The sequence below is a fragment of the Channa argus genome, chromosome 3, assembly GCF_033026475.1.
Source record: "Channa argus isolate prfri chromosome 3, Channa argus male v1.0, whole genome shotgun sequence".
Classification (NCBI taxonomy): Eukaryota; Metazoa; Chordata; class Actinopteri; order Anabantiformes; family Channidae; genus Channa; species Channa argus.
The window spans coordinates 5,577,501-5,629,779 of NC_090199.1; the positions used below are offsets into that span (position 1 = coordinate 5,577,501).

Genomic DNA, 52,279 nt, shown 5'->3' on the forward strand with positions numbered 1-52,279 from the left:
TCCACCATCTTGAGCTGCAGCATCCCTTCATTTCAATCGCTCTAGTCGCTCAGAAACGCCAGCGGTCGACCATCCCTCAGTTTAACATAAAAACCTGTTCATTTGTTAAACGATTGCAGAAAAAGTGGGGGAAAAAAAACCCATTATCAATCACTAGGTCAATCCTGGACAAAAGACACATTATTATTATATTTTTTTTCTATCCATGTAACTTTTTTTTTCTCTTGGCCTCATATTTACCTATAATGTGTTTTATTCTCTCCTTCTCCCTTTTACTTTATATCTTATTATAGACAGTGTTCAATACGCCTACACAATACAAACACACACACGCTGGCTTTGTATGTGTTACTTTGTCTCCCATGTCTTGTGTTTTGCATTTACATAAAAGTAAAAAACAAAAAAAAACAGAAAAACACCATATACTTCAATGAAACTGCATTTCTGCCCACACACGTCCACAAACCTGCACCTGTAATGAGGTTTCTTCTGACAGTACGCAGGTCTGACCTTCCGTCCTGTTTTTGGACTGGAATGACATTTACCTTAAACGCAGATTTAAAAAAAGCAAAAAACAAAAACCAATCTATAGCTTTGACCAACTAAGGGAGTCAGAAGACTTCTCTCTCTAAAATCCCAATTTCAAGTTCTTTGTAAATTCCATTTAAGCATGGTTTTATTTTATTGTTATAAAAGTAGCTTAGAATTGCAGTTAGCAAAGAAATAATTATATATGAAGAAGATCCAGGGACACATTAGTGCACATCTGTAAAGGCACCATGCACACATCTGCAGCTTTATTCGGTGCAACTGTTCAACTGCTCCTCAATGCAAATATCTAATCAGTCAATCACATGGCAGGGTTAAGGCAATCTGCTGAAGTTCAAGCCGAGCATAACTGGGAAGGAAAGGTGATTTCAGTGACTTTAAAAGTGGCGTGGTTGATGGTGTCGGGCGAGCTGATCTGAATATTTCAGAAATTGCTGATTTACTGGGATTTTCATGCTCGACCATCTCAAGGGTTTAAAGAGACTGGAAGGAAAAACAGAAAATATTCAGTGAGCAGCAGTTCTCTGGGCCCAAAATGCCCAGTTAATGCCAGAGGTCAGAGGAGATTGGCCATGAATGTGAAGAGCTAAATTAGATCCTTAAATCGTGATTTTCGACTTAGAACACTTTAACTTAATACAGCGAAAATCAAATCTGAATTAATGAAATGTTGTAATTTTTTCTTTTTTTTTCAGAGGTGTCGCTGCGCAGAGGTGAGAGCATTGTGACAAAGCCTCACCGAGAGATTGCTGCTCACCTCCTATGAGCTCAGTGTGTGTGCAGGGGACACACAGCAGGAGCTCCATATGGCAGCCCACTGCTTCTCCACCCACATTTTCATCTAGGAGAAAGCAACTGAATTATTGACCGTGCCGCCGTAGACTACTTTAAAATATCTGCATGGGCTAATTTGCATTTATAATGATGTAAAATATTGTGAACTGTTTCCGAAACAGCCAAATGACAGAGAGCTATGGAAGGAAATGGGAAACGTCGAAATTAATTAAAAGTTAGCCAAATTTAAATGGTAAATGTTGGGTTTTTTTTAGGTTCACAGCTTTGCTTTCAAACAGTACCATTGGGAAGAAAATAAGAAGCAAAACAGCCGTGTGAGAAGCAGACTTGTGTGTTCTGACAGTCATCGATCGATGCCAGCATCGCATTTTCCTCATGCTGACCCCTGTACCGCACTTTAACACAACACCGCATGATGTTAATGTTGTAGCTGATTAGTGTAGAGTATATAAAATGAAGAACTCCTAAATCTGCCTGTTTTTTTAGAAAACCCCATCTGTTGATATCAAAGCAGTATCAGGCCAAATAAAGAGAATTTCAGGTCAGTAGAGGTCAGTTACCTTATACACCTGATTTGCTTTCCACCGTAGGAAAACTGGAAATCTGCAACAAATTCATATACTAACTTCCAGACTAGTTAGTTCTTAACTTTGCCAAATTTAGTTGCATTCCATTTAAGCATTTTTACTTACTTTTACTTTTTAACCCTTTAACTTGTTGTAACCGTGTGGTTGACTTTGACTCTGAAAACCGGTCTCTGGCTGTTTATCCTCATTCACCCCACTGCGTGACACTGCTGTACAGAAAAATGATTGTCTGAAAGCAGTTGAAAAAACCAGAAGTGACTCTGGGCTCCACAAAAACGACAAGGATGCCCCAGTAACTCCCTAAAGAGCCTGCAATTAATCCAAAATGCTGCAGCAAGAGTGCTGACTGGAACTAGCAAGAGAGATCATATCTCACCTTCACCAGCTTCTCTCCATTGGCTTCCCATTAAATTTAGAATAGAATTTAAAACCCTGCTTCTTACATATAAAGCTCTGAATGGTCAGGCTCCATCATATATAGAAGACCTCATAGCACCATATCATCCCAGTAGACCACTTCGCTCTCAGAATGCAGGCCTACTTGTGGTTCCCAGAATTTCCATAAGTAGAATGGGAGGTAGAGCCTTTAGCTATCAAGCTCCTCTCTTGTGGAACCAGCTCCCAGTTCAGATTCGGGAAGCAGACACCCTCTCTACTTTTAAGTCTAAGCTTAAAACCTTCCTCTTTAATAAAGCATATAGTTAGTTATAGTTATGCTGCCATAGGCTTAGACTGCTGGGGGACCCACCCCCCAATGCACTGAGCTCCTTTCCTCCTCTTGACCATCTCTCCTCTCCTCTCACCCCGCAATTCTCACCACTGTATGTCATTAACTCTGTGTGTTCTCTCCCGTAGTTGTCTTTGTCCTCCTCTGTCCCCCTCTCTCTGTCCCTTTCTGCAGGTGTCCCCCGGCTTTGAAGCTGTGTGTCTTCCAGCGTGCAGCTACTGGTCCTACCAATCTGCCCGATGTTTTGTTATAGCTTTTTGTTGCTCTGTTCTTTTCTCTCTCCCCTTTCCACTCACCCCAACCGGTCGAGGCAGATGGCCGTCCACCCTGAGCCTGGTTCTGCTGGAGGTTTCTTCCGTTAAAGGGAGTTTTTCCTCTCCACTGTTGCCTATGGCTTGCTCCAGGGGGAATTGTTGGGTTCTCTTTATATATCTTTATAATCTTGACTTTATTCTGTAAAGTGCCCTGAGATGACTTTGTTGTGAATTGGCGCTATATAAATAAAGTTGAATTGAATTGAATTGAGTACGCATGAAAGTTCAGATTTTAAAAAAACAAAACATAAAAAAAAACAACTTTTCAGATATAATTTCTAAAAACACTAACAATCGGACTTTAAAATATATATCTGAGATTCATCAGAAAACAGGGTTGAGTTGTTAGTTTAGGCAGTCGGTGTAAACAGCCTAGCTCAAGGTTAATTTCACATTTTGTTCCCATCCAATTGGAACATTTTAATAATAATTAAAATGACACATTATTAATTAACAATGTGTCAAAATACTCAGCTTGACTCTCACACACACATCTACTCAAAGCGAGCTAGATAGTTAAATTTAAGTAACTCATATGAGGCTCCGTAAAGACATCAATTATTGTTGTATTTGCTGCGGTGGTGTAATAGTAACCGGCTGGTTGACTTGCTTATCTGCTTCCTCGTTGGGTAATCTGACAAAGAAAACCTGAAATGTTGCTGAATGAAAAGGCGGCAACACAATTTTCCTACTAAATTTTTTATTTTTTTTTTTGCAAATGTATTTCTTCGAGTGGAAGTCAAAGGGTTGAAGCTGGAAATAAGGTCAATGAAAGCCCAACTTGTAGTCAGCAGAATAAAAACAATGAGCCAAAAGAGGCTCAAAAGACAAAAACATACAAAGCTTAAATGAATTGCAGAGTCTGCAATATGCACACGACATCTCACCTACTGATCTGAGTCAAAAGCTTGTGGTCTGAAATTAGTTGCTCGAACTGAGTAAAAGACATGAGGATTTAGCAAATTCTGAATGGAATAATATGTCTGAAAACACATCAATAATCTTAATTGAAGTTTAATAGAAATACTAACAGCTGCCACCACAAACACACAATGTTCTTCTCTACAAGTCATTTAGTCTCTGACTTCATTATTTTTACTTGGGAGAAGTTGACTGTCATGCCAAGGAAATGATTCCATATGTTTTTATGCAGACATTTGTCTTGTGCCAACATTTTAGTGGGTAAAACAAATGTGATTTATGAAGCAAATTACAGATACATTTAAGCACCAAAGACTGCAGCCACGCTAGCAGCTCAGTGGTGCTTTGGACTAATGGTTAATGTCAGCATCTTAACGTGCATAATAGAAATGGGAGCATGGATGTTGCGCAGGTCTGTTCTTTACCATTTCACCCAGAGGGACAGAGAGTTCCAACATGAGCAGATGTAAAGACCAAATCTCGCCTAAGTGCCATCAATGCAATGTGTTCTGAAGGTCCCCCCAGCTACATCATGAATATCAAATGTATGATGGTGCTAGAAAAAGAAGTGAGGTGGTTCGTAATTAGAATTCATTCTCTGGGCACCAAGAATTTGTAAAATGTTGGGCCAGTCCATCTTACAGGCGTTGAGATTTGGCACTGAGGAAACCTGACACTGAGGAAACCAAATGTGTCAAGATGAGTCGAGCTTTTCTTGACACATTTGGTCAGTTGTCCATGAAGACGGCAACAGATGAAATCCTGAAGTAAGTTGACGTGTTGGAGAAAGAAGAAACCAACCATTTGACATATGACTGAACACAAGAGATGGAGAGAAACAGTTCAGGTTTCGGTTTGAGTCCGACGCAGAGTCACAATTTAGCTGGTGTGTTTAGTTTCTCTTGGCCCTCTCTGTCTGGATGAGAGGAGGCAGATCACAGACTCTGTGTGTGAGTGTGTGTGTGATAAATTCAAAGAGAGCAGTCGGAAGCTGAATCAGGGAGAAATGGGGCCAAAAGTGGGAGCAGCCCTCACCTAATGAAGCACCATTAACAGAACAGACAACTTCCTTTTCTCTTGTTCTTTTCCCCTTTATCTGTGACTGTCTCTCTATTAGTCTGCCAACTGCCAAGGCCAAAGCACTCATGCATACATGGGGACACACATGCACACACTGCAAATTTCAATATCCAGTAGGTGCCTTTACAGTATCAGCTTTGCTGGGGATAATCCTATTCCATGGAAACAGACCAAACTGCTGCCTGCACACCCACAAACACTGATGCCCTGTGACTGGCTGCATTCTGACGCAGCTGCATTTGAATAAATCCTTACACAACAGTGACACCTGCTGGAAAACCAAGAACTGATTGACCAAAAAAATAAAATAAAATCAATGGGGCTGTGTGTGTAAAGTCCAGGGCAGTGCAGACAGGTTAGTTTTACACAGCCAGACTTCAGATTCTGAGCCTAAACTGAGCTTATTTCTGACTAAACACATCTAAAAAAAAAAAAACATCTGCATTTTTTTAACAGGGTTATTTAAAGTTCAACCGTTTGTTAGTGATGCAGGTTCTGACTAATAAACCATGAATCATGTCGTTTAATTCGAAACGTCTGAGCCTTATTTGAATAAAATGCAAATGAATTGTGTCGCCCCGATGAAATAGCATTTGATGTATTGGAGATTTAGCCAGACAATAAATAATCCGTTTAAGGCATCAGTAACAACACTGGTGCTTTGGAATTCTTGCTCCCGGCCAGTTAAGTGGCTTTATGCCCTGCTCAGGTGCATGTCTGTTGGATGTCATCTAGTCGAGCCAAGTCTGACATGCTATGTCTTTTAGGCTTATAAAGTATAAATAGTCGAAGGAAATAACGTGCTGTACCTTGAGGTATAAACTCATTTCAGCAGCAGAGACCGGTCCAAAAACAAATGAGGAGAGTTATTAGTTTCATTTCAACTTTCACTAAGCTCTGTATCTTTGCTTTGGATTGCTGTGGTTTTGGAGGTCTTGGTTAATTTGAAAGCTCGTGGGACTTTGTGCCAAAACGTGAATTGTTCTATCGAAATTAAGTTCGTCGTCGAGTGGAAAAGCTGCTGAAGCGGGATTTCGACCATAATGGGACACTAAGCAAAACCCAACCTGATGAAAATTCAGCTCGGGTTAGCAGCTGGGTGACTCGATTTCACAGTAAATCTGCTTAAAGTGTTGAGAGCTTAGGAGAATAAATGACTGTGAAACCCTTCTCTGTTAAAGAACCAAATCTGTCCTTGACTGTGTGAATGTGACTCCAACTGGCTTTGGTGCTGTGCGTCTCATTTCACCAGCTTTTATCCCTTTTTTATATCGGCCCGTCCTCCCACATCAGCAAAATTAGCTTCATTGTCTGATTGAAAATTATTATGGCCAGTCTGTGCATGTGATCAGGGGGGTTTCTGGAAAAATGTGATCAGATTTAAAGATGCAAAATGCCACGTTTGGTAATCAAGCATGAGGTTTAAAAATCAATCTACACACTGTATGAAATTCTGACAGATTCAGCGCTGTCTCATACACGCATCCGGTGGCGCATGGCGTTTGGACTTCTCTGATTGGTTAGAAGGGCGAGCCTTGCTTGAAAACCTCTAGAGTAGCTCCACGTTATTGCTCGTTGTTTTTTTTTTAATTTTTTTTTTTAATTACATACATACAAATATTACAGGAGAAAATACACACCTGATTCTTAAAATGCACCCTTTGATATGTTCTGTACACAATGTATTTCTGTCCGGCCCGTTCTCAGTGCTGAAGCTGCAGAAGTGAAGTGTAAAAAGTCTCACAGGGAGGTGGACAGGGTAGTGGATAATATAACCAGGCCCAGGACTTTTCCACAGGGGACTGGGGTTCCACTGTTGTGCGAGATGTTGGGTGCTTTAATGATGATCGTAACACAAGCTGGGGCCAGTGGTTACTATACTAATAAAGTACGCGTGCCGTGATGTCCTTTACCAAAAAGCTCTACCTTTGTCTCATCTGTCCAAGGGACATTCTCCCAGAAGCATCGTGCTTTTGTCACATAAGTTTTTGATGCCTTTGTGTCAGCAGTGGTGTCCTCCGAGGGGTCTCCTACCATAGTGTCCCTTTTCATGCAGACTGATGTTGCGAGCTGACACTGTTGGACACTGTGTCTGCACATCCGCTTGAATTTGTTTGGAAGTTAATGGGGTTGTTGATCCACCATTCGAACAATCCTTCGTTGTGTAATTTTTTCACACAACACAAAGGTGGAGTCAACAAAAAAAACAACAACATTGGGCAGGTTGGTAGGACCAGTAGCTGCACACTGGAAAACACTTAAAGTAAAAGAAATATACTACGTCTCCTCCTCTTTTCTAACAGAACAGTTCAGCGACCAGGAAAGCTGCAGCTTCCATTGTAACGAATCCAGCATGATTCTTTTAAAGTTTGTTCTTATATTTTTAGCCATTTCTCATTTGAACTCATATCTGGAATCATATTGTCCAATACAGCTTTTCTTCTTTTCACTAACATTTTCATTCTCCATCTCATTGTCTCTCTCTCTTCGCCCACCCGTGCTTTGAATCAATACAAAATTCCTTCAGCCCGTTTTGTCGCCAGCCTCCTTTTTTCTCCATCTGTCTAACAGCCTGTTTGTTCTTCCTCTCTGTACAGTATATACCAGTTGGCTTGTGTCCTTTTCATTCCTGTTGCTCTTAAATGGCAGATTGTTGTTTGTCATACAGACAGTTATTGTCTTGGGCTCCAAATGTGAGCATAGTGGATGAAATACACCTCAATGGACAGAATCAAGTGACTGTAAGTGGTTATTCCCAGAGTTGTAGTTGGCGATGAACCCATGCTGTATCGTGATCCACGAATCACATTGTCATTTTTGCAGTTAGTCACCTTGTTCGAAACATTAAACAGCTCCACCTGTGCATTCCAACGTTTGGAGAAGGTCAAATTCCTGTAAAGGTCATTGTGCATTATAGATGCCTTCTGAATAGCCCGAACTGTTTGTGAGTTGTGCATAGCACCTACCAATGTTACCTGCATGTTTACGTTGTTTTCCAAAGTTCAAATAAGAGACATTGCAACTGTCAGAAACTTGGATATATTGTGTTGTAACTACAACTAGGGATGTCCCCATACTGAGTACAAGTACTTACATTTGAGTACTTGCCAATACCTAAACTGTTTTGCATGACAGTAAAAAAAAAAACAACAAAAAAAAATTCATCGATCCATTGCAGTTGGGCGAGGAATGGAAATTCTAGCACGTTCCTCCACCAAAAAAGGCAAGAGCAGAGATTTACGGTGAGATCCTGGATGGGGAAGTGTGGATAACGTGGTCTGTAGAGTCTACACAGGTGTGACTACAAGACAAGCAGCAAATTACTTTATACGGTGGCTTATAAAACATTCCTCTACTTGTTGCTTTAATTTGTGATTTACTTTTAATTTACAGGAAAGTAATTGTGTTGAACATACAACTCCGACCTAATTACACCAAGTGACAAGCAACCACCCAGGTCATATTTAAAGGTGTTTAAATTTAGCAAAGCACTGGACAAAAGAGGAACATAAGGCATCAGGCTGTAGGAGATTTGGGGACTGACTTTTTATTATATGTACATTTTCAACAACAACAAGAAAACTAATCTAGGGATAATTTGAAGTTTGGTTTGGGATGAACACTCACTGTTCGCTCAGCCAGAGAATACAGAATACAAATCTGAGGGTGAATCTACAAGGCACTAGACCCACTGCTAAATCTGATTTGTGTAACCACCTCACATCAATTATCAACGTTAATTCTATTTAAGACTTGATGCTCACCTATTAGAGGAAATTGAAGCACACACTAGAGAGATAATCAGCTAAGAAGAGACTAATATAAAACCATTTGTGCTTACAGAGGATTTGGGGATTTGACCGTGTTAAGACAAAGTTCCTTTTTATTAGGACGCAATTTAATTGGGTCCATTTTATGTTCTGTAAAACCACTTTCTTGTTCTATTCTGTTCTCAAAAGCGAAGCGATGGGTATTCAGACTGCTGCTGAGTGGTGCCGCTTGGTTTACAACTGACTGGATTCCTTCCTGTAGAAAAAGCCACCGGCTGAGAACAAGTGCAGGGGGCCTATTCTAATTAAATGACGCCTTCGCTGATATCGAACTTACTTTTTCGGATGGAGTTTGAGTAGTACATGTAAATCAATGCAATTAAACTTCCCTCTGACTTCCCTATATTAAAATTTCTCTCTTTTTCTAGCTAAAAAAAAAAAAACAGCTCCAGATGACATCACTTGGAGGAACCTTCGGTTCACATTAAGTCATCTTGTTGCACACACTATGAATTTTGTCTTTATGGTCAATCTGCTTTTCCAGAGCTCCTCCATATGACATAATCTGAGAAACTCCTCCGCGTGATGTCATCGGGAGCAGTTTTTTTTAGCTCAAAGTAGATCAATATTTTAATATAGAAAAGTCAGAGGGAAGTCTGAAAACATTAAGGCACATTTACACCCTAAAGTTAAGCCATAGAGAGCAAGACAAAAATTAGTGAAGTTGCCCTTTAAAGCAGATGGATAAATTATTTGAATCATGCACTAAGAGCAATGTAATGGGTTTTTAATTGCCATAAAACCGACACAATTACTGACAGTGTGTAAATTAAACTCAAAAGGGTAATTTCTGCTTTCTGTCCCTATTCATTCACATGCTATGATCAAGTCCTTGGCGGCCGAGTGGATCGACGGGTGTGTGTGACATCCCGCTCTCATGCAGAAGTTTTCCGCTTCAAATCTCAGCCCACGCTCCAGGTGTGTCCCCTAATTGATGCAGAGGACAAATTTCAGTGTTTCATGCATCAGTAAATGTGTATGTACTCGATGACGATCCATAAAACCTGCTGTTTTATATCCGTAAAAATCTTCTTTCTAATTGTAAACCGTCATGTGTAGAGTTGTAACTATATAAATTGCTTTAAATGGTCATTATATAGGACTGGATGAGACATTCACGCGACACATGACATTGCACACTAGCTAGTGAATGACGTGATGACATCTAAAGTATTTGCTAAAGCCATTTCACTGGCTTCACGTCATTTCAGAAGAGCTCTTATCTCAGTGTTATCGCAATTAACCATGAACAGAGATCAAATGAGCAGCTCTCGCCTTTTTGCATACAAAACCAAAGACGTCTCGGGCTCAAACACCATTTCCAGCAAACCAGAGTGTGTCTGTAATCATACGCCGTTAAAGTCCAAAAACAAAAAAATGATGAAAAACTATTTGCTCCAGTGGTTGTTGGCATAGTTTTACGTTTTTGAATGAAAACAATACAACGTGGAAATACTGCAACCTATAACCAGTTCAGCAGGGGGGGGAAAAAAGCAGTTGATTTTACTTCAAATAAGTGATCACAATCAACACACACAGATGGTATTTCTTTGATGGATGGCCTCACTAGACAGAGGCAGTATCAGCAGCCGTGGAAGTTTTATAAGCTAAATCTTATTTATGTTGCCAACTGCTGGTTCATATGATAATTGCATATTGTACTGTTCCAAAATGCAATTTGTTGTCACCACAACACAAACACAGTCACCGGGGTTCGAGGGCTGGATCAAGATGCATATTAAAGCTTGGGATGCTAGGTTCTCAAAAGTATGCAGGCCTGCACACGTTGACTGATGCACAGATCAAAGCGGGATCAGCTAAATTATCTTAGACTGAGAGATGGTGTAAAAAACAAGTTTCTGTCAGCTTAAGAGGTGCTTCGTCCCTTTGGGCAAACCGGGCCAAGCTGTGCGGCTTTGCATCCGTTTCAGACAATCGCAAATGATTCAGCATCAAATCCACAAATAAGTCAAATTCAGTAGCTAAATTCAGAGCAGGACATCCACTTAAAACTTTAGGTTACATGTCAGTCACAGCATTTCAAGCTTTTGGTCAGAAAGTGTTTTTTTCATCTTCATTTTATAACTGACTATTTTAAAAATCCTCACTTCTGCTCCCCAAATTAAAATGCTGTACTATTATTAGTGTATTATGACAATATTATCTGAACAAAGCTTTGCCATCGGTTGCTTGTAATGTGTGTTAGAAATATTCCTCAGTTGCACACTGGTGAAATGAAACGTAAAACCATTAGCTAGAACTCTAAACTCTGGAGTCTGAAATATGTGTTTAAGGAGGCTCGATACATTTGTCTCTTTTTAAATCCCCAGTAAAGAAATAATTCCAGTCATTGTGACCTGTGTGACATGACTTTGCACACACTGACTGTGGCCGGGTACATACGCTTTAGACTTCAGTTGTTAAAGACTACATTATTAAAGCTGAGGGTGTTTAAAAGTATTAAGGACTGGAAGGCTGACTTTTTCCTAAAATGAAGGAAACGTGAGGAAATTCTTCAAGTCCTTCCTGACATGCCACACTTAATAAAATGCGCTGGACATGAGGTCAGTGACCTTGAACCGACCATCTTTAAGTCCAAGCAAACCTGGGATATGCTCCAGCCCGAGTGACCCTGAACAGCATAGACGGTCACAGATAATGGATGGATGAGGTTGACAGACAACCCCAGGGCACAATTCCTTTAAATGTGACTGTTGCAAACATAAAAGCTTAACATTTTCAGCCATTAACTTCATTTTCTTTGATTTTACACAATTTCACAAACCTATACGTTGCATTTATCAAGGTCAAATGAAAATAAACAATAATCGTCTGCTTGAATTAAATGGATGACGTATAAAGAGCCCACAGCAATTATGTAATCCAGGAAATTAAGCATCACCATCAACGCCTTAAAGATAAAAACGATTTCCTTCTTTTGTTTTCTTAAACATCTTTATTTAAAAGGATTTACAACACAAACTGGCACCACTTAATTTAAATGGCACTTAATTTTAAACTGAGGTTCTCCTGCACACTTTGCATTTCTGTACATACACACAAACAAAATGTGCCCATTCAAAGTAAATAAAATAATAATATTTCCATGCACTATTTCAAAGTCAGAAAGGGGAAACACAATTCTGGGAGTTCAGTCTGTTGGTAGGCAGCATAAAGTGGGCAATTTAAGAGCCTGAAACAAAACTGACCAGTAGGAAATTATAGCAGGAGATTAAGGGTTTTATCTTCAGGGGTCCCAAACTGTGTAAACCAATAACCGTATAAACTAATCTTTAACACTCTAAGATGAGCAGAGGCCAATTTAGCAACTTGTTTTTTTTTCTGGTTACTGAGTAATAAAGACTCAAAACGGAATAATAAGGAAATTAATGAAATAGAAGTACACGTAGCAAAAAAGGACTTAACGTATTTAAAAATGACAACTTTGACTCCTTATGTCTGACACATTGGTATTTGACTGCTGGCATCTTTGAAAGTTCTGTTGTAAAGTAACTTGTTCAATTCAGATAGAAAAGACACAGAAGTAGAATCATTTTAAGTAATTCATATAGGTTCTTCCTTGGCTTTTGACATTTAAGGAGTGAAACACCTGTAGGATTTTTTTTTTTTTTAAATTAAATGTGGTAAAAACACCAGATTAATTGTTTTTATGCAAAACCTGTTCTTTAAATTTTTGGTGCTAGGCCGAATAAAAATGGAAAAAAAAAAAAAAAAATGCTGCGCTTGTGCCTGATTGAAAGCTAACTTTATACAAGTGGCTCGAACCGACGCTACAAGTCTCACGTAGGTACTGATAACCGCGAAACCCATGTAGAACCCTGCGTCATAACGTGACATTCACCTCCCCAGAAATGTCACGTGACATGTGAGCCCATGGCACAGACTGTAGATTCAACGCTTGACCATTAAAAAAAAACCCAAAATCAAAACAAGTAGCCGACTTCAATTAACTGACTCGTACCATGTTAACACATCACTCATGTGATAGACTAAAGATCATTAATCTTACTCTTGGCTGCATGAACTGTTTTTCCAGTTTTTCCACTTCAACATAGGCTCTTAGAAAATTTCCAGTAAAAATGTTTAAATTATTTTTCTGTGGCAGGATTAAACTAGGGCCTGAAGAACTCAAGTGGATGAGAGACTATTTTGCTCTTCATCCGAGTAAAGTGCAAGGCTAAACTAATACACGGATTGCAGCTGATCCATCATTTAGCTGATGAGAGATACCTGTGCTCATTAGGTTTGGCATAAATTTGGCAAGAGATTGACCTTTTAATGGCAAGGTTCTTTTAAAAAGATGTTCTAACTCTAACCTTGGTGCCCTGCAAAACGGTCTATCAATGAAAGGCAAACTGAGATGAACACGAGGATGAAAGACGACCGAAAACAAACAAACAAAAAAAAAAAAAGTACGAGCAATAAAATGAGTTTGAAGAGTGGAAATTCTAAGGCTGGGAAATTGATGGCTAGCAAAATCTGTTAATGCTATAAAGGAAATTCTGATGAACTACAAACGAGATGAACTTTTGTATTAAGAACAAATATTATGCATTTTAAACTACAAATTGAAGTAAACTGCAACCAAACCCAATATCGAATCACCTTCAGCAGCCTGAAGTAAATACAGCAGTTAATCTTTAAATTGACTAGGTTTGAAAAAATACTTCACTCCGGTGTTTCAATACTGCTGAATAACCATTTTATATTATAAACAAATGTGCGGTAAGTTTGTACACAGCTGCCAGACGGTCACGCAGTCGCTTTTCCTCCCTGTAGTTGACACGGTCGTGTTCTTAGCCTGAGCCCGCTGCTCCTGCCGGCATCGCCGTAGAGAGTGTTGAGGGGCTCAAACCTTTCCCTCGATGTCTCTGACCACCTCTCCTGCGTCCTCCACCTCCTGATTTGAGCTGCAGACAGACAGAACACCACAGTCAAACCAGAAATACAGACACTGAGGACAGAGAACGAAGGCTTGGTTCCTAATCATCTAATTGCATTTCTCGGTTTGGCCATTCAACTAAAGAGTCAAAAGGATAATGTGTAAAAAATTAAGTTTATCTGACAAAAACTATTCAATGCAAAAACACAAGTCACAGGTGTTCAGTGTTTTTTTTCCCTGGACAATTTTACAGAAGGAGGAAAGTCCCAGTTGTTTTCCACCAAAGAGGATTAGGGTCACTACAAAGTTGTTGTTGCTGTGTTGACTGTTACCACGAGACACGAGACATTTTAGGATATTTTTCCTGCCTTTCTGTTGGTCAGTCAGAGGCTACGTTTTGACTTTTTTTGATAATTCTGCACTAGGTCAGCATCGTTGGCAGATCAGCAGAGGATGCTGCCTTAACTTTGCAAGTACAGCTGTACCCAAATTAACGGATGCTGCATCAGAAAATTCAGACTTAATTCTAACTTTTTTTCTTCTTTACGTAAATAATAAAAAGAAGTCATAGCTCATTGCAGTACTTTATTTAAAATGTCATACTTTCAAATGGACATGTTAGAGCTTTTAGTATTTAAAACCTTTAACTGTAAGAGAGATAAATAATTCCTCTTTTAAAAAAGTTTTATCCATCACTGTTTTGAAATTAAACAAATCCCTTAGTAAGCACTTCAGCAATCAAGCACTGCTAACTGCTATATTGTGAAGCTGTTCAGTGGCTAGTGATTAAAAAACTGTTTTTTACCGAGCAACTCTTAGATGTAAATGTCAGACCAATGGAAAGGAGTATGCATGCTCAGAACACACTGGTTTGAAAAGTTTAGAAGGTGGAGAAAACAAACGAATCATCATCCAAGCTTAGGGGCGTCATTATTACTCCCAGAGTCTGTAGAAACTTCTTTACCTTGTTTTCTTTGTTGACATCGTTACAAAGAGCCTCCTCATCTGGCACTGTCTAATGCAGCATGCCGAGACAGGGCGGAGCAGAGAGGAGCAAGAGCGATGGCGGCACAGGAGTAAAATGAAGTAAAAAAAAAAACAAAAGCATGAAGGGCAGAACAAGCAGAGAGTAAGGATCAGATGGCAAATGAGGGGGTTAGTGAATGAAAAGGAATGAGGAGGGGGAGACAGGTGTGACCGTGCCGGGAGATAAAAGCAGGATATCGTGTGCACGATAAAACGACAAATGAAAGATTTGGGATTTAAAATATATATATGTGAAGAAAAAAAATAATCACGGGAGAAGGAAAATGTACATAATTGAGAGATGAGGTGGAACAGGTAAGAGAGAGAACGGTGAAAGAGATTAACGAGCAAATTTAAACAGTTCATGTACGAAGAAAAAGACAAAAGATGTTAAACAGGTGTGTTGAACCGTTACAGCTATTGTAAAGAAAACACCCTTCAGTTTGAAAGAACTTACTAAATACATACATATTGTTAATACATCTTTTGCAGGGCCACTAAGAGCAACTCAACTCTAAATCTCTATTAGGAATAAATCACACTATCCAGAAGGTTAAGGTCAAAGGTTATTTCCAGCAATCTAGGATTTGTCTGAAGGCTGACTTTATTTGGCTAGTTGCAGTCAGTTTGTCCTATATTGAGAACAAATTCGTGTTAGTGCAATGATCAATAAAAACAATAGTGGCGAGATCAACTCGGCCCACGAATTTAGCTCCCCACTTTTTTGTAAAATCGATCCCCTCAATTATCTTTACACGAAAGGTCAAAACTCCAGCAACAGTCGCAGTATAAAGAACCAGTTTCTTGCTAGACTAACACGGTTCAACACAGTAACTCTGCCTCTTTATGTTTGGATGGAGTTGTTGTTTGTGCACTGCTTTGAATTACTACGTTCTAGCCAGGAAAAATTCAAGTCTCACTAGTTTTCCTTTAAAATCTGCAATATTTTTTTTTTAAGATAAAGATTCAAAGCTTGCATTAACTCACTGGTAGCTGTGCTGTGTTAGGACTAGGCGGTTGTGCTGTTGATCCGGCCTCCTCGCTGGCTGCTGCCCCCTCTTTCGAGGTCTTCTTATTAGCTTGTGTCTTGGACTGCTGGGCCTTGGCTGCTTGGGTGTTAACTGACTGAAGAAGCTGGAGTCACAAACACAGGCAGCACTAGTTAAATCGAGATTATTTCTTTCTGTTTAGATGTATTTAATTCTTCTGTATCATACAGTGCCAACATACTGTAACAAGTTCCCAAGTATTTAGCTCTGCAGAGGCTTTTAGCCTCTTTAGCTCATGTTTGGTTTGAAGTGTATACTCTGTATATATACTCTGTGTACTGTATACTCCAGAACACGTTACTGATGCAAAGGACCATCTTTTTGTCTGCCTACTACTGAAAAATACTCTTAGGTTTTAGCTCCACCTTAGTGATAGTGCCCACAGCTTTGGTGCGTCCTTCCCTAAACACCAGTTTCTGGTCACAGTGCAGGTACTCAGGGGTCTTGATGAAGCGGAAGTGGACTGTGGCCTTGTCCCCTGTCCTCAGGCAGTCTTTGTTCATTGTCAGGATGGTGGCTGTCTGCCTAATGCTGCCACAGTGGACTGGTGTGAGAGACAGAGTCATTTACTCTTAGTAGACATGTTTCTGGTTGACCAAGCATTGTTTGGCTAAAGTGCATCTAAGCCCTAATATAGTGAAGATAAACTCAGACATACAGCACATTTCACTGTGTTGTCACTAACCCATGGCCTGGTATCTTGGGGATATCGTGGTCGGGTGGTGTAACACCAAAATCTCTGCTTCAAACTCCCAGGTGGCCTGTGGCATCAGCTTCGGAGAAACCATCACCATTCCTTTCCGTATAGAGGAACGTTTTATCTGAAAAAATGGGGAGGATGCACAAAAAATAAAAAAAATTAAAAAAGCAGCAGAGACAAAACAGAAAAATTAAGTAGTGGGAGTGGTGGAGCAAAAATGTAAAGAAGGAACACTAGCGCTTCCCACATGTTGGGATTTGCATGCATTAAAAAACTGATTTATACAGTTTAGAAACTAATTCATATGCATATACATCCTAGTTTCAGAATAATTCCCCCTTCCAGAAGATTTTAACACTTTACTTTGTTTCAGGAAGAATGAGGGTCTACCGCTCTTATGAGTTGCCATTTAGAGCTGCCATCATATTTGAAATAACCAACGTACACAGCCACATTGTAACAACCTGGGGGTGTTAATATAAAATTACGGTTTCATAACAAAAATATGAAAAAAAGAGAACTAATAAATGTATCATTACAGGTTAACTACCTTTACCAACAGTGATCTTTGATCCTTATTTTTTTTTTTCTATGAATACACATGTACCAATAATTACCATATTTTTATTGTTTTAAAATACCATGTTATCTTAGTGGAGTACTTTTACTTAAGTAAAAAAAATCTGAAGATCTTTCAACCATGAATTTGATGATTTATGCATTCTTCTCATTATAGACTTGATATCTAGGTCAAAGAGTCAAAGAGATTGGTTGAATTAATCGTTGCAATCTCAACATCATGGATTCCTGGAGATACATATATTTTATTAGAAACTGTTCCTTGACTGAAGATCAGCACCACACCACCCCTCACCCAAACACAAATAATGTGGATTTATGTTTCGATTAAAAACAAGAGAAAGATCAACAATCTTTCCACGTACTCCTCTCAGCAACTGTACAAGTGCACCAGTTTCTTTATTTGAATCCAGTCACACACACACACACACACACACACACTCCCACAATACTGCAGTATTTCTTACAAACCTTTTTGAGGGCAAAAGATGCCGTCTGTCCACCGCGAACTTCTCTGACAGGCATCCGTTTTCGATGGATGGATTTAACAGCGATGGGGATGAAGGTCCCGAGTGGGTCTGGGCCCAAGAGCAACACGTCATTGAGCCGAATAACTCCACGTAACGTTGTCCCTGAAACTACAGTGCCCACACCCTGCCAAAAGAACATCAACACAACGATATGTTATATTATATCTATGTTCTGATATATAGCATTTCTAAAATAATACCTTCTGTTAGAAGCGGTGACAGCCTGGCTGTGCACAAAAATATGGTCAGTGTTAAAGTCAAGTCGACATTTTTTGCCATTTACACCTGACACATTGGCCTCTGCAGTGGCAGCGGCTGTCAGACCAGCTGCAGCAGAAAATCTATCAGTTTATTGCCGACTGTGTGTTTTATTACATACGGGTACAGAATACGTGTCGTCTATCTGGAACTCTGCAGGCTCGTCGTTGCTAAAGGTTGTCCTGGAGGAAAGAAGGTTAAGGAACATCTTTAACAGGTCGATGTTCTCCCCGCTCACATTAGAGATCTGGAAAATCGGACACATCCTGAAGAGAAAGAGAGGATGTCAACAGAGGGCGGATCAAAGAACTTAAGTGCTTGGCATGACTGTCAAACCAGCACATAAATGTATGATTCAAGATTAGAATAGGTGTTACAGATTGTCTTGTGTTACAATAGTCTGCACATTGACACTATCAAGTATTTTCTAATCGGATACTTCAGAACACTTTACATCAAAAAACTATTAGTGCAGATTTGTTTTTGTTTTTTTAAACTGCACACACTGTATCATGTGTCTATATATTTTCTGTTGCTTTCACATGAATTTCCTCCTTTTCTGTTTGTCAGTCTAATTACTTTCCTCTACATATTTGGACTCTTCACTTCTGTGCTCACATCCCTCTATTCTACGCTGCCTTGCTCTTACCTCTCAGAGCAGAAGTTGGACGCCGTGACAATAACGTCGTCCTTGTTCTGGACCAAAACTGGGATTTTCCTGCAACCTGGTGACTTCAATAACCTCTGTAATAATTTTAATGTCTCTGCAGATGAAGACAACAAAAATACAGTGTACAGGTCATTTTCAAAACAAACAACATCAGCTAGCACAATTTCTGGGAACACACCACACAACTTGTCTTCTTCACATAAACAATGTTAGAAACAAGCTAAAAAAAAAAGAAGCGGGTCACTACACAGATTAATTCCTTAATTTAAAAGCATAATAAATCATCTTTTATTAAGGAGACTCACTACACTGCTCCCACTTGTGTCATTACCTTGCTTTTGCAGCAGTTTACCATTTATGCTAACTCAACACATTAAAGCTCTCCAGTACTTTAGCGGATACAATTCTTTTCTTTCCCAGAGATGATATTATAATAACTGTTTGATATACAGCACCTTACAATTATTGAAACTAATCTAACTAGTATATAGGAGGCTATAGTCTCTATAAACAATATTTAACAGGATACTATAATGTGCTAATAAATGACAACTTCTTGTTTCACTCTACTAAATGTTACTAAAGACCTACAGCTTTTACACTAATACGTGTGGAAGTTAAAGAGCCATCACAGTGTCTTTTCTTCTTACCTTGCAGGATATTGGCTGGACACATGTCTATCTTTGTAACCACTACAAAAACGGGCACATTTAGGGCCAGTGCCAGACCCAGATGCTCTTTGGTCATGCCAACAATGCCAGCGTTGCTGCCAACCTGAGAAGAGAACGAGGAAAAAGAGAGACAGCAGAGGGTGGTCTTTAGTAACCACCTAAGCAACAACGAAATACGGGCAAATACGTATTCCTTTACTGCACCATTAGCATGCAGAAGTCAGGAAGGTGCCCCGTCATGCCAAAAACTGTGGTCTTGAGGTACTTCTCGTGGCCCGCCAGGTCAATAAAGGTGATGACCTTTGAGGATTTCTCACAGATCTTGGTCCAGTCTAGGCTGCCACCATGGCTGTCTGGCTTGTTCACCACCTACAGGCACAAAAGTAGACAAAAAAATGGTATATGACCATCGGTATGTGTGAAAGAAAAAGACTTATTTACTGCACAGGAAGAGGAATTTTTATCAGCATATTTAGTGGCAGATTTGTATTAAGTGGTTGGGCAACTGTCAGTAAGATGGACTCATTACTGTAGAGAGGTGCTGTGAAAAGTTACATCACGTCTTTGTGGATCTTTAGAATCTCACCTGTCCCTCCTGATCAAAACCCAGGATGTCGTTGCCCACGCTGCTTGTCCTGCCACTCTCCATTTCATGTTTGTGTCTGAAGAGCTTCTGGCGAGCGAATCCTCTGCCATTGTCCAGCTCGCCATGGGTCAAAACCCCGAGAAGGGTGCTCTTCCCAGCATCTACATTCCCCACAACTGCCACTCTGTTTTGGGGAGAGGGAAAGTAAGAAGTTGTGGTGTAACTACAGACAGCTGATCACAGATGTCGGTATGTCAGTATGTGCAGCTTAGGAGACAAGATGCTTGTCTGGCCTATAAGTGGTTTCATTGAGCCTGTATCTTGTCCATGTTACAATAACAAATATAGCAGCGAAACCTTAATCAGTCAAATTCTTATTCTTATTTTATTTCCATCATACATTTTTTTAAACATTAATTTGCCACTAATTCAGAAATGGGTCCTTCCATGAATAAAGAAGAAACTCACAATTTTTCTCGGAAACAACTTATATCTGTCAAATATCTGTCTTTGCTTTTGATTTTTGTTTTAACTCAATGGAATATATTAAATAATACAACATGTGTAAATTATCTGGTTGATGGGCCTTTGTTGGACTAATGTGTTACCTGCATATCTATTGATTTGTTTGGTTAAAGCCTTATTGAAATCATTCAAATTTGAGGGAGAAAAGAAGAAATCATCTTTTGAAATGAGCATGGTGCACGTAAATACAAATTTTACACAGCACGGAATCAACTTCACATTCTCTCTACATACTTACTGTACTGTAAGCTAAAGTACTTTTTCTTTTTTTCACTGAACCTTTTCTCTTGATTTTACCTGACTTCCAGAAAATCCTGCTCACCAACGCGCCGACGGATGAGGTAGTCCCGAATCTTTCCACCCGTGTCTGTCCTCTCTCTCAGCAGGATTAGGTCAGCCTCGATCTGTTCACAAAGCGACCGCACCGTGGCTACCGACGCCTCCATGTCCTTCTCATTCAGACCATAGTCACCTCCATCTACACACAGAGGAGAAAGAGATGGTGGGGGGATAAATGTAGAGCAATGCAAGACAGTTAGTCTCGCAAAAAACAAAACATTCACTATCAAATGTGCTTGATGCACGACTGAGTGAGTATTGTAACGTACATTACTCACTTAGTCGTGCATCAAGCAAAACTATGAACACACTTTTAAAAGCATGTCTGCCAAATGTTAGTTCATTCAAAAACATCGGCTAGGGAATGTTAATAACTTGCTATATAACTGGGTGGGAACCAGAAGAACAAATAACACAGTGAAGGCAGAATTTGCAGAAGTAATTAAGCCTGTGGTTTATGAAGGAAGAGAACTACATACTGCAAAGTGTCACAAAATTAAGAGTTAGATGAAAGGCAGTTACAGTGGCCTTGCAGAATTCTCTCAGAATAAACTGAACAATAAAGCTTGTCATGGCCAAAAATATGGGCACCCAACCAGTCTCTCAGACAATTGTTCCAATTGCAAATGTTTTGGTATCTGTTGGTTGTTGGTAACAACACAAAAAAAAAAAAAAAAAAAACACAGAGAAGAAAAGTCAAACTTGATAAAAATTTACACAGAACTAAAAAAAATGGACTGGACAAAATTATTGGCAACAATTGCTTTTCAAGCATGTGATGCTCCTGTAGATACTTTATTGATACCAAAGGAAATTTAAGGAGCGCTGACACGAATTGCTGGACTAGCGTTAGTCCCTGTGCTGAGTACAGAAGAGTGACAACGTCCCACACTGACCTCCAACAGGCCACGTGACTTACACAAATTGCTGAAACATAAAAGCATAACCGTGGTTGGTCAACAAAAGACCTTATGTTTGTATGCTGAGCAGGTGGTTTGAGAACCTCAATCTAAGTAGCAAATGGGTTGAAGTGTCTGGGAGGACACACTGAGCCACAGATGTGATGTTTACCAACCTCTTGTGACTTGGCTTTTTTCTTGGTGACTATTTTTTCTAACTGCTTATATCGTAATAAACGCATTTATTTAGTTTGCGCTTGTAAATTGACATTCTTTGGGTAGTGAAGCTGATTTCAAATTACATCTTTCAAGTGCAACATGTGATGAATTAGAAAATTAAACACTGACTTTCCACAACATTGTAGCAGAATAATTTGAATTTGTGGTTGTCCCGGGCCACGTACGAGGCGTGTCCCTGAGCAAGACTTTCAGTGCTAGCTCCCCAGCGGCCGCCCACTGTTCCCCCAAGGGGATGGGTTAAATGCCAAGATCAAATTTCATTCTAACATGTAAAATGTGCTCAATGATGACAACAAAGCTTCTTCCAAAAACCAAGGGGTCAGTTAATTGCCTTACAATTACAGAACATAATTTCAATTTCAAACAATCTTCAACTGAACTACCAAGAATCAGCACTGTCACCCGCTGTCTTCAGGATTTGAAATGATTTGAAGGTCCTGTCAAACTAAAAATCCTTCTCGTATGTACAGCAAAAGAACTGTATCCATGGACATGAAAACTGTAAACGAAGCAGCGCTGGCTTACCAAAGAGATCTTATAACGACTTTTATTGAAAGATATGGCCAATGAAAAAATGCTAAAACAGGTTGTACACGTTGTACTGGCATTAGTAATACTGCTTGTCTCTTATTTTGCACTAATGTGCTAAGCACCACAAGTTGTGTTGTCTGCTCGATCAGGTGAGTGCTCAATTGCAGACTTTTTCCTTTATGTTACATTTAACAAAGAAAAACAAAAAAAAACAAATAGTTGTCCTTACCTGACCCCATTCCAACCACATAGATGGTCTCTCCGCAGCCCTCTTCTATTTGCTCCCTCAAATGCCGTAGTAATGAATCATACTGTTCCCCTGTTGGACTCACTAGTACCAGCTGAAAAGTGAGAAAGTAGGAATGAGAAACTGAGAAAGAGTTGTTAGGGTCAAACTTACTCACAAAGTTAAGTTTCCTGAGAGACAAGATCAACCGAAAGCTTTTGTTGTAATGCCATTTTTTCTGCAGCTCAGTTTGTATTTATTATATTAACTCTGACTCCATAGGTTGTATGCAACGCACTGCAACGTTTGCACATACAATAGATACATGCTCTGGTTAGGTAACTTGCCAGCTGGATGCAGTTAAACAGGCAATGCAACATACGTGTCACTTTCTGGTGTGTAGCACAACCAGCAGACAAACACGTTCCTCAATAACTTACAGCGCAGGAGGTTGCTATTGAACATTAGTTTAACCAAAACACAAATCTGCTCGACAGGAACACCTTAATCCTTAACGTTACTGGTTGTTATTTACAGGGAGGCCTACCTTACTGCTTAGATCTAAAAGATCCGCGGAGTCGCCGTTTGCACCATCGCCGTCTTCAAAGCCCTCTTCGCCGGTTGGATCGTCGGGCTGGTCCGGTGCAAACATACAAGCAGGCACTATGGAATCCGCTGCTGGTATTGCACTCGGGCACAACGCCGGTTCTGTCGCCGGTAACGACTCCATTTCTGAGAAATAAATAAATAATAATAATTTATAAAAGAGAGAGAGCGAGAGAGAGAAATAATGCGCTTCTCTCCTTTGCTCGGCTGCACAAGCTACACTTTAGCTACTAGCGACGGCAGAGAGTCAGTCAGGTGGATTGTCAAAGGCAGCTAGCTGAAGCTAATGCTAATCAAACATCGAACTTGCTATAAAAATATTAAACACTAGACTACGGTAATGCTGACAAATATTTTAATCATTTGGATAACAGCATAATATATATACATATATACTACGTTTCCAAACTTCTGGATATGTAAACAAGTAATGACAACCAGGTACGAAATTAAAATCCTTTGAAAATGAGAAATAACATCACCAAAAGTTGACTGCTACTTTGCAATTGTGATTGTTTATTCGACTCGGTTCTTCTTCTTCTTCTTCTTCTTCTTCTTCTTCTTCGGGTTTTACAGGCGGAAGGCGGATCAGCATATAGGTGCATTACCATCTCCTACTGGTCTGGAGTGTTAATCAATCAATCAATTAATAAATAAAATCACCTACTGCCCCACGATTTTCCGGATTATTTATAACTACTTCTCTCTCGGCTGATGCTGCACTTAATTTCTACGCAAACAATTTCGCATAAAGTGTGTAAATATCAAGGAACATGCTTAATAATTGCAATGTTACAATTATTTAAATCCATTTAACAAAACTTTGGCCTGAATATGCAGAACTTTTTTTTTATTTTTTATAGTGCTTCCTCCACATTCTCATATTAACATATTGCATTTGTTATGTGTTATTTTTTTTTTTATCTGCTGTTTATTTTGTTTTGGCTCACAAGCTATCCCATTCCAGTACTGCTTCTATAATCTTTTAGAGATAAAATCTGGAATAATACAGTAGAAAATGAGGCAAACTGTGCAGGAATCGCAGAAAAGCGCATTCTCTCTCTCCGATGAACAGTGATATTTGCACATTGAAAAGTGGACGAGTGAACGATAATTGCAAAGAGTCTCTTCGAAGGACAAAAGTGCATCTCTGACACACGTTTGCAGAAATCAGCATGGCTCTATTTACAGGCAGTGTAAATCTTAGTAAAGCGGATCCCATTAGTTAATGAGTAACTAATTATTGTAGTTTGTTCAGAGGACAGTTTGACTTGCCTTATGAAAGATGGCCACTTTCAAAAAGCAATAAAAGATTAAGAAATTATTTTATTATGTGTAAATAAAAATAAAAGGGCATTCTTTATCTTTTTCAACATAAAATGGTAATTTCCATTTTAAAATATGAATCAGAACAGCGACTTTACTAAAGGGCAAATATTATAATTTATGATCATAGTAAATTTCTTTTTCTTTTTTTTTTCTTTTTTTTTACAACCTGTTCCTGTTGGTTGCACCCTGCCCCCATTGTCATGAGTGTTATATAAGCCACTCACCTGCCTACAGAGCTTTCTCACTCGAGGCACAAAACACTGAAGACAGCCAAGATGGTGAGTGTAGTGACCAGCTCCATGTTACATTTCTTTGTTCTCCACCTATAAAACTGTCTCCATTTATCATCTTGTTATTTCAGTTCTTGTCTTGGTTATGTCATATGCAAAGTTCAGTTTTTTCTAGTTTTGTCTATGTTGAGTTGCATTTAATGATCTTCAACTTCAGTGCTTAGCAAAGTCTATTAAATTTAAAACTCCTGTATAGATCCTGCATATCATGCTGCTGAGAGTTTGACTCTCTGATTGCACTTGAACATCTCACACAATTATTCACACATTTCCCATTTACAGGCTGGATATTATTAAGGTACAAAACGGTATCAACATCGATTCCCCAGATTAATTCACCAGATTCATTAATTCAAATCCACAGTCAGAAAAAAAAATAGGCATGATAATGTGTTAAAACACACACAGTAGTAAATATCCAGCTATATAGAGGAAGTTCATGTGTATGTGTAAATAGTAAATGGCTGAAAACAGAGGACAGAGAATGTGCTCATCACACCTAGAAATTAGTTAACTATGACTTAATAGGTTGTTCCCCATGCAATCAATGCTAAACCAGTGCTGGTGTGAGGTAGGGGAGAGGAGGTGACATTATACTATAATTTGTAGGTAGCATAGGCCTGGCATAGTTATCTGTGGGTGTCGTACAGGTATAAGGGGGAAGAATGCTAAAGTTCATGTGTAACCATCAGGTGATTCCCAGCACAAAGATAGGAAGGACAATAGCGAGTGGGTGATTTATTGCTTCTTTGATTAATTCGATCGCAGGTTCACCGACTTTTAAAGAAAAGTCCAGTTAGCCTGTGACAGGATGAATTTCTGACGTGTAAATATCTGAAATAAATCGTAGGTGTTTTATTAGGTTTGCTCCATTTTTAAAAGCTTAGCATTCCTCTGTAATTGTTATTCACACACACCTGCACCTTGTAGAGAGGTGTGGTGCTGCCTGGTACATATCTGCTGTTTGCAGAACTATCGTGGCAGGTCCCTTTGGGTGGGTGTCTTTTTATGGTTCTATTGTCTCTACCTGATGTCCGCTTGTCAACAGAAAAGCAGTGCCTTCCTGTCTCAGTGCTTTTACAACAGTGGGTACACTTGTTCCACCCTGGTTGATCATCAACAGCAAAGATAAGAAGTCCTACCGACTTCAGATCTCCCATCAGTGTACAATGTTCACGCAATCATTTTTGTTTGCGTATTATATGTCAGTACCTAAATATATTTTCCGGTTGAAACTGTTGTACATCTTTGTGCTACTAATCAAAATGAACAGTTTAATTTTTTTAAAGTGGAACATGAGGAGCAGTGCAGTCAAAAGTTCACATTTGGCCCCAAATCCCTTTCAATTGTACAACAATTAAAAACGAAATCATAGACATAAGGTAGACGGTCTATTTTATTCTGTGTGAAGGTTTCCACCACCATGAATGTATAAGTCTATTTTAGGCTGATCCATCTAAACCAACTCCATATATGTGTGTGTGTGTGTGTGTTCTTTGTGATTACTATATACAGTTGGTCAAGGACATGTCATTCAGGGAGGGGCATGAGTTCAAGATCCGTGTCAAGCCCACAGACTCCTGCAACTCGTAAGTTCCTCTCATGATATATCAACTTGTCATGTGGTGAGGCATGTTTTGAAACTGCTCGACTGCACAACCCTTATCTGGTTGATATAGTGCAGCTTTTACAGCACACGTGGGTTCAACAAAAGGAAGTTGACACTGTGCGGACTGTGAGATAGTCTTTCCTTTTACCTCCACTGCAGCTTTGCCATCAACATCGGTCACGACTCCGAGAACATCGCGCTGCACTTCAACCCCCGTTTTGAGTCCGGCAGCATTGTCTGCAACTCCTTGTCCGGGGGAAGCTGGGGCGACGAGCACTGTGAGGGAATCTTGCCCTTCTCACGGGGCGAGGAATGCAAGGTGTGTGTTGGGAGATTATCTGAGAGTTTGTCAATTGTCTCTTCAAGTTTCTCTCCCCCACCCAGTGACTTATTTTTGCTAAAGTAAAATAATAAAAACTTAAATTGCTTAATATATTGAATCATGAAAGGCTGCATCAGGAAAACCCCTGACAGGGTACATTTATCCCCACATAACTTCATTTTTCAGTTATTGTTGCATTGACACTACGTTGCCTCGTTGTGCAAGCCAACTTGTGTTTCAGCGGCTCCACTTGAGTCTGAATGGGTTTTTTCATACTAGCTTCTTGTTCTGATTCACATCACATTCTGCAAGATTTACAGTGACAAATTTCACATTCCAAAGACAAAGTTGCGCAGCTTAAAGAATGAAGCTAAATTCTTATGGTTTTATCATTGTTTAGACAACAAAGGCACAAGGCTAGTGTGTTATAGTTCACGCACACACATACACACACTGCATTGGAAATACTATTTTTGTAGACCACTGGCAAAGTGTTGTATTCACCGTCGTCTTTTAATCTAAGCCCAAATTTCATAACGAGGTCATAAGTTGTGATATTTGCACTGCGATGATGTTTGATCATGGAGCCATGCAATCACTTAAAGGTTTATAGGCTCATAAAACTTAATTTGCATCAGTCATTTGTTCTAAACACAGGTTATCTTATCTTTTTGTTGCGCAACAGTGTGAAATTAACTAAAACTTGACTGACAGTGACGGATAACTAATATGTTCTCTCCCTCCTTCTCTTTGACGCCACAGTTTTACATCACCTTCAACTCCCAAGATTTTTTCATCAAGCTTCCTGATGGCTTCACGATGAGCTTCCCCAACCGTCTAGGAGATATCAAGTACAAGTTCTTTGACGTGAGCGGTGATGCCAGGATCGTAGGCATCAAGATCAAGTAGAGATCGGTCTCCTCTTAACCCCTGATTCATGACGTGTCATCTTTTTTCCCCGTTTGTTGCAGAAATAGTCTCTTTTACATTAGATAGATTTACATAATAATAACACTATGTAACCCAATCTTAACGGCTCATATTGTAATAAGAAACGAAGCCTAAAGAGGGAGCCACAGCACATCTTATGTGACTGTACATGTTTGAAACTCAACTCAATGGGTTTGCAAATAAATGCAGTGGAAAAGTAAAAAAATCCATCGTCTCAGTCTCCATTTACACAAACAACATAATTTACAATTATCAAAGATAATCTACACATTTTTAAAAAAGTTAAACTATGCAATTAACAGACATAAATTTGAAATGTAAAACTGTATTTAATTTGCTTCTGATTTTGATCACTTACATAATGCTAGAAGACTTTAAGCAGTTGTATAGCAATTCATGATTACATTATTATTTAAAATGTGTTCAAGCCTCATTGGTGCAAGCAGATTATAAAGTCAGGAGCTAATAAGGCTGCATGTTGACCACATGGTGACTTAAAGGGCCCACATTGCATAATTTCTTAGCAAGTAAAATCAGTCCTCCGGGGTCCTAATTAGAAAGCTCCACAAAAATCATACACTAAAGTCTCAAGGCCCAAACATGCTTGCTGTGGAGGAGGAGCTCGTGCAAGCTCCCCTGCGAAGGAGCTAGTTAACATTGCACAACATGCTAAGTCCTACTAGCTTTTATGTTGTTTTTCATCTTTAATAGCACATTGATTTTTTTTTTTAATATATTATTATTGCGCATTGGAAGGAGGTGGAGAAGGAAGTGGTTGAGTCGGGGTTCCCACCAACCAGTAAGCCCAATATCCAAAAGTAGGCCAGGCCTATGCGAGGACCTCAAGCAGCCTAGGATGATGTATTTGAGATGTGTGAGGGGTTTTGAGCATTAATCCAGCATAACCTTGCCTGTGGCAGCCCTCAGCAGAAATAGCAGGTTTGTTGCCTGTGGCTTTAAATGCTAATGAGTCTATGATAATCACACCTTCGCTTCTGCATTTCCTGCTACCATGGTAACTACCGCTGTAACAGCTGAGCGTACAACAGAATAATTCTGAGTGCTTATTGATTATTCATTTCATTTGAATGTAGGCCAAACTGAGAGTTAGGGTCACTGACTGTTAAATGTGATTGTTTTTTCGTTACCACAAATAGTTAAAAGGGACAAACCTTTCTACCCAGGAAGGAAAGGGGAACACATCATGCCCGGCCACAAGCTTAGAGAAGAGCTTAGAGATTTCTAGCAATGTGAATAAGGTCTTACATTGAGTGTGATGAGGGCAAATACTAAAAGACGGGATAAGATAAAAGCAAAACAAGGAGGACGTACAAGAGACGTGAGATGAAGCGCATTCTTACAGAGGCAATTTACAGGAGGACTCAAAAAGTTGTGGCTAGAGGCTGAGGAATGTGTCATGATACAACCACATTCCTAGGAAGCCGATAAAATATCCTCTACATATGTGCCTGTGCGTTCATGGGAGGTAGGAACAAGGAAATAAATGCAGAACTTTCTTCACCATATCATTTCAATATCATTTTATTAAAAAAAAAAACAACCCACAAACATTGTCATCATTAGTGCATTATGCCTCCAACAAGAAGACTTAAGCACTTTTTAGACAATGTGTAACATCACACTACATACGTTTGCAGAATTTAGAACACTTGGAGAGCATGTTATGAAAAGTGTTACAAGTATATATTGCAAGTATATTTTCCAATTTTGTGCAAAAATACTAAATAAAAATGTCCTCAACTCTATTTTTTCCTCGAATGCTTGTTCTAAGTAATCATGTATTCATCATTAAAAGGTCTTGAAGTGGTGTGGCTACAGCTGATCCGAGGTCAGTCCTGCTTGACCCCCCAGACTGACCTTTCTGGGCCAAGTAATCTTTGTAGTTCTTGGTCAAAAGTGTGTAGAAAAATGGATTAATACAGCTGTTTCCATAGGTCAAACATGTTACAAAAAAATTCACATAATTATGAACAGCTGGGGACAAACCTTTGAGGGACTCTGGAGAGAACAGTTTGGCTAGCTGCCAGCCCCAGAAAGGTAAGAAACACACCCAGTAAGCGACCACAATGCTAAAGATCATTGAGACAACTCTTTGTTTGAGTCCTCTCCTCTGGGCAGAGCAACTGCTGCCTCCCAGGTGAGCTTGTGCTGCCCAGTAACGTCTGGCCAAACCAACATACAGCCCAACAATTACCAATCCAGGCACTAAGACACTTGTGAAAAACAGCATGGTTATATAGGCCTTGAAGCCTTCGGGTGTCCAGGTAGGGAAGCAGATGCTTTTAACCAAACTTGCTGCAGTCGGTTTGCGCTCCCTGAGTTGGATCATCACCATCATGGGAAGCGTGAGTACAAAAGCTAAACCCCAGATAATTCCAGCAGCAAGCCTCCCTTTGCGAGAGGAGGATCTGTGGACAGTGAAGGGCCGAGCCACTGCGCGGTAGCGTTCCAGGCTCATGGCGACCAAAATGAAGACGCTGGCATGCATGGTGAGAAGATCGAGACTCAGCAGGATGCGACAGCCCGCTTCGCCAAACAGCCAGTCATGGGCAAAGTAGGTGCAGACCACAAAGGGGATGGTGGAGAGGTAGAGCAGGTCGGCCAGAGCCAAATTAATAATGTAAACGTACATGGACCCGGTCCAACGCAGAGCAGCTGAGCGTGTAATGATCAGTGTGTACGTGTTGCCTGCAATACCAATGGTGCACATAAATATCAATGTGGCACCGAGCAGGGGCATCAACCAGAGGCCTCCACTATCACCACCGCCGCTCTTTTGGGAGCCTCCATCTGTAGCCCGTGGACTCAGGACAAGTCCCAGCTGTGGCGTAATGGTGGTATTAGCAGTGCAGTTCATTGTAGGTGCACGGGTTCAAAGGTCAGAGATTAGCATCAAGAGTTAGTTAACTTGGAAAAGATATTATAAGTATTTCATGCTGTGATCCAAGTTGCGGACAACAACTCCTTATGCAATTTGTTCAAACTTGTACCTAAGAAATATTACTTTTGGGCATTGAGGATCACAACTGTATTAATCCACAGGGTTGTACAGTCAGCAGACTGCCATGACCGGAAGCTTCAGTGTCTGCAGCGCTGCCTCAGGGTCGTAGCGCTTATTGCCAAACGTAAGGTCCCACACACAGCCTTGATGCCACACTTTTCTAAAACCGACACAGCAAAAAAAAGCCTCCAGTCAACATTTAAGCCCTCAGAAAGCCTCAAACACGAGGGAAGTTGCAGAGTACAGGGATTTCTCTCCTGGGATTTGGCCTGAAGTAGATCTGACAAAAGTCATTTGGGAGCAGCGAGGTGGCACATTCCGTCAGTTTCAAACCCTGTTTAAGATCTTCGAAAGCAGACTCCTCCAGAGCAGAGCCGGGCTTGAGAAGCCTTCACTGGCTGACATCTCCAGAGATTCCCACTACAATGTCCATTTCAATGAGACAATGGGGGGAAAAAAAATAAAAAATCATGTTGTCTTGAATAGAAGTCAAATATTTGTGTACCTTGATTGTACACAGTAGGATCAGGAGCTGTAAAGTATCCAGTCAAAATCTTGTGCAGGCACTTAAAAATTCAACAAAGGTCCTTTACTTTATCCACGCAATCAGCATCTTTCCCGCAGGTCTTCTATACCTCTATAGATCCACTTTGATAGCAGACGAATTTTAGCTTCCCAGTCCCAGTTTCGATAAAAGACTTGCGTCTGTGTTCTTTTGGACTATTGCTGGTCACAGTCCTCTCTCCGCCCCTCTCAGTTCTCCTCGTTCCTACCGCTTTCACACAAGGGTGAAAAACTAGCATGGCCCTATAGATATACGAGACCTCAACCTGGTCCCTCTAAGCACCATGGTGTGGATTTAGACACCCAGAAATCCCAACACAAAAACATAGCGCATTATTAATTCCGGTCTATATTAGAAGAATCATTGGTTAAAAATGCTTTTAACAAATCACCTTTAGTTTTGACTTTGCAACAGTTGATAATATAAGCAAGTGATCTTAAAACTATTCAGTAGCAAACATACAAAGAATAAATACCATTCAGAAGAAATATCTTTCTTTTTTTTTTAATTTTTATTAGTGCTTATGTCAAACGTGTTTAAAATAATGGATGGCACAAAAAAATTGGAGCCGAAAACAGAAAAATCTAAAACTATTATTAAAATTAATTGAATGAAACAATGACATAGCTGGAAATATTTTGCATACTGTATGCCACATGAAAGCACGTATATAATGGAATTGTTTGTGATATTTTCAGCTTTTCAACCCCAATGGATTTAAAATTCATTATTATCAGTTAACAGTTGTTCTCACGTGATTCAAAAACTATACATACTGTGTATAAAGATAACATTTGCTAATCAGAGAAGAAAACACAAAATTATAAACGTCATAATGTAAACTCCACTGTAGTGTGTCTGAACATATTAATTTGCTTGGAAGTTTAAAAGAAAGCAGACAATTCGCAATACGACACAATATGCAGCTGTGGCCTATGAAAGATGGTGAAATGCTCTTATTGAATGTACAAGTATGTAACAACAACCAGCAAAACGATCAATGAATAGAACTTATTTTAGTTTAAAACAAATGTGATAGAAAAAAAAAAAACTAACCACGAAAGATACTAATGTTTTTCATCTAATATTCATTGTCTATACCTGTTACTTATTACAAAAGAACCTATGCACTTCTCGTGTCATCTTAATACAATAACTAGTAATGAAATATGATCTGTATAAGTGAAATATGTTAACTTACTCCATAATTGACAAGTGGATTTTTGGAAGTGCAGTGCAAACCCAGTAGTTTGGGGAATGCGTGTGTGTGAATGGTGTAGAAGCTGTCTCTGCCTTTGCAATATTAAAATATGTCTAAATGACAGTTGCCTCCTGATGACAACTTCCAGAGGAGCTTTTTAAGTTCAGATAATGTCATCATGCTGTTTATTCCGCTACTCCAGGACTCCTGCAGATGACATCATCCGAGCTCCTGATAGTGAAAAACATCTCCAAATGGGGGGAGTGGAAAAAGAGAAAATTAAAAGCACAAATATACAAGTACACCGCAAACGAGAACCATAGGAATTGAGTTGTAAAGTTGGTGAAGACGACCTTTAAAGCACTGATTAATTTTTAATTTACCAAAGCATATTGCCGTTGTTTCCATGTTTAAAAATCTTCAAGCAGCAAGCTCCACAACACAACACTAATGATTCCGGGAGCAAACAGCAAAGAGTGCTGCAAAAAGCAGAGCCACAAGACAACAAAAATGGCTGTGGGAGCAACAAAATAATACATTTACAAATCGAAATGTCCGTCACTTTTTAGTGTCCCCTGGAAACATTACTATGACCGTTGTCTACAACAGTAATGGGGGAACCGAAAAAGTGCCAAACATTTAGATTTGTAAATGTATTTTTTGTTGCTCCCGGAGCCATTTTTATTGTCTTGTGGCTCTGCTTTTCGCAGCACTTTTCTCAGTTTGGTTGTGTTTGTTTCTTAATGCTGCACCTGTGTTGCCAAATTGGTGAAGTTGTTTGTGTATATTTGCTTGTGTTTTCTCAAATTGCAGTGCTTTGAGCTTCAGAGGCCTCTGTAGATATTCCTGTATTTCGCCAAAGGCACTGATGGTGTCAGTGGTAGGATCAATGTAGTTTCCGTGTATGGTTGGTGATGGGCTGAAAAGAAAAGTTGATCCAGGTCCAGATCCATCAATGCCTGTGCTTGAACATGGCCTCCACTTGAAAATGCACAGTAAACCCAAAGTTAGAAATAAAGTCTCTTCTACATACAACTGATTGTGTAATTAGTCATTTAAACTTGATTAAGTCAACATTTAAGTTTGATTTAAGACAACATCTCTGCTTCAGCTGTACTTTATGTTCATGGCTAATTTGCAAAGGTTAACATAGTAACATGCAAAATAATAAAGTAAACATTGCCGCTAAGCATCAGTTTGTTAAAGCTACAAGATACAACTTCAGCTAGTCTCAAACTCCTTATACTCCCTTTTCCCCCACCCTTCTGCGACTTTCTGCTATGCACAGCTCATTGGTTAGGCTATCAGTAATCAGGAAATTGCAATAAATGCTATAAAATATTTATATAATAAATAAAAAAAAATATGACTCAAGCAAAAGTGTTGAAATTGTTTGAATGTGTCAGAAAGGTAACAAATATCTCTGCACTACAGACAGTGCAGTTCTTTGAGTCGGTGCCCTGAGATGCATCAAGCACAGTTTTTAAACAAGTGCCAAAAGAATAAAAAATAAAATATTATTTTTATAAATGACACATATTTTATGTCATTGCAAATAAATGTTCTTTACTTGAAGACATTGTGAAGACAAGAATTACATCAATAGGTGTGAGGACTTCAGCTTGCAGAGGCAACTCTGCTGAATGTACACGGAAACTCCAAGTTATTAAAAAAGTGCAACTGTTGCAGAGCTTATTTACTTACTTGATAAGCAAAGTAACCGTGCCTAATTAAATTTCATTTTTTAATTTGAAACTAATTCATTTTTGTGGCCTATTATTTATTCCACAGTTCCCACTGGAGCAGAGAAGCTGCTTGATGTTACGCTTACAAAAACAAAACAAAACAAAGAACAGCCATTAAAAATATGCAGCTTATTAGAGATGTTAATAACTAATAAACCTTTACTTCAAAAAAAAAAAAAAAAAAAAGTTCGGAGTTCTTACTTGTGTACTCCTGAGGGGACATCTCAGCATTCATGACATTGTTGAAGTGTTGCAGCCAATCCTGCTGGTCACTCTCTGTCTCACAAGTAAACAGGAAGGAGCGGTCAGGTGTTTGTATGGCGATGCCGTATTGCCAGGCGCCGTTGCAGTAGGTGCCGGGCGGCAAACCAGGGGTAGCATTGTAGCCGTGGGCTCTGTTCCCCAAGAACACTTCGCCTTTGGCAAAGGCATCCTTCAAAACAGAGGTTTGGCTTTTAAACTGTCTAAACAAGTTGCACTCACATTCATCTAAACAACTAAATACACATTCTATTGATTTTAGGGCCTCACTTTTTGCCACCATAGTGCTAGAGGTTGACATTTTTGGGTTTTAGCTATTTATTAGGAACATTTGGAAAACAGCTGAATAACCATTGAAGGCCTCATAAAACTCTGCGCGAGCCAAATTTTGCATGTGCCATCTTGTTGGTGACTGGCCCGTTGCACAGACGGAGCCCTAATTTAGTCGCTTCCTTCTCTGCCTCCTTTCAACACGCCCTGAAAATACAGTAAGATAATCCCCGTGCAGAACCCTTCTCCGTGGGCCAGTCCTTTTGCAGGAAGCATTTTTTTTTTTTTTGCACATTACTTCAATGTGTTCAAAAATTCGGAGCGCATCAAGCCAAAGTGGTTTACATATTTTTATCTTGAAACAACCTAATTGGGCTTCCAGTGCACCAACCATTTTGTCTCGATGGAATTTCTCCAAATAGATCAGAAGCCAAAAAAGTTTTGAAAACCTGAGCTCGAATGTTTGAGGAAGAAATCAACACGAAAACTTTAATCTTTTATTAGTAACTTTTTTTATTCTGGGGCTCTGTAGAAATTGTTTTGAGCCATTTAGGATTCCAAAACCTTGTTTCTTTCTTTTTCTTTATCTGTGTAAAATGCTTAGTTTCAGCTTCTGTCCTTTAAGTCCACTCTGTTCTTATTGACCAGCTTGCAGCTAGTTATTGAATAATCTAGTAATTATTCAAGTAATCAAATTACAATTGCTTTGAGCTTCTTCCACATTATTCCCAGTCCACAGAAGTACACTTTTCCTTTTCCTTTTATCTACTAGTGTTTCTTCGCTAACACTCTCGGGGAAAAGTTGGACATTTCAGTCACTTAGTACCATAATTATTGCACCTCTCTATTGAACTATTACATCAGCAGCATAGCTGAGCTAATCTGCCTCGACTATCTGATGTGCATTTAGCCAAGACTTGGGAGATCTGAGCTGCTCCCTCTAAAAGCTTCCAGCAAAATAACCACTGCAGTAAAAACTCTAATCTTTCCTCAGAATTTACAAGGCCTAACAATGTCGCTACCTTTCAAACAGGATTATCATACAGATTACGCCAAGGTTTGCGCATATGAGTTGTCTGATAAAGCTCTTTTCACTTTAGCCTCAGTCAGGCTATACTGTGAAGCAATGAGCAATGAAAGCACCTTAAACGTCTGTTCCCTGAGTCCACACGTCATATAATGATCTTAATCTAATTTGCTTAATGAAAACGCCTCCCTAACTCTCTGTGGTGCTCATTTCTGTCCTTTTAGATCACAAGAATACCACCATAAAAGGCACCTCTGTACTCCACAGATGGTAGTTTGTGGTCGCAAAGTGGGAAAGTACACGAAAGCATGTGTGTATATATATAGAGAGATTTCATACCAAGGGATCTTTGTAGTACATGAGTCGCCTGTGGTCCAGAGTAAACCAGCGCTTCTTGAATCCTTCTCTTTGCTGCAAAGACAAAGACGTGGACAGACACAGTCAGACATGACAGGGATACTGTATATAGACACAAAGCTGTATTGTACTTGTAGCACAAGTGGCGTCTGTCTGGTTTTTAAATCAAAAGGCGACCCACTGCTTGTTTGACAGGTTTGTATTGAAACGTCATCCATCAGACCTTCCTGATACTTTATCTAAACCTGTCTAGCACTAAAGTGGAAGCAACTAATTCTTTCGGTTTATAAAAAATTTTAGCAACACAACTCAAGGATTTCTGCTTGGTCCACTGTTCTGCACCCTCCTCACACATGACTGCTTTGCCTCTTTCCCAGCGAATCGCATCGTCAAATATGCCGATGACGCCACAGTGCTGGGGCTCATTAACAACGACAAGGTACGACATCTGGCATCATGGTGTGACAACCACAACTTGTACCTTAACATCGAAAACACCAAGGAAATGATAGTGGATTTCTGCAAAGCTAGGCAATCCAACCACTGACCACTCTTACTTGGTAATGAGGTGGTAGAGAGAGTGACAATCCAAGTTGCTGGGTGTGACTATGACGGAGGACTTGTCCTGGTGCATTAACGCCACCTCAGCAGTAGGAAAGGCCCAACGTCTTTTTTATCTGCGGAAACTGAAGAGTGCCAAAAATCCTCAGCAGCTCATTCTGAGCTTCTATTGTACCATTGGTGGTGTATTGAGTTTATGGTTTTTAGTGTGGTTCTCTACCTGCACTAAGGCTGAACAGCAGGGACACAAGTGGGTGGTGACAACAGCAGGGAAAATAGTCAGGACTAGACATCTGGAGATGGTTTACACCACCGTCTACACCCACTGCTGTCTGTTACGAACGCATAGCATCCTGCGTGACCAGCACCACTCTGCATTAACCCGTTTCATTCGCTGCCCTTAGAAGGTGCAAGTCCATAGTGCCAGAACCACCAGACTGGCTCACAGCCTCTATCCTCAGGTGGTGAGGAATGGACAGTCTCCCCCTACTCTCCCTCCATTCATCATCATACAACACATTCCAACACTGCAATAACTGGACTGAACCTTGCATTGTTGCTACATTACACGATTCTCCACACGTTTGTTTTATGTCCCTTTAATTTTGGTATGCCCCAACAATATCTCTCTGTTACTTATAACCTCTGTTTTCTTACAAAGAATTGTATTTTCCTAGGCAGACGAATAGTGTGAAATCCAAACATACTCCGTTTACAATGATACAAAACAGAGAAGGAGCATCGGTTAACATTTAAAAGCTGGAACCAGCCAGTTCTGCTTTACATATGGCTTAAACGATCATTTAATCTTCAGTTGTTAGTCGAGAGATCGTTTCAGCACCAAAAGTCCAAAGTAAAAAAAAAAAAAGAAAAGACATTTAAGTGTTTTCTTCGTTTTTTGCAAGCTAATATAAGCAGTCTTGTAACAATAAAATCTTATTGGTGAGTCAGTAACTTTCTTTTGGATTTGTATTCTACCTAATCTTAGGCTTAAAAAAAAGTACTCTTCCATGTTAGAGTTGCACTGTATACAAGCAACTGGTTTCCCTCATTGCAGCCTCATCTGAATGTTTACGGCGTCCCTATCATAGAACTGTGATGCTGGATTTAAAAAGCTAACCTTGTCACGGCTTAAGGTTTACATCAGTGCAGCACTTTCAAAAAAAATTTACTGCAGTGTACGAGCAGCTTGAGCCCCTTTTATAGAGTCCTGCTTCAAACAGTGAGGATGCTCAGGTCGCCTGCTGCTTTTCACCTCATCCAACTGTGTCATAGTCTTGTTGTGCCCGAACAACTGACTGTTTCATTCTCAATATGCAAGTGACTCATTCCACAAATGTCTCACATGTGCGTGAAGGAAATTAATTATGACATCCACTTAGCAAATCAGTCCTCCACAGCAAGTTAGTGAGTCCTTTAATCTCTCAACATGACAGACACAGATTAAACTGAGACTGTGTGTGAGAAGGCAGAACCGGTTGTGTCACTGAGTATCAGGTTGCACTGTCTTGTCTGTGTAAGATCTTCGGGTATGAACCATGAATCCACATATGCTAATATAAAAATTGTGATGCGATTGCGCATTGGTACAAATCCACTGTTGGCACATTTTGGGATTTGGACACAGTTGGACCCTTTCACTCTTTTTGTTTGTTTGTGTAGATTTTTGGCAAATGAGATTTACCTTTTTTTTTTTTGTATTATTCAGATCATTTGATATGTAATTTAAACTACACATCTCTGCTTTGTACCGATTATGTACACAGTGTAAAAGAAACAGCAGTAACGCCCCTCTGGCATTAAACTTGAATTGAGATGATTCACCGCGCTGAGAAGCTCTCAATCATAAGAAATGACTATTATTATACAGGGCTGCATGTAACCCTAATGTCTGTTTTGTGAAACACATTTGCGCAGCAGAATGAAGCAAATTACGGCATGGATTTGATACCGTAGCATTAATTTGCCTAACAGCGGTGATTTTTGGCAACACTGAGCTCGAATTGCAATGTGGAAAGTGAGGTGAATTATTCCAAAGAAATCATTTTTGCTCCTAATGCTTCCCGTTGAATTGGTTACTTGTCCAGGCTAAAATTGGCAGCAGGCAGAGTCAAAATCCCAACGTAGCACATGCTCTTTTAAAATATAGTACAACGCCTGCAGCAAAACATGTGCCTGTATTTTATAAATGCATCCTGGCTAAAAATGGCTAAAATGATGTCATCCACAGGTGGATGCTGGACGACATGACATTTCCCCATAAACGTGTACAAATCAAAATTCATTTTAGCGTATGAATGTATGAATGTGTGTGTGTGTGTGGCTTCTTTGCCTTTGGTCCAGTCTTTTCCATGTATCCTTCCTTCAGAAAGTTCCGGGTAAGTTTGGGTACCAGCTAAAGTATCAACAAACAAACAAACAAACAAACAAATCCATAAAAAGGGTTTAGCTGCTTTTCAGAAAAAGTCTTGGTCCAGCATGTACAGGCGGAGCAACTACAGCAGTGGAGTCCTACCCACCTACATGTCTGTAGCTCACTTGCACAAACACACAGGTCATACAAAGATATAATCTCAGCAATAATCAACTGTGTGTGTGTTCACCTCAGCGTCTGTCGCCCCAGGAAAGGCCACCTTCAGATAGTGAAGCTGAACTGCACGAATGGAATTAAACCAGTCTACGATCTCCTAATGAAGACAGACAGAGATAACAGTTAAGAAACGCACAGTGAGGAAAGATGGTTCCGTGGGTTTAAAACAGCTCTGACATAGCAACAAATGAAATCCAATGGTCAACTATACATTTGGTTTTCCTGTTTCTAATTATTCAGAGCAATTTCATGTGTGACTGTCTTTTTCAAGGAGCTTTTTGAGCCTCTGTTTGCGACATTTACAGATCGTTATCAATACCTTTAATGATTAGTCGCTAACAGAAACAGCACCGATCATAAAGCAACATCTGGTTTCTGGTGGGTATTACTACATATGCATGGATGAACTGATGAATGGGCCTACCGGCCAGACTGGTCAGCGCTTCTGAAATATATAGTTCATATTTTTTGTTTGAGAGAGAGAGAGAGAGAGCAGAGTTAAAGAGACAAAAAAAAAAAAAAAAAAGATTCAAAATGACTACAAATAGGCAGGAAATCACCAAAACAGGCACAACATGACCGAAACTAAAAGGATCTATAATCAATAAAACCAAACATCAAATGACCAAATAAACAAAATGCTCAAAAACCAAATGTAAAATTACAGACTAAATACAACTAAACGGAAAGGAAGTGGTGCTCATCCCCAGTCTGAGCCCCTGCACTCATTTTGTCATAATCTCATTTTGCTGTGTGGAGTGTGTGAATGAGTCCCACCACGAGCTGCTGCCATATTTCTACCGAGCGGGGACCTAACCTTTAGCACAGGGGCAGTTCATGCATTTTTGAACCCACCTCTGATGTCGGACCCCCCCCCCGCCCCAAAAGAAATTCCCAGGCTGACAGCAACACTGAATTGTGTGTGTTTGAGGATGACACAGAGTGATGGATTCAGTGCTTGAATGCCACCTGCTAATGGCTTCCACTAGTTGGTACAGTTGGTACAGAGGGGTTTGAAAGTTCTGGAGACTCAAACAAGGTAGTTTCAACATATGCCTGTGCTTCAACCTAACAGATGGCAAATATCCAATGTGAAGGTCAGCTTTTGATGGAGCTTTAATTAGTGCTTTCCTTTTGTCTTTTGCTGGATCACCACACACACACACACACACGGGTGCAGTCATACTGTACCTTGCCGTTATCATGATAGACAAAGATGTTGCGAGTGCTGTAGTCTTTGAGGTAAGTGATCTGCAGGCCATTAGGGTTCCCTATTTTCTCTGGCTGGAAGGTTGCGTTGACGGCGTCCACCTTGATCACTGCTTTGGGCTCTTTAGCCTGAGGGAAAGACGCGTGAAAGATCAGCAATTTCTGTCCGTACTTGTTCCTCCCATCTCAGCCACAGAAACTTCAGCAGTCCCTCACCCACATGTACATTTTTACACATGTGCCGCATGTTTACATTTCTTTATGCTGGGTTAAACTGTGCTCCAAGTGAAATTCCAGGTTCCCCTTATTTTTCTGCTCTTTCCAACCCTTGAAATTATACACAACAACAATTATCGACACATCGGCCTGCATTAGCCATAATCTTTATGTCTCAGGCTGATGCTAATCCAAGTAGACCTGTCCATTAACCTGAATTCAAGTCCCATAGGCATCTGTGGGACTTGCATCTGTGTCTGAGAGGTTTGGGAAAAAGACAAAGACGTACCTTTTCAAGATATCTGAAAAATAACTGGATCTGGCATTTTTCTGTCATTTAGGTGTTGACTTATGAACAGCGTGAGAAAGTGACATAAATTAGCTGAGAAACACATTTTAAACACTTCACAGGCTATAAACACCTGAAGCACCTTGACTAGCACACTGTGACAACAATTTTCATCACCACTGTGACTTTGAGGCTGTTTTTCTTTTATTGTTCACTAAAGCAGAGCCACTAGCAACATATGAAGCGCCTATGAAATGTTTCACAGGAGAAAGAGAAAAGAAAATTTGTATGCAAAGACATACGCTAAAACACAGGAAATTATTCTTTGGAAAAAAAAAAACAAAAAAAAAACGCAGTAGCAAGCTCTTTTTAGTCCTTTAAAATATATCATTCCCACCTCCCCTGAGCTGGTTTACTGTGACAAACAAAGTGCTCCCAGTGCTTGCAGCCCTAATTGGTGTGGGTGGTGTACAGCTTAGTGAATCAGCCACACTGACAGAGAGGACAGACTGCTGGTTAAGCTTGTCTGAGCACGCTCACATGCAGAGGAGGGGGGCAGGTACCGATTCATTTTGTTGTCTTTTGGTAGGTGGCTACGATTATGAAGTTCACTGCGCGTCTGAGAAAAGACTGCAGCATATAACGTGGACTATTTTATGTCTTTAAAGTGCCTCTTAATTAAGGTGTTTGTAATGTGGCTGTGTGTGTGGGTGGTGCACATGTGGGCATGGTTATCTGTGGGGAGTGTTTAGATTAGCGTGTGTTGCTGCATGGGGTCAGTACAAGTCTTGTTATGAGCTGCTGCTTACGTCATATTTGGTGAAATACTTCAGGGTCCCCTCCCTCTCCGAGAGGACGAACCGCCTGCTCAGAAACTGCCCGTTATCTCGACCTCTCTTCATCAGCATGCCGTCTTTAGCTCCTGCAGCAAACCGCCAAAGGTCAATTATTAGCATCGCAGTGCTTTTGTTCATACACACAAACACACACACACACACACACACACACACACACACTCACCTTCCTCATAAGTAAATTCCTTCCTCGGCTCACAGAACTCTTTCCTCTCATACTTTGCCCTTATCCACTGCTCCTTTAACACTCTGAACACAAACATAAGAAATGTCAGAACTTTCTTACAGCACAGTAAAAAGATCTACAATTGTGCGAGGTGGGAGACAGGCAGGAAAGAGCAGCGACTCTTCTACTCAAGCAGATCAGTACATTTTCTAACCATTTTCCTGGCAAATGTACTTATACTAAACATTTTTGGAGAGTATAAAATAAATACTTTGCCAACTACAAATCTTTAAAAGTTCACAATACACTTGTATAAAATAACTTTAGTACGAGTAAGTGTAAAACTGACCCAAAAGCCGCTGGAAATATTCTTACTGTCCAGATGTTTTACTTAAAGGAAATTCACAGTCCTGGTTGTGTGCGGAAAAAAAAGGTCTATCTAAAGCTAAAATCCCTCGAGTGGCCTGAGTTTATGATATCAAATGATGAAAAGTGTTTGTTTTTTTTGTACAGTATTTATTGATTTCTTCCTGTTTGTTTCCTGTTGAGTTGCAGTGGTAGAAGAGTAACAAAAAGAGGGGGCTTAGACTTTGAAACACTGCAAATCTGGAAACAAAATCCACTTAATGTGCCAAATTCAGGATGTTTAACTTTGTTATTGTCTTGAGACAACCATTTTAATATATGTTTGCACAAACGCTAAACTGTGGACTTTGGCTCCCATCACTTACGCAGGAACCTCTTAAAGGCTCCCATCAACAAGAGGCAGAATTACAGCAAGTAAAACATGTTTCAGTGTTTATGTGGGCAGATAACTGTAGCTTAAGACATACTTGAAAAAGAAAGATGTGAACGGTCCTTTAATTCCCACCAAGAATTTGATTTTGTGGAATGTTCCATGGATCAAATTGTGGTTAACATAATGCCTGGCAAATGCTGGCCTGCTTTGTAACTGTAAACCTAGTGTACTTGAAAATCTACCCTTATTGGCTCAGGTATAAAACAGTGTGTAAAGAAATCCTATTTCCTGTACGCAAAATGCATGGGTTTGTGTGTGTGTGTTAGCATCAGAGAGACAAGGGTGTGGAGATTCAAGGTGTCCCCAGGCACATTTTTCACATTCAGCGTCGACTTTGTATTAGTCACATACACAGTGCATTTTCTGTCAGGCAAAGATATCATAAAGCTCAGATGTGGCAGCTTACTCTATTATTTCGTTTGTATGAGTGTATGTTTTTTTAATAAATGTCACCTGAGAGGCTTTCCCCTTTTCCCCCCCCAAAAAATCCCCTGCCTCACATTCATACAATTCCAAACATTCCTATCTGGGGAGTACAAGCACTGTAACACACTAACACAGCCACTGACAGCCAGGGAAATGCAGCAGACAAAAAAAAAAGAAAAAACTGCTCCCAAAAAATTAAATACAGTTTATGCAAATTTAGGAAGCCCATAGTATCTGAGGAGCATAGAAAACTGTATATGGTTGTTTACATACTGGGTGTGAATTGTAAAATTGCTAAAGAATTCAGGTCTGGAGCTGCTAAACCATAGGCGCCAACCTTAGGATGCTTAAACAATTTGCCTCTGGCTCCAGTTATGTGGTAGGTGTAGTATCAAATACTAATTCTATTTAAAGACTGCAACACACACACACACACACACACACACAAAATGTTTATTTAGAATGAATGTAATTAAGTAAGTATACATACGTCTCCGATATGGCTGTGGAAAAATATCAATAGACATTGTTCTTTTATCACAATATATCAGATCGTAACCCTGTATCGTCATACGCGTTATATTGCCATATTCTTCCCAATAAACGCCCTTGTCTCCAAGGTGTCCAGCAGATCCCCCGTCTTCAGTTTTCCATACTGCTGCGTTACATATAGCATTGATGATGCTATGTTTATATCTTTAGCACTGTCCACTTGGCCTGATCAGCTCAGATGGTTTATAAAACCATGTTCAAAACCAAAAGACTGTAAGGATGTTACAGATCCTCCAAATTAAGGTGAATTAGGACCATGATGAACTCACTTACAAACACAAATCCAGAAACAAGTCTCTGATTATCCTGTCTTGTTTGCTTATGTTTTTATTTTTTTGTCCTTTCGGCTCATCCTGTGTTGATTTGGCAGTTTTTACCCTTCCTGACACAACCCTCCCCAATTTCTGCCGGGCTTGGACCGGCACTGCACAGCTGGGGATGGGAATGGGAATATATCAATCTCTCTTGATGCCAAATTCAAATCCCAGGCTTTAATTGCATTTATCCATCTTTGTAATGACTTGAATAATAAACTTAAAGTTTTTTTTATTTTTTTACTGACCTGACTCCCTTCTGCAACATAACCAAACCAGTAGAAAAGTAAAATATCTGAAAATTCTGAAAAACTGCCATAGATGCTGCTATAGACTGGGGATTTCTATCACCGGTTTTTAATTCGATAGCAATCTGTTTCACATAAGTGCACTTTGCTACACCGTGCTCCTAGAGAAACAACATCTCATGTCTGTGCACATTCTTGACCTTGATGTTGAATATGTCTATTTCACAGTGAAACATGTCAAAAGGTGGAAACTTTGTGAAGGCACCGACTAAGCTTTCAGTCCTTTATGGAATCAATTTGAACACGTTTTGAAAGCATAACACCCACTTTGGCATTAAATGTCATTGTTACAACGTCTTATGTTGATTAGATTCCTCTTAGTTGAACTAATTACAAAATTCTGCGGAGATCAGAACTAATGAGTGACTCATACGCGCTAAGAAAAGTCTTTCTTTCCAAATGAAATGGCTTGCGAGTGCTTCGCTTTGCCAATTCACCTGCTACACACTTAATTATAATTTAGACTGTCAGGTTGGCTGGTAAACACTTCAAGGAAAAAGGGAAACAGATTAGCTTTTCCATGAAAACAAACTGGAATCTAATCTTAAATAAAATAAAGGGATTCATTATAAGATTCTTGTGTACACACAGTCATTTGTTTTAAAGATAGCTGCTTTCTCCGTGCATAGCACCAAAACACAGGGAGCCACATTTGGAGATGCACATTGGTACATACATGCAAACGCAGTGACGCATCCTACACAGGCGTCACAGCTGGTTACTTACTGGCAGTCTTTGTGTGTTGGTTTGTAGTAGTAGACTGGAACAGCAGCCTCGTATTTTATCTTCATCAGCTGATTCCCATTCTCAGCCATGAACTATCGAAACACACACATACAAACAGTAAAGACCGAAAGAAGCACTGCATTGATCAGCTACTTTCTAATAAAAGAAAATAAGTGTGTGCGCTGCTGGTCTTCAGCTATCAAACTGCCCAGAAAGCACACACTTAAAAATTCACACAGACCACATACAAATCTATGAGATTCAACAATCTAAAAAAACGTACCGTGATTGGCAATATTAAAAACAAATCTTATCGGGTCAATGTGAGAATAGAAATATTCTCCAACACCTATCTTTATGTGGAGAGGTGCAGTGGACGCCTACGGTGGCAGTTTTAATAAACAGTACTGGCAGCAGTACAGAGATATTTACTTCTACAAGTGTTTTGAGCGAGGCTCCCACTATTGACCAATCAGAGAAGAACAGCAATTTCTGCGTGACTATTAAGTTTTGTAACCTTTAATCAGTTATAATTTGATAACTACGACGACCTGATGGGCTGCGTAGAGCATGGTGGAGTGTAACGAGTGAAGTAAAGCAGCAGCAGAGCCGGGAGAAATAGGACTCCACTATCCATCTTTACACTGAACTTCATAGTTAACCAAAACATTGCCGTTCTTTTTTCTCTCAGGGTCACAGCAGAAATATATATAAATACAATTAAAAAAACTAACAAACAAAAAAAAAACTAATACATCAACAACAAGTAGCTGAAATATACCTGATGCAGTGTATTTGTAATCAGAAATCTAACAACTCACTGTTCAGACGAGAACACTTAACCCTATTTCAAACAAGCAAAGAGACACAAGAAGATGGTGCAACATGGTGGGTGATAACACGAGTGCTGACAATACAGCGTGCAGGTGTTTTTTCACTGATTAGCAAAATGTAATCACAAATGATAAGTAATCATTATGTGGCTCTTAGCTGAGAGCACAAGACGACCACGGTTCACAAAAACAACAACGGAGAGAAGAAGAAACAGCAAACTTAATTTGTCACTGTGATTATAACGTCAGTACATAAAGATTTCAACATCTGTGAAATGCTCAGTGTGTGAGTTGAGAGCTTGTGATTCTATAGCTGCACAAAATCACAGGCTTTGCTCACAGGGCACTAAGCATGAGGAGGGGGAGACTAGTGGCTTTTAGTGGTCTCACCTGTATCTCTTGGTCTTCCCAGTGAGAAAGGCTCAGGGACTTGACTTTGCTGAGGTTGGGAAGGTTGCGATGGATCCCGGAGCAGGCCAGACAGATAAACACCCCCAGGGAACAGGAGCCCCAACTAGGGTCTGCAGAGAAAGAGTTGAAGGTGACCAAAATAAATTGAGGACAAATCGAACCCTCCCATCTTTTGCCCGAGCCCGGACAAAAAAAAAAACGGCAGGGTTGCAGCAGGAAGGGCATCCAGCGTAAAAGCACGTGCCAAATCAATCGATCGGGTGTGGCGACCCCAGAAGGGTCAAGCCGAAATCCGTGTGTACTTCTTTGTGTAGTTCTTGTCTTTATTGATTAACACGGGTGACTAATTGTTATGTCTACTAAAAAAAAATTATATATTTATAAACCCCATTTCCATAAAAGTCAGGACACTGCAAAACGTAAACAGGGAGAATGCAATGATTAAAAATAATGTTAAACATATTTTTGATTGTAAATATTCCAAATCCAACATATCAAATGTTGAAAGTGAGATGAGTTTCATTACTCTTAGCAAAAATGCGTGTTCGGTGCCTTAAAAATAAGGTTTCCCAAGGTACAATTGCAAAGAGTGTGCAGATTTCATCATCAGCAGTTCCTAACATCCTTTAAACATTTGGAGACTCTGGGGAAATCAATGGACACTAGGGACAAGGCCAAAAACCAATATTGAATGGATGTGATGTCCGGGTCCTCAGGCAGCACTGCATTGAAAACAGACATGAATCTGTGATGGAAATCCCACCACTGTCAGCGCACACAGACAACCATAATGCTTTTAAACTTCTCTCTGACTTCCCTATATTAAAATCTCTTCTTCTGGCTGAAAATGCCTCCAGATGACGTCACTTGGAGAAACAGTCCAGATCATATATTTTCAGAAATTAATAGCCATCAATCAATTCTGCAACCCGGGATCTTCAAGGATAAGTTTTAGCCCCAGTTTACAAGAAACGCTCTTCCCTTTGACCTCATTTGTCTCATCTTCCCCAAACAAATTCTAAAGCTTAAAAGTAAACAGAAGTATATGTGCATGTGTGTGTGTGTGTGCTGCTTCTTCATTCCTATCGCTGCAGATCAAAGGTGTCTGACAAGAGGAGAACAGGGCGTTCTTTAATTTTCCTAGAAGAGACAGAAATATGATGCACATGGCTGGTTAGTACTTGTGTTTAATTTTCCTCTACACCCGTGTTTCATAATGCCAGGGAGAGACCGGAATAAAAATGGAGCAGCCCACACACACAACAGGCAACAAACACGCCAAAGTGACTCTCTGATCCTCATGATTGCAGACTACAGAGGAAATGACAGGAATACGTGCAAGGATGTGACTGGTGGTTTTGTAAAGAAGGGAATTAGTGCCACTTTTAAAAAAATAAATACATAAATTAAGAGTTCTGACTTTTCTGAAAATAAGGTCAGAATTCTGAATGTTTTTCCCCGAGTCAGAAGCGTAAAGTCCGAATTCTGACCCAAGTCTGAATTCCGAGTTGATACTTATGCCGAGTTTATACGCTAAGTTTAAGTTGGGAAGTAAAAAAACAAAAACTCCAAACTTAAATAATCGTTTTTTACCGTGACCCTATTGCTCTTCCGTAGGGTACAACTTTGAAACAGAATCTTGGTGCAGACAAATCTTTGTCTTTGAGCAAAGCATATATGACCCCCAACAGCTTCCTTACGGGTATAGAAAGGTGTATGCATACTGTGCAGCCAGTCAACCATCCTTGGATAAACAACAATCTAAAAGAGAGATGGGGCTTGGCGGTGCCATTATCTTTGTTGCATTGCTCAAATACAGTACACAGTGCCTCGAGGCCTGGATTCAGGGATTTCCTCCTTTGACTGTGATGCACTGGAATGTAATGTAATTGGATGTATACACATGGTGCCAGACTGCTGGGCAGAACATGTTTCAGCTGACAGAAAAATGGGTCACTGTAACTAGAAACGCCACAAAGACCGATAGATTGAACTGTGGAGATATGAAGGACCTCAAAGACCTCTAGGATCCCCCCCCCCCCCTCCCCCGGCACCGGGTGAGGCTGTGTGCAGCCCTACACTCTGCATGTCAAGACCTGTTTCCTATTCGCAGCCTACATCACAGAACGAGACTAAAACCCTTTCAACGCGTTCAAATGTTTCCAGTGATGGTGTTGTGTACATATTCCTGTTCCCACCTCGACACCCTGACCCATGTTTGCCTCGCACCTCCTGCTCCTCACGGCTCAGCTAAAGAGACGTGGCAAAGTCTAAAAGTTCGCCCCTGTGATAACGCTTTACTGCCAACGGCCACACGTTGCCCCCTCACCTGGTGCGCCACAGTCCGCGCAGACGTCATTTCCAGGCTTCTGCAGGATCTCCCGCAGCGCTCGCACCGCTCGCTCGCTCAACGACATTTCAGTGATCAGGTCGCTTCTTTCTTCGCTCTCAGACCAAGAGAGGACGGGATGGGGGCGCCGTAGAGCTACAGGAGGTAAGCAAGGTGTGTCTTCTTGAGCCCGACCCCCCCCCCCCCCGCTCCCCCCCCCCACACCTCCTCTCCTCACCGACTTGAGTCCAACGGGCTACTGGCAAGTCCGCACAGGTATGCGCCCCAAGCACAGGCGAGGTGAACCTCCGTCTGAGGAAGACTTGTTAATCAAGGCCTCCTTATTAAGTTTCTAAGCGCATTGTCTCCCCACTCGCCTCCTGTGGTCCAAAGTCCAGCGCTGACAGCCTTCAGGTGGCCCGTGTGCCGCGTCCTGTCGAAGCGGAGCGAGCCAACTCTGCGCCTGTGTGGAGCGCGCGCAGGGCGTGTGAAACCCTACACTAGGAAGTGAAATGCAGAGGTTGTTCAGACTCGCTTTTCCGCATAGTCCAAAGTTACTTCACTGTGCACGGCCGACCATGAGACAGATCTAATGTGGACTGATCCTGAAATAGTTTATGCCAAAGTGCATTAATTATTGTTAGCTTGATCCTGGTGTGAGGCTTTTTATAGTCAGATAATCACACAAGCCTACAACTTAAAGAGAAAGTAGAAATAGGATGTGGGTTTGTGTGTAGGTTTTGGAAATGGCCACAGTCAGTGGGGCTGTACTGTGCAGCCACACTTCAACATACTGTAGCATTAATACCCATTTGGAGAAAAACACAAAAATCAACAAGAACAACACATCCCTCTGGGTTATATAGTGTTTGCTCATTAAATAATGTGCCCAATTACAGTATAGTTAGATGAGGTCGATTTAATCTACCCTTCATGAAATGAATTGTAGGTTAGCACAAAAAAGGAGACCGAGTTCTGATTAATTCAGTAAAACAAAGATGAAATGAGGGTTTGTGGCACTGATGGTCCTTAGACACTTAGACTGTATGGTACAGTGGAAACCACTCCTCAGGTACACGGCAGCCACCTGAAGGACTCCCAGACCATGAGAAACAAAACTCTCTGGTCTTATGAAACAAAGATTGTACTCGTTGGCCTGAATGCCAAGTCTCATGTCATGGGACGGAAACCAGGCATCGCTCACCAGCATCATGCTGTAAGGATTTTTTTCAGCGGCAGGAACTGGGTGACTAGTCAGGGTCGAGCGAACGATGAATGCAGTAATGTACATAGACATCATTGATGAAAACCTGTTCCAGAGCAGTCTGGACCTCAGACTGGGATGACTGTTCATCTTTCAACAGAACAATGACACAACACCCAAAATAGGTGTGTCAAGCTTGTAGCATCATACTCACAAAGACCTGAGGCTGTAACTGGTGCTTAAGGCGCTTCAACAAGGTGCTTTTTTTGTTTCTTTTTTTATTTTTAATAAATTTGTAAAGAGTTCAAACAAACCTCTTTCACCTTCTCACTATGGGGAATTGTTTGTAGAACTTAAATAAGGCGGTAACATAACAAAATGTGGAAAATGTGACTGGATGCACTGTACCTTGTGGTTTAATGGCTGAATGGTTTAGGGGGGCTTACCCACCTGGACAGGTTACTGTGGTTAATAGGACAGTTTGAAAAACTTTAAAAAAAAATAAAGATTTATGTGAAGTGCAGCCTCAGTGGGCCTCAAACATTCACTTAGATTAAACCAGTTCATTCAGAATGGAAGTTTGGTTTGGTCCACACTGTGTACTGTCCAAACTGGAGATATAGCTTCAATTAGACACTTCTTTCTATAGTCTAGTTTAATCTTATTATAAATATTTCTTTTCATCTGACTTTGGAAAATGAGTGGTATAAGTGCAGCTGTCTAATAAATAGGTTCCACTCTAAAAAAGGAGCAGAACCGTTGATACTCACGTTCAACTGTCCCAGCACTGTCTGATACTCTACCCATTGCTCAACCAGGGACCCCTGTAGTGATTGTACTTTTATGAATTCATATACAAGTACAGTTATTGTACTTATATTCAAATTTGTACTTTAGTTCAAATTACGAGCAACCCAAATACCACAGCATGGGCACAAGCATAAGAAACCTTGTCATTGTGTTTGATAAAATGAAAAAAAAAAAAAAAAGATTAAAATAAACAAAAATATTACATTTTTATTGTTGTGTGCCTCTTTCCTGACAGATAGGGATGAACAGACAGTGTGCGAGGTGTGTTGAGTCGTTGCTGATGCTGCTAGCTGGCCAACATATAGGGCGTCCAGGTTTGGAGGTTTGGTCTTTATAATCCTCTGAGCTGTTTTTTGGGGGGACAAGTCCCTCCACTTATGCCGTCCAGGTGGCATAAACAACACATTTTAGACAGTACTTATCATTTTTTTGTTTGGGGAAAATACATCCCAATGCCATGCCAAGTTTTTTTTATATTTTTTATTTTTATTTTATAACCGAGTCAACATCGCTGGGATGAACTTGAAGCCTGACTGCTGCCTGGACTTCATCGCCCAACATCAGTGAGCATTGTCACCAACCGTAACCAGATATATGTAGCGGAGTAAGAAGTAGAACTGTAAAACAATAAAGCAGAAATGGAATCACTTACATTAGGATGCCACTAGGCCAGTGTTCAGTTTGGTCAGTAGGTGGCAACAGTTCGCCACTTTTCTTGCTGTCATCAGTCTGGGGCTCAGTGCTGTGTAGTGCAGGTGTGGCTGTCAGTGCTGTACCTTTGCAGACTAAATATATCTGGATTTTAACCAAATACCAGTCTCCTCTCTTCGGCATCATGGGGAGTGAAAGATGCTCATGCTAGTGGGAAGAAGGTGCAGCAATAGTAATCTTCCCATTACAAAGACAATGTGTGGGAAACCTTTTGTCTTTGAAGTAACTCCTCTCGTGTCTGAACATTCACTGGCTTCCTAAGAAAGAAGAATAGCAGCAACTAGGGATTTGATGTCATTTTGCGGCACCGGATTTCCCCCGTGACAGCAAAAGGCTAATGCTCCGTTACCGAGCTCATTTGTCAGCAGCAGCCCAACACACAGTGCCCCGTCTATTTCCCCCCCTCCCCAGTCCTTAAATCTTCCTTTTCTTTCTGTCATTTAAGGAGCCTGGTGTTAAAAACCCATCAGGTGGTTGCGGACAGGTGATCCCTAACCGACTGAAGATAAGAGAGAGCGCCTCATCCCCTTCTCTCATTCATAAGCAAGTGATTTTCACAGATAGGTAAATGGACAAAGGACAAACTAATGCCTGTATAAGTGCTGTCTCCTCACTTCTTTGACTTTGTTTCAACCTGAAGTCACAGGTGATGAAATGGATTTCAAGTTTTAACATTTAACTTGTGGTTTTAACAACAATTTGGAGCTAAAACACCGACTGTATTGCCCCCTCCCCGTCTCTCTTTGCAGTGATTTATATGCACGCAGTTGGTGGCATTTTGAAGCGCGCTGGGTACGACGGGGACTAAATGGCAGCAAGTCCAAGCCATTAATATGTGTCTTGCTGTGTGCTTATGACATATCATGGCCTGTCTGTTGCCC

At 40.3% G+C, this 52,279-nt stretch overlaps 4 protein-coding genes across 6 annotated transcripts; 1 reads left to right on the plus strand and 3 right to left on the minus strand.

Annotated features, from left to right (window-relative positions):
* Positions 1-11,815: 11,815 nt before the first annotated feature.
* gtpbp1l (GTP binding protein 1, like) lies at positions 11,816-23,712 on the minus strand. 3 transcript variants are annotated; one of them, XM_067497302.1, is made up of 15 exons: positions 23,624-23,712; positions 23,083-23,267; positions 22,539-22,650; positions 20,598-20,778; positions 19,776-19,959; positions 19,394-19,558; positions 19,169-19,292; positions 18,498-18,612; positions 17,970-18,114; positions 17,532-17,714; positions 16,467-16,602; positions 16,147-16,325; positions 15,720-15,866; positions 14,671-14,721; positions 11,816-13,734 (listed from the first exon to the last, which is right to left on the minus strand). In XM_067497302.1, the coding sequence occupies exons 2-15, from the start codon at positions 23,263-23,265 to the stop codon at positions 13,621-13,623; spliced, it is 2,019 nt and encodes a 672-aa protein (XP_067353403.1). In that variant the 5' UTR covers positions 23,266-23,267; positions 23,624-23,712; the 3' UTR covers positions 11,816-13,620. The 3 variants fall into 3 exon arrangements, with proteins under 3 accessions (XP_067353403.1, XP_067353404.1, XP_067353405.1); XM_067497303.1 differs by lacking the exon at positions 23,624-23,712 and adding an exon at positions 23,530-23,546; XM_067497304.1 differs by lacking the exon at positions 14,671-14,721.
* Positions 23,713-24,662: 950 nt separating this feature from the next.
* lgals2b (lectin, galactoside-binding, soluble, 2b) lies at positions 24,663-27,849 on the plus strand. The gene is made up of 4 exons (XM_067497307.1): positions 24,663-24,748; positions 26,276-26,349; positions 26,529-26,688; positions 27,454-27,849. Exons 1-4 carry the CDS (start codon positions 24,746-24,748, stop codon positions 27,598-27,600), a joined length of 384 nt encoding a protein of 127 aa, XP_067353408.1. The 5' UTR covers positions 24,663-24,745; the 3' UTR covers positions 27,601-27,849.
* Positions 27,850-29,209: 1,360 nt separating this feature from the next.
* On the minus strand, positions 29,210-31,575 carry uts2r4 (urotensin-2 receptor 4). Its single transcript, XM_067497306.1, has one exon. The coding sequence runs from the start codon at positions 30,518-30,520 to the stop codon at positions 29,438-29,440; it is 1,083 nt and encodes a 360-aa protein (XP_067353407.1). The 5' UTR covers positions 30,521-31,575; the 3' UTR covers positions 29,210-29,437.
* A 146-nt stretch (positions 31,576-31,721) lies between these two features.
* On the minus strand, positions 31,722-48,881 carry zgc:92360 (uncharacterized protein LOC436988 homolog). Its single transcript, XM_067497305.1, has 11 exons — positions 48,674-48,881; positions 46,324-46,454; positions 45,101-45,192; positions 41,976-42,058; positions 41,765-41,877; positions 40,433-40,579; positions 39,255-39,338; positions 38,984-39,046; positions 36,073-36,144; positions 34,377-34,608; positions 31,722-33,411 (listed from the first exon to the last, which is right to left on the minus strand). Exons 1-11 carry the CDS (start codon positions 48,759-48,761, stop codon positions 33,383-33,385), a joined length of 1,134 nt encoding a protein of 377 aa, XP_067353406.1. The 5' UTR covers positions 48,762-48,881; the 3' UTR covers positions 31,722-33,382.
* Positions 48,882-52,279: the final 3,398 nt, after the last annotated feature.

Coding starts and splice junctions, on each gene's coding strand:
- zgc:92360 (XM_067497305.1), bottom strand. CDS start 48,761: ATGTCGTTGAGCGAGCGAGCGGTGCGAGCGCTGCGGGAGATCCTGCAG. Junction 40,580..41,764: donor AGTATTTCACCAAATATGAC/GTAAGCAGCAGC, acceptor TCTTTCCCTCAG/GCTAAAGAGCCCAAAGCAGT. Junction 36,145..38,983: donor TGGAAAAGACTGGACCAAAG/GCAAAGAAGCCA, acceptor TTGTCTTTGCAG/CAAAGAGAAGGATTCAAGAA.
- uts2r4 (XM_067497306.1), bottom strand. CDS start 30,520: ATGAACTGCACTGCTAATACCACCATTACGCCACAGCTGGGACTTGTC.
- lgals2b (XM_067497307.1), top strand. Junction 26,350..26,528: donor CCCACAGACTCCTGCAACTC/GTAAGTTCCTCT, acceptor CCTCCACTGCAG/CTTTGCCATCAACATCGGTC. Junction 26,689..27,453: donor CACGGGGCGAGGAATGCAAG/GTGTGTGTTGGG, acceptor TTGACGCCACAG/TTTTACATCACCTTCAACTC.
- gtpbp1l (XM_067497302.1), bottom strand. CDS start 23,265: ATGGAGTCGTTACCGGCGACAGAACCGGCGTTGTGCCCGAGTGCAATA. Junction 17,715..17,969: donor ACGACACGTATTCTGTACCC/GTATGTAATAAA, acceptor TTCTTTTGGCAG/GGTGTGGGCACTGTAGTTTC. Junction 13,735..14,670: donor ATGTCAACAAAGAAAACAAG/GTAAAGAAGTTT, acceptor GTCTGTCTGCAG/CTCAAATCAGGAGGTGGAGG.